The 60,398-nt window shown below is 45.7% G+C and overlaps 1 protein-coding gene across 2 annotated transcripts; it reads left to right on the top strand.

Moving 5' to 3' along the window:
- Window positions 1-409: 409 nt before the first annotated feature.
- On the top strand, window positions 410-58,614 carry LOC117033444 (xanthine dehydrogenase/oxidase). 2 transcript variants are annotated; one of them, XM_033125617.1, is made up of 36 exons: window positions 410-501; window positions 5,564-5,621; window positions 8,384-8,480; window positions 9,978-10,086; window positions 13,097-13,223; window positions 13,738-13,799; window positions 16,991-17,059; window positions 17,370-17,459; window positions 19,113-19,254; window positions 21,396-21,488; window positions 22,084-22,235; window positions 23,467-23,560; window positions 24,892-25,001; window positions 27,168-27,352; window positions 28,447-28,621; window positions 30,081-30,164; window positions 31,609-31,778; window positions 33,971-34,094; window positions 35,797-35,916; window positions 36,377-36,473; window positions 37,376-37,500; window positions 38,240-38,373; window positions 38,805-38,892; window positions 39,884-39,970; window positions 43,473-43,664; window positions 43,845-43,990; window positions 44,792-44,873; window positions 45,411-45,506; window positions 46,173-46,301; window positions 46,980-47,054; window positions 50,900-50,952; window positions 52,731-52,845; window positions 53,570-53,635; window positions 55,028-55,216; window positions 56,494-56,670; window positions 58,341-58,614. In XM_033125617.1, exons 1-36 carry the CDS (start codon window positions 460-462, stop codon window positions 58,389-58,391), a joined length of 4,005 nt encoding a protein of 1,334 aa, XP_032981508.1. In that variant the 5' UTR covers window positions 410-459; the 3' UTR covers window positions 58,392-58,614. The 2 variants fall into 2 exon arrangements, with proteins under 2 accessions (XP_032981508.1, XP_032981507.1); XM_033125616.1 differs by having other exon boundaries at window positions 460-501; window positions 17,373-17,459; window positions 58,341-58,391.
- Window positions 58,615-60,398: the final 1,784 nt, after the last annotated feature.

The raw sequence follows: 60,398 nt of genomic DNA on the forward strand, positions 1-60,398 counted from the left end.
CTGAGTCTGTGTTGCTGTAAATGTAAATTGTAAAATGACAAGTGTAGAAATGGAGGGTGTGAATCAGCTGTATGCCCTGACCCTGAAGATCGCCCTTCCCCCTTCTCATCTTCAGCCAGTGGGAGGACGAAGCAGGTTCCCCGAGGGCAGTACCTGACGCCAAGCATGATATTCTCCCTGATCCATTGCCTTCCTCTGATCCTCTGTGCTCTTTGACAGACACAGATGTTGGGGTTGTGATTTGTTGTGAACGATTGCTTGCATTTTCCTTGATTTTGCAAACCAGTGGGTGTTTGTTTTTTACAGGAACTCTCCACTTCCTGAAGCTCTAAGCTGGTTCCCGCCCATTGGCCAACTTAGTTTCATTTTTGGAGGAGACGTGTTTCTCAAGTGGCACAACAGTTATAACTGCCAGTTGTGAGTGAGGTACCTGGAGTTCAGGGACTCCAACTGGTGACAATGACAGCAGACGAGTTGGTTTTCTTTGTGAATGGCAGAAAGGTAAGCAGGGGCTGACCTTTCCTTTGCTCTGGCGGCCCTGTTCTCTGGGAAGGGATGTGTGTCCTCTGGAAGAAGCCTGTCCTTTTTCTCTCTCTTTCATGCTTTTTTCCCCACTTGTTTTCCTCGCTTTCTTTCTCTCCCTCTGCAAAGGTGTAGCTGCCTTTGGGGTGACATTAAGGAAAGAAGAACTTCTCAGGGCTAGAACGTTATCAAGATACTCAAGGGGCAAAGGAGCGAGGGGGGGAACAAGAAGAGAGGTGGCTGTGGGCTCCCCCTTCCCTGCCAACTCCCTGTAGAAGTACAGACACTGGCAGGAAGCTGAGAAAGGGGAGAGGGTACTAGGTGAGACAGAGTTCACACACCACACTTCTGTGTTTCCTCAAATATATTCCAAGGCTTTTGTTGTTCCGTTTACTGAGAGAAGGAATGTGTTTTCTTGCTAATATCAAAATATGAAGTGTACACAGCCTTTTCTTCTGATATTTCTTGTATGTAAATATAACAGCTGACTTGTGTGAAGACACATACTGACATCTTGTGGCAAACCATATATATATATTTTTTGAAGGCATGTACTCCCTTTCCTTAACTCTACATATAAATATTGCAAATCTCTTACTTTGATAAAACTTGACCACTTGGATTAACTTCATTAGCGCCCAGGGATCTAGGGGAGGTGAGGTGGTTTGGGCCAGAGGGGGACTTATGACATGGGTACCAGTCTTTACAGTACCGGAAGGATGAAGAGCTCTGGAAATTCTAATGCAGGTGCAGGGAGAGAGGGTGCAAACACATGACATTGTCTCCATCCTCCACTCGCCTTCCCTACACCAGTGCTGACATGCTCACATCTGCTTCAGCTCCCCAGTTGGGAGCTAACAGGGAGGATAAAAGGGTAGCTATTGTTGTGTGTTGTAAATGGACATGTGGGCCATGTGAGTGACGAATGTTCTCAGAGAGCAAGTTTATTTATTTTGTTCTATTGGCCATTTAACATGAGAAACAGGATGACTTTACCAGGTAATTTTCAACAACTAAAATGTGCTGCATTGGATGTCTAGTGCTTATGTAGTCAGGGTGTGTTTGGGTTACTAGCAGGAAAATTTCATGAGCCATTGCAACATCAGTGCTCCAAAGACTGCTGGATCTAGAAAGGAACGTTTCAAAGTAAGTCTGCCTTGGTGAAAATTTCCCATTTTTTTAATGTTTACTTTAGGAAAACAGTTTCAGATTTTTAGTTGGTATCATTACATCATATCCTACTACCTCTGGAAGTTTTTACTACTGCCAGTTTCTGTGATAAATATTTATGTTTGTAATTTAGAAACATGTAGCCTCTTGTGAAACTGCTGGAAAGTGGAGAGGCAATGCAAGGAGTGATGAACAGTACTATAAAAACAAGACCTAGGAAGGAAATTCCAAGTCAAATTAAGGCAGCTGTGAGTCGGTGTTTTCCTGTTTCTATTCCCAAGATGTTCTAGACTTTTTGTTACAGGATAGTATGCCAAGAAGTTACCAAAGAAGCTGTGAGAACTTGGTGTTATAAAGACTATGTAGGGTGTCAGATGGGTATTGATTCACTCTTAAATGTGAGCCTTCTACTCTTCCTCTTTCAGACTGCTGCGTGGACTCTGTCTTCACTAGCTGGGGTCTTGGAGAGGGTGTAAGATGCCAACGATTTAATATCCCCAGGGCCTTCTGTATTTGTGAAGGGCCTTGGTAACTCTTGTTTTTCGCATCTTCTTCTGATCTAGAGTCAGAGTTGAAGTGAAAGAGCTACCCAGTATTTTGTTATCATTGTAGGGAGAGTCCTTTTGGAGGGTAGGATTTCTTTTTTAAACATTTTTTAATTAATTTCAGGTGCACAAAACAATGTAATAGTTAAACATTTATCATTTATATCCCTCACACAGTGATAACCCCCCTCCCTCCATCTATTATCTCTCTGACATCGCATACAGCCATTACATTTCCACTGCCTCCATTCCTAATGCTGTATTCTGCTTCTTGTAACTATATATAAATATAAAATTGTAGTTGACCTTCATTATTGTTCAGCTTCAGCTTCAGGTGTACAGTGCAGTGGTCAGGCATCTACATCATCCCTGAGGTGGTCTCCCTAATGAGACAAGTGTCCATCGGATACGGAGGGTAGGATTCTTGCTTTTCTGAGCAATCACTCTCTGTTTAGTGGAGATTGTGGCATCTGGAGGATTCTGGGAAGATTCAGCATGTAGGGTACAGCTGAAGGTGTCCAGCAGTGATCCTCCCAAGAAGTGGTGTCAGTGAGTCAACACTCACTCCCTTATGCACACTGGCGACATTGAGCAAGCTCCTCCCAGTCCTAAGCCTGTTGGACATGTATGTGGTAGAGCAATACATCTCTGTGACCAAACAGCAACCATTCAGGAGCCTATGAACTAGTTGGAAAGATGGATTATGGTTAGGCAAAGTAATATATTCCAAAATGCATTTCACAGAAAACTATCTCCATGAGATACTCTTCTCAGATATTCTCAAACCATTTAGCCGAGCTTTGGCACAAAGTAGGGGCCCAATTAATCTATATAGAATTAATGGATGAATATTAAAAACTGTAAGCAATCCTCTGGTAAAGAAATTTAGTTTTTAAACTTTGCATTATATAATTATTTTAAATTTACAAAAATGTTGCAAGAATACAAAGAAATTTTATTAAATAGACTTTACCCACATTCATCACCTGTTCATATTTTGCCACATTTGCTTTTTATTCTCGCTCTCTTTCTATATATATATATATATATATATATATATATATATATATATATATATATATATAAAATATATAATATATATGATATAGATATATATCTATATATGATATATATATATATATATATATATGATTCTCGACTGGATCAATTATTGGGCAGATTGCAAGATGGTCAGCCATATTTATTAGTTGGCATTCTTCTACCAGAAACAACTTTCTCTTCTCTCCCATTTGTTTGTTTTATAATATACTAATTATTAGTTCAGACTCATGAGTTTTAATTTTATTTAATGGATTGTAACCCATTTTAGCCAATATTTGTTTTGATGCTCAAGTTTTAGCAGAGCAGTCTGCTCAACCCAGTGTTTCCTAAGCTCACTTCCCCACAAAGCATCTTTCCTTTGGGATACCCATTGGCGTCCTTTGAGAGAGGCCATGGAGTTTGCTGGGGCCAACCCTGCAACAATGTCGAAAGAGTGGCACAGCCATTCTCTGTAGGAATTCCGGGAAGGTGGACCACTTGCAGCTGGGGTGATATGGAAAGTCTTTACAAGGGAAGCATTTGGGGTCTTCTGAGAAGTCAAAATGCAGGTGGAAGAGGAATAGAATGGTCAAAGTCTCAGGAACCAGTAGGTATATAATGTATTTTTACCGAAGTACGAAGACCAGCTTGGCAGGAAAGTAAGAGGAAAAGGCTAAAAATGAAGATTAGGAACATATAGAAATGGGCCTTGAAAGACAGTCAAAGGAACTTAGATGTAACTTTGAATATGTCGAAGGTCACTGAAGGTACTGAGCAGGGAACTTATGTGATGTGATGGAAGCAGAGCTGCAGGACAGGAGGAAGGAACAACTTGTGGGGAAGGTAGTAAGCCAAGAGGCTCTGACTGCTAGCTACAAGAAAGGTGACGAGGTCTTTTATGATTTCTTCTCCAAGAGAAAAGAAACAGCTCCTTGTGTAAACTTCGTAACCAGGACTTTGAATAAGCTGGACCTGTAGGGTGTAATCAAGAAAGGATATTCATTTTATATTCCACTTTCATTTGAACTTTATTCAAGGGGTGAAGTCTGGCAGTTTTATGACTTGTTTGATTACTTTTTGTCCATAAAAAAGATTATGGTCGAGACAAGCAAGATGGCACAGTACGTAAACGCTGTGCCTACTTTCTCTCACAACCACATTAAAATTGCAACTAATCTTCAAAACACGCTTTATCAAGAATTGCCTAAAATCAAGCTGAACTGAAGCCTTTCAACTAAGGACGTGACGTGCAGGAGAAGCCACATCCAGACTGGGCAGAGATGTGGAATGGGCTGGTCCCACACCCGTATGTGACCATTAAAGATCGGGAGGGATATTTCAACTGTGGAGGCACCCGCACCCCCACCCCCACCCCCCAGAAGAGCAAGATGTCCCAACCCCATCCGAGGATAGGAGTCCAGGGCTGGGGAGAGAAGTCACCATAATTGTTGGTTGTGAAAACCAGCGGAGATTGAGAATGAATGAGACTGAGCGCACGCTCCTCTTAAAGGGCCTGTGTGTGGACTTAGCCCCCAATGTAATCACTCTCTCTGAGCTCCAGCACTAGGGCAGAGGCTGGAGAGGAAGCAGGGACATACAGGGGTGAACTGAGTTGTCTGGCCTGGGACAGGGGCTGGAGAGGCGGCTTTCTCCTGGGCGGGGGAGTCAGTGGAGGCCATTGTTTCTTTGCTGAGCCCTCCCCTTTCCCCATGTGTGGACACAGGCGGTCACCATATCTGACTGTCCACCATTTGTTCACCCCAGCATGGCGATTGGACACCTGGCCCGCCCAACTTTCATTTGTGGCCCTTCGGTTTGAGATTGCCCCTCCATTGCTGACCTGGGTTAATGCGGTTGACTGTCCTCTAGCCCATGCACACAATAGAGCCGGACCCACAAGTGGCCCTCTGCTCTCTGAAGGTCCGCATGCTGTCCCTCTCACTGTCCCTGAAGCTCACAGTTGTGATCCAGCAGCTGGAAATGAGAAGATGTCATGTTTGATTTGAAGGAGGCTTTGCCTTGGTCAGCCCAGTATGGCAGGTACCACACCAAAGCACTCCAGTGGGTCCTGAGCTGAGCACTAATATAGAATTTTAGAATTGAAAGATGTCAGTACATACAGAGTTTGTTAGTAGTTAATGTGTTCATTCTTAAGGAATTAACAAGAAAAACCCTTTCATTTCCATAAGATAATTTAGCCCATCCCATTAACTTTACAAATTCTAGGGTAACACAATGGCTAAGTATACCTGTGATATGTCTTTCTTTTGTTTTTGTTTTTATAGGTGGTGGAGAAAAATGCAGATCCGGAAACAACTCTTTTGGCCTACCTGAGAAGGAAGTGTATCCTGACTTTGGAGTGGCAGCGAGGGAGAGGGGGCAATGGGACTCATTCTCTGGGTCGAACATCATTTTCTAGTGACCTGTGGGGAGGCGGCGAAGTGTGGAAGAAAGCGTAATGGATTAGGGTTCTGGACACCTGTGTTTCAGTTGCAGCTCTCTCACATGGCAGCTGTGTGACCCTAGGAAGTCATTTGAGCTTTCTGTTCTGAAATTCTCAGCTGTCGAATAAGAAGATTGTTCTTGATGTTCCTTAAGATCTCTTCCAGCTAAGGCTGTAGTAAAGCCAAGAGTTCACCCTGGGCCTGTAAATCAAGCAGCTGCAAAAGGCCCTCATGAGATCTCAAGCTTCATGGTCATTCCCCCTCAGCAGGAGCTGGGCCTTCCTCGGCAGCTCTTTGCCTAATACACAAATGGGCTTCCTGGGGAATGTTTCCAGCTCTGTGAAAGTGGAGTGGAAGTCAGGGGAAGGAGAGTATTTGGGGGAAGGGATGCCTGAGGTGGGGAACTGTGTAGAGGCGCCATCCATTGTGGAAATGGCAGCACTGGGAAGCATGGGGCAGAGGATATCTGAGGGAAGAGCCCAGTACCTTTTGTTTTTTCAGAGTAGGAAAATATTCTGAGTCCCTGGAAGAAAACAATAGTGAAAATGTAATAGGAGCTAACATTTAATGAGCCCTTACTATATATAGTTGGAGTTCAAGGTGATTTACGTAGGTTATCTCACTGATCCCACAGCAGCCCCTTTGTCAGAGGAGGAAGTGAGGCCTGCATATGTTCCAGGGACCTGCGTCTCACTCGTGTACTTTGGGTGAACACTGGCAGAGCTTAGGCGAAAGCCTAGAGCCACACTCTTAACATTCCACCTGTACTGGAAACTATCCGTGGGTCTGTTGTCAGGACAGTGCTCATCCTGGCCTCTGTCAACAAACTACTCTTGCTCCCAGAGACAGGAATATCCTGTGGCTCATTCCAGTGACATATTTTGGACAACAAAGGATTGTTTGAATACCTGCAGAAGTGAGCCTGGAATCCATGGCCTTACCTCTGGTTCACTCGCTTCTTATCAGATAGTGGCTGCCTCTAGTGTACTTTGTACTGGATTTTTGACCTGGGTGGTGCAAGTTTGGAGGTCAAAGCACATGAACCTGGTGATTTCTTTAGACGACTGCATCAATTTTAGTTTTATAATAACGTTTTGAAAGCCCTGAGTCCTCAGAAAGCCCCGATCATAGATATTGACTGGTTTAAAGGTCCACTCTCAACTGAAACCCCAAACTGAAAGTTGGCACGTAGAAACAAAGAATGCCCCAAAAATGTATGAACATTTTAAGAAAGGAAACTGTATAAAAATTGTAATAATATATACCGAGAAGAAAAGATGAATACAAGTCATGTGTATACATTCTTTTGGCACCTCGGTATAAAATCTTCATGGCTTATTGCCGCTCATTTGTGGGAGTTCCAAGTAAGATAGAAGACTCCAGCCTTGACTTCTACCCTGGCTTCCAGAAAGATCGCCAGGATAGAAAAAGATCGAGCTAGTTTCTAGGCGGCTACCATTGGTCTTCACATGCCCTTAGAGTTGTCTGAAATGCTGATAACTGCCTTTATCCTGACTAGTGAAAAGAATAACTTAGGGCACAGAAAGCCCTCCCCAATTGTGTTTTGAAAGAGGCAGCAGCATGGCGAATGAGGAGCTCCCATCTCTGGGGTCAGATGGATGTGTTTGGCCCCTAACACTCAAGGTGAGTGTTAGCTTGCAGGGCTCATGTTAACTCAGGGGTGTCATGAGCTGTTTTTGTTGTTTGTTTTTAATCTGTGGGGAAATGGTAGTTCCTGTCCCAACTGCTAACCAAATCACTGTGAAGAGTCCATGGATATAAGTGCTTTCATGTGTAAGATGCTATATCATTGTTAGTTATTAATTTCACCTCACATATGAGGGAAGCGAGTAGGAGACAATAACCTCAGCTCCCTTTAACCTCAGTAGGTAGCTAGATGGCTTAGAGGCCTGTGGGTCTGAGGGAAAAGCAACAGTGGGACCGGAGTATTTCAGAAAAAGGGGCAACCATGATCGCTGTTCTCTAGATCAGCCTATTACTTGGGCACTTTTACAAACGTAAAGTCTCATATTATTTATTTCTGCAAGTATGTGAAAGACATGACTCTAATTTGGCCCTAAACCTTGAAAATGTCTTCAGTTTAATTTCTATTCTCACATCCTATGAGCTGGATGTTCAAAAGCCCTGGTTCAGCACTAATTTGGGTCCCCAGACATCATCGGCCCCAAAGGTTCAAGGTGAAAAGCCTGGTCTCAGCAAATCCCAGAACAGAGGGATGTTTCACTCTGGCCCAAGTGGCTTCATTGCAGGCCTGCCCCACATGCTCAGACTTTGAGGGGCCCGATTCACCTGCCCAGGGACATCACGGGGTTGGGGACCTATCATGCCGAGCAGATCCAAGAGAAGTCTCCAGGACTAAAGTTCCAGTCCTAGACCTCAAGTCGCAGGGGTGCTACTTGGGGACTGTCCGACGGGACTCGGATGCCTTTCTCCTCCAGGGGAGTGGAGGTGGCCTCATTCCCTGTCTCCTCGAGTGCACTGCAGTCTCTCTGAATGAGGAAGCCATGTGGGTCTGCTGCCTCCCTGAGCCTGTGTGTGGCCATAGATGGCTGTACACTCGCAGCTCTACCCACACACTTCCTAGCAGCCCAGCAAAGGCTCTTTCTCTCAGTTCATGTTCCTTAACCCTTGGCTATACAGTGGGGCTCAGCGGGACCAAGCTGGGCTGTGGAGAAGGGGGCTGTGGGGCTTGCACCGTGATGCTCTCCAAGTATGATCATCTCCAGAACAAGATCGTGTATCCTTTGTCTGCTGGCTGGCTGCTCGTGTGAGGACTGTGATGTAGGGGTCAGCTTGTGAGCGAGTGTGTGTGTGTGTGTGTGTGTGTGTGTGTGTGTGTGGTGTGTACGAGCATTTACACGCACGCGTGCACACACGTGACCTTTCTAAAATCCACATTCTTTTCACATCCCATGAAATCCTTCAACAGGTCTCAGTTTCTCCCAGGATGAAGTCCAGTGTCTTTGCTTAGCACAGGAAGCCCTTCACAGTATGCACCACCTTTCCTCTCCAGTTTCTCTTTATGGGCCCAGCACTCCATTCATGCAGAGACAACTGTGAACAACCAACACACATGCCCACTCATTTCTAGGTCTTTGGATAAGCTGTTTCCCAAGTCTTCTTGATTATCCTTTCTTCCAGGAGTTGCCTACCGTGTTTCCCCGAAAATAAGACATAGCTGGATCGTCAGCTCTAAAGCATCTGTTAGAGCAAAAATTAATATAAGACCCAGTCTGATATTATATTATATTGCATTATATTATATTATATTATATTATATTATACCCAGCCTTATATATATGAAAATAAGACTGGGTCTTATATTAATTTTTGCTCCAAAAGATGCATTAGAGCTGATGGTCCAGCTATGTCTTATTTTTGGGGAAACACGGTACATGGCTAACTGTTACTAGCTCTTTAAGATTGGGCAAAATATCACCTCCTCCAGGAAGCCTTCTTTAATCTACCAAGATTGGGTCAGGTGCCCTTAGTCCCATAGTGTCCTGTGCACAGCTCTCCTGACACACTTACCATAAGATATTTAAATTGCATCTTCAGGGTGGGTTCTGTTTTCCTGAGTTGATCACAACCTATTGAAGGACAGAGATTTTTTTTATCTTATTCACATTTACTTCTCAGCCCTCCCAGGAGTGCCTGGCATATGGTTGGCACTCAGTCACTGATGTTCGTTGTATAAGTGAATGAGTGGTGAATAAAAGAATGGATGTGAGCAAGCTCTATCTGAGGAGGTGATGTCTCATGTTCCCTGGGGATTTTGCCCTCCCAGGGGATTGGCAGAAATAGAGGTGAGTAAAAGCAGGGAATCAAAAGTGCCAGGAGGTTCTGAAATTGAAGAGGCTAAGGAAGGGCCCTGCAGATGGAGGAGCACACGTTGGGCCTGGAACCTGCCAGAAACTTCCTCGCGACTCAGACTCCAAGGTCAAGCTGAGTAAGAGGTAGCTGAAAGTGACCCTGGATCCCTCGCTCCAGCTCGGAGGCCTAGGGTGCACTGATGGTACCTGACCCCACAGGGCTCTGGAGGGGCTCAGGCCGCACCTGTGGGGGGAGCTTCTTCTGTCCCTAGCCCAGAGTCTTGGGTGGAGGGACGAGGACACCTGTAGAAGAGACAAGAACATCATGTAGAGTGAAGAGAAATGCTACACAGCATCTCAAAGTGTCTCACCACCTCTGATGACCTGATGGACAATGGAATGACCTTAATCTGAGCTTGCAGCCACTTTTCTGTCAATGCCTGCCTGGCCCCCATCTGTTCTTTGCACCACGTTGCCGTGACGACTGTGGAAGGAATAGGAAGCACCAAGTCGAGGCTGCATCCTGTGCAGGTAACCAGAGCAAAGAGAGCTCCTGACAAGGTAGCAGACTTGCATGGGTTGTGGGGCTGAGTGTTTGCACCTGGGCAAAGGAGACCTTTGGCCTGGCCACTTCCTCCTCACCTCCAGGGGGAGGGGCTGTGAGGCAGAAAGAGGAGGCGCCCAAGCCTCACGCTTCCTCCTGTGTCTAGGGTGGATGTAACATTTCATGACCCCTAGAGAACCAAGAGGTCCATTGGATCTGATGGCTGGGCCGTCCAGCTTCACGAGAGCTGGAGGGAGGAGGGCTGGGTAAACTTCCTCACCTTGTGCCCCAGTGTGCTTAGGAAGCCCCGTGTCTCCCCAGAGTCATGATTCCAAACGCTCCGTGCCCCTTGATAAGAAGCCCACCTACTCCCTGTTCCCTTGAATGGTAATTCCATTGTACCTCTCAGCTCCCACCTGCAGATAAACAAAATGTGCACTGCTAGGCTTCCATCCTTGTTCCGGTGGAGGTTAGCAAGGGCTGAGTGAGAGAATAGAGACATGTGAGTGTCTGACCAAGGCTTTCTCCATGACGGTATCAGGCCAGCTGGGAGTGGATTGAAACTGGGAAAGCTTTTGGGAAGAGTGGGTGGTAATCTGGGAGTTTCTGTGGAGAGAATCAGGATGCTCTGAGGCAAAGTGGAATGGAGCCCACATGGGAGCAGAGCACTGTGGGAAGGAAAGGCCGTTGTTCCCAGTGCTTTTTGCTTGGGGAAACAGACAGGGGGTCTTTGGGAGATTGCAATCCCAGAGGTGCCAGAGCTTAATCCTCCCTTGACCATTTGGAGAGACCTGTCATTCAGAACACGCCTTCTAAGTTTCCTTGGGCACCTCCCAAGAATGTGGGAACCAGAGCCTCCGGTTGAGCAAGCTGATTACATTCTTTGAGAGGGGCATCTTGGACCAACTACGTCAGGTCAGAGCAGGGCTGGGGTGGTATTGCTTCACCTCTGTGGCTTTGTTTCTCAGGATGAAAAGGGAAAAATTACTAAACTCGTCCAACCTGCAGGAGATGGGAGTAATTATGGTTTGTAATTTTCCTTGAGGCAAATAGATGAAAGTAAGAATGAACAGTTTAAACACTGGCATCACAATCATATTATTAGGCTAAAACCCTCCCTTTCCAATGGTATAGATCCTTACTCCCGATGCTCTTATTTTGGCTCCAAATAAGCTGTAGAGCCAGATTCCACTTTTCCTTGTCCACTTAGATTTTTTCTTTGCTCTCTATGGCAATCCGTTTCCCCCATTCTCCTCCTGTCTCCATGTTTGCACCATGTGCTGGCTTCTTGTCTGCTCAGTCCCTCGTGGCTGCAGCACCCATGGGCCCTGGCTGGGTCCCTCCCCTACTCCATCTTCACACTCGCCGTAGGTGAGCTTAATACCATCTGGATGCGAATGGCACTCACATATTTATCTTCAGCTTTGACTGCTCCTCATATTTCCAACTGCCTACGTGACATCAATATATGAATGTCTATTGTCTGTCTAATGTCTGTTTGTTAAATCTCAAACTTAACAAAACCCTATTCTTTCCAGACTTCGTATCTTGGTCCCATTTCTACTCTTGCCCCCTACAACCCATTCCCCACCCCAAACCTCGAGTGATTCTTTAAAGACGTAAGTTAGATCTTATTACACCCTGCTGAAAATTCCCCAATGACCTTCCGTCACACCCAGAGTATAAGTTCTGATCCCCATCATGGCGTATGAGGAGCTGCATGATCTGGCTGCTGCCTATTCCCCCAGGATTTCTCTCATCCCGGCGAGTTCAACCTGCACCGGCCTCTCCGTGAATCTGGCACACCTGGCTGGGCACTTGCTGTGCTCAAGGGTTTTGTCCTTGCTGTTCCCTTCATCTGGAATACACTCTTCCCTGATCCAAATTGTGTTATTAAATTAAACGGAAAGCTCACCTTTTCAGAGCCATCATTTCTGACCACTTGAGTAGCCAGTAGTCACTCTGGGTCCTGTCATCCTGTGCTAATTCTCTACCTAACACTGACTTCCACCTGCAACTTTCTTGATCTTTTAGTTATTTTTTTTTGGTCAATATTTCCCCTACTATTACATGAGTTTTGTGAAACCAGGGACCTCATCTCCTTTCTTCACTGCCCTGTCCGCAGTGCTTTAAACATGCCTGGAACACAATAGGATCTCAGTAAATATTTACATATATATGGCTATTTACTGAGTAAATATTTATAAAAGGAATGAAAATGAATGAATATCTATATGCTAGGTATTGGACATACAATATTCTAATACTTTTACTTAATGTAAGTACTAAGAAGCACTCCCAAGAGAAAAAAAAGATGTGGAGAATCTCCTTGCAATAAAAATCTTGCAGGTTTAAATGAAAACTTCTCTGACATTCAATGCATTTAGCAAATGCTATATGACACATTTCCCAATTCTTATGTCCTGACTAGACTTTAAGAATTTCCTTCATTTAAGAAGACAGTGGTATTCTAGTTTGGAATAAGATGCACTTGTTTTTTTCTTAATAAATGCTGGTTGAGTTGGATTGTAGGGTAGTGTAGTTAGAAGAACATGACACACCTCTTACATTTACCATGCATGACTTTGGATAAATCTCTTAAACTCTGGACTTGCTTCTTCCTCTGTTCAATGAAAGGAATGAAACGTAAGAAGGCCCTTCTAACTCTAACGTTTGCCATTCTTTGAAGGGACTTTCCTACTAATAACACTGGTTGACTGCCCACTATGTGCTGGGTATAATGTTAAGAGTTTAATGTGAATTATCTCATTGACTCCTCACCACAGCTCTGGAGGTAAGTACTAGGATGGTCCACATCATACAGATGAAGGATTATTGGCTCAGAGAAGTTTGGTAGCATAGCCAAGGTCATGGGTGGTAAGTGGTGGCACTAGGATTTGACCGTGTGGTGACTGCTCCTCCACACTGCCTGTTGACATGGCTCCAGCTGAGGCATGTAGGGAGTTTGAGAGGGTTCATGCCATCTGTCCCTTTTAGGAGAGAATTGCCAAAAGCCATGGTTCCCAGTGTGGATTCTGCACCCCTGGCATTGTCATGAGCATGTACACGCTGCTTCGGAACCAGCCCAAGCCCTCCATGGAGGAGATTGAGGATGCCTTCCAAGGTATGGGCCTCCAGGCTTCCCACTTTGCCTCTGTGAATGGTCCCAGGAGTGTGGGCCAGCTGTCTATTCCTCTGAATTGAATAGAGATGACTCCCCATCCATTCACCATTTCAGTGCATCATTTATTCAATTATACTGAGTCGTATTATATGTCATGCACTATCTAGGGCACAAGGGACACAGGGATGAAAGATACAATACCTACTCTCAAGGAGTTCCCACTCCGAAGAAGAGATTTTATATTATAGTTTGATAATCTCACTCATAAAACTGACTAGGTACCGTGGGAACTCTTAGGAGGGGCACCTGAATCTGTGTGGGCATTCTAGGAAGACTTCCTGGAAGAAGTGATAGGTGTTTTCAAGTCAGCAGTAGAAGGAGGAGGAGGGGCATTCCAGGCAGAGAAAACAGAGTATGCAAAGAGAGCATCTAACTGAGCCAGGAGCAAAGCCACAAACCCCTCACCTGCCCTTGGCGCCAGTGCAGACATTGAAGCTTTCTGCTTGGCCCACAGGAAACCTGTGTCGCTGCACAGGCTACAGACCCATCCTCCAGGGCTTCCGGACCTTCGCCAGGGTAAGTGGGGGCCCCAGGACAGCAGTGGCCCTGCTCCTAACGTAGCAACACTCAGGAAATCACAGCTGGGAGGGATGCCAGAGCTTCTGGATTACAGAGAAGAAAGATAACATGGCAAGCTAGCAGGTTCTCAAGCTGCCAATACGTGGCGTGGACAGTGTACTCTGCCATTCTTAGACAGGGTTTCTCATCGATAGCTTGAGAACTTTCCTTCAGGGAAAGCCTGGAGAACCAGTCCTGGAAGAGGCATGCTGCCCAAGGCCTAACTTCCCCCAGGGCATTCATGCTTGGCAGCTTTTCTAGAGACTGGCACACTCAGCCCATGGTACAGGTGCTGAATGTGGCGTGTAATAACCCGACCTGACTCAACACCCACGCCGCTCCTCCTTTCCTCTCCCGCTGCCTTCTGTAGTTGGCACTCTGCTGGGCTAATGGAACTGCTCCTCAGTCTCTACAGCTTGTGAACTCTGGCAGTGTTCGTAGAACTCTGAGTGAGAAGCCACAGGCAGGGTGTATGGGTATCACCTATAGAAGCACAGATACACACCTGCCTGCCGTCTGGTGAGGAAGGCAGAGGCTGGCCTCTCCTTTCTTGGCTTAGTCTGTCCAGATTTTTACCTGATTCTCCAACTGGCTGAGCTTGATTCTGACTCCAGTCAAACTGTGTCATCTCAATTTGATTTAACATTGAGAACAGAATGACAGACTCCTGTGCTTTTCACTGATCTGTCGGGCTGATGCATGACGAAAAGGAGTGTCTCATCCAAGTAACTCCAAAGGGGTGGAGAAGGAAATGAGAATTTTAAGGATGGAAAACACCACACCCTGGTAAGGAACTAAAAGGTGTGGATTTAATTGAAAAGGACTGAAAGCTCAGATTCAGAGTCTGCAGACCTGGGTTCAAATCCCAATTCATCACTTAACTAATGCATGACCTTGGACAAATTTCCTTGTTTCAAAATGGGGATTACAATAATACCTACCTTGTAGAGTTCGTTGAAAGCACTTATTGTAAACCCCTTAGAACAATACTGGACATATCTTAAGTATTCAGTAAATGACAACTAAATTATGATGCTGGGACATTTCTTCCATGAACAGTATTTGATCCTTATAAATGGTTCAGCTTCCCTGAGAACCAGGAATTCTTAATTTTGTCCACAAATTTATTTCATAGGAGCCTCCTCACAGATATATAATCTCACCAGTCCTTCTAGATTCTCAAAAGAGAAAGCCTTTTGAGTGTACAGCTGTGCTCTTTCGCGGGGGTGAGCTGGTTTCTGATTCCGTTGGACAGCAGTGCTTCCCCCAGGCCAGCTGCCTGGCCGTGGCTCGCAGAGCAGAGCACAGCAGAGTGCTCTGCGCAGCCGAAATGACCTGCCCAGAGTGTGCCGAGAAGCTCACTGCATTACTCATTAGAGACCCCTGAGCCTCTATTCACGGCCTATTGATTCTCATTTTACCCAGTTCTACGAAACCTGGTCATCACGTTTTCATGCCCAGAGCACATACTAGAAAAGGATGAGGAGAATCTGCTAGAGGGAGGCTCACGGTCCACAGCAAGAAATGAGAGTGTCCATCCAGCAGCAAGGAAGGAAATGGAGGAATCCTGAAAATAAGCATGCGCTCAGCAGTCTTAGCCTACTGAGAACACTGGAAGTCTCTCCAGGGGGAAAACTGCCTTCTCCAAGCTCCGTAAACCTTGAGGCCACTGACATATTGTCCATCACAATAACTTATGTCATGGACACATCAATGAATTATCAAGAAAAAAGATCTAAGTAAGAATGTGCTGGCATTTTAATTATCTGGAAAAATGTACTTCCGAGAAATACATGCGCCCCCTCCCCCGCCGCGAAGACTGGGTCAGTGAGGCTGAGCATTACCCTGTGCAGTTTCCGCTCCTACTTAGGACCTGCTGGTTCCCCTGCATCACTCCTTCTCCAGGAAGAAAGATGAAAAGAGGCACCAGAGGAACCTTCTTTTCTCTCTCCTTTTCTGTCTAAATAGAAAGAAAAATGGCAAGGTGGTGGCGGGGAGGTCCAAGATCGGGCAGCTCTGAGATCCAATGCGAAGCTGTGAATGCAGGAGAGGGCAGCGTGTGCAGGGGGTCGAGGCCGGGGGGGTTTCTCTCCCAGTGCCAAGTCTGACAGTCCTTTCAGGTTCTCAAAGACCACATCTTTGGCCCCGTGGCCCTCTGAGTGCTTTCTTGGGAACACTAGTGGGTTGTGACTCATCCTTTGGGAAATGACAGCATGAAATGGTGTAATTCATATGCAGATGGTCGGCCCTGGCCTATTCCTCCAGGAATTAATTGGCCACTCTGGAAATGTATCTGGGGTGTGCCTGGGGGTTTCCCCCACTTTTGCCTGTCAGCACAACTCTGATTCTGGAGTGTGTCCTGAGGTCCTCAGCTGATATTCCTGCCTTCGTGGGGCAGGTCAGGTGAACACACTCCTTCCCTGAAGCCTTGGTCCTTGGAGGCAGCAATCTGGCCTCTACTCTGTGCTCTGCCATTGGCATCCTGAGAGGGCCTGAGCACGTCCTTTCCTCATAGGGATGGGTCATCAGACCTGTACCTTCCTCTAGAACTGGCCCACAGTGAGGAATAAAGAATGCTTGGCTTTCTGGCCAGAAGTGTCTATAAGCATTGGTGAGGCCATCGAGCACACTGGCTGGAAACAACCCTGGGCCCAGCACTGGCCTTGGACATCCTTGTCAGGAGCCCCACAAAAACCCCAGCATGGGGGGCACCCAGCCGAGCTCCACAGAACTCATTGATCTAGTGATAAAGGCTCTTGAATGCTGACAAATCCAAACGGGAATTTCTGTCATAGAGGCTTCCTAAGGAAGGAGCACTAAAGAGGGAAAATGGGCATAAAGTTATGTTTTGATAAAGTAGGACCTATCTTTATGGAGAAATTTTCTTAAATTCCCCTGCTGCTTCCAGGAGAGATCCTATTTGTTTATTCATGAGTTATTTAGTCTACATTAACCATGCAAGAAAAGAAGTTAAAGCAGAGGCCTTACCTCTATGCAAAGTCAAGTGGAATGGGTTAAGTGTCTGCTGTTTCTATTGATGTGGGCATAGGTGTCAGAGCTAGATTTCATCGGGCATTAATAAAGTAGGTTCTTTAGCTTTTGTAAAAACTCTGCAAATATTTTTGTGCGAATGTTGGTCATCTCTCTAGGATGGTGGATGCTGTGGAGGAAATAAAGACAACCCCAACTGCTGTATGAACCAGAAGAAAGACCACACGGTAAGTGGGTCCTCCTCTCTGGAAGCCTGGGGGCCAATCTCAGATCAAAGGAGCTGGTGGACTCTCTCTATGCTCTTGGCAGTGGTGGCTGGAACAGAAAACAGTTATGCCCAGACTAAGAGGGTGGTCAATATGCACATTAACCCTGGGGGCCCTGGCAAGAAGACCTCCTTGTTCCTGCCTTCTAGGAGGCATCTGTCTCTCCACCAGCTCCGGCAGGCTATGAATGAGCATGAACAGAGCTGGATCAGTCCTATGGGACATTTTAAAGGAAGAGATACTGTACCAACGCATCTGTTCCCTTTCTCAGCAGGTCATTCTCTCACCATCTTTATTCAACCCGGAGGATTTTATGCCCTTGGATCCCACCCAGGAACCCATCTTCCCCCCAGAATTGCTGGTAGGTGATGCCCCAGGCAAAGGCCCAACTAAGACTCTGTGCCATTGATGCTGGTGACACCAATTCCCCGGAGCAGAGACTCAAGCCCTTTAAGAAAGTTCTTGGATTTACATGGGAAAGAATTCAAACATGAGGGATAACACAGAGTTTAAAATGAAAGTAAGTTTATTTAGCAGAGTAAGTAAGAAAAGAAAGGCCACCCCACTGACAGAGTGGTGGTTTCTAATCACTAGAGGAGGAGAGACGCCCTCCTCCCGTCGGGGTTTATATGTATATCTTGTTTCCATGGAAAATTTCTTGTTATAGGGAACTTCTGCAAGGCAGAAGAAGAAGGGGTCAGCTTTACCTTTAACTTTTGGAAGGTACAGCCTGTGACTAGTTTGTAATAGGTTTAATTACAGGAGTGGCCATAATGCAACCTCTTTGCTCAATAGGCTTTGGGTGGTCTGTTCTGTGTGATTGATTGACGTCTGCCTGAGTTCTGTGTCTTGGAGGACACGGGTAGCTGGCCTGGAATCCCACCTCCTAGTTCCTTCTCTTGTGAAAATAGTCCTCATGCTCCTTTCCTATATTACCATGAGCCCCTGGAGACTCGCTTTATTTCATATGCACTGGGAACTTTGTATTCTCCTTGTCCTTTAGGTTTCAGCCAAAATTTGCCTTCCTTTCTCTGACACCCAGGGGTCAAGTCCCTCTGTCACATACTCCCACAGGGACCCACATTTCTCTCCTTCTCACATATGTCCCTCTGAGGACAGGAAATGAATGTCTCTTGCATATGACAGGCGCTCTAGAAGTGTTTGCTGACCTCCTGGCTACATCTAATACATCAGCTACCCCATACCCAACCCAAGAAACCCATTCTTCTCCTGTAAGCAGTCCACTAATTTAGAAAACACATAAACACACAGAAAAAGAGAGCTTTACTCCAAGGCCACAATCCATGGAGCTCTGTTTTAAGGACACCACTCACAACTACTTTCTCACCTTGATGATTCTTCTCCTTTACTCCAACATTTATGGTGAGTAAAGAATCAAGTCTCTCTTAGAGCTTCTCAAGTGCAGATTTCTCCAGGGCTGTTGAGCACATGAAGATTGCCTTATGAATTCAGAGGCCAGACAGGGCTTTGTGGCAAGCTGCCAGAATGCCTTTTTCTGGATTGTGCAACCTTGAAATATTGTCAGCTTGATTTTGGAATTTTCTCTCCCAGCCCAGCCTCACCCCACATGCCCTAGGACCAGCTCTCTGTTGCATTCTCTTTGATCCCTCTTTCTTTGCAGCCCCTGTTTCCTCCTACACCTTGTCCACTGCACCTCCTGGAGACAGTGTGGCACAGTATAGGTTGCCTTGTGACCTTCGGCAGGTCACATAACTTCTCTGACCCCCAGTTTCCTCCTTTACCTATAACAGGTGGGGCTCACTCTTCTCTGATGCCTTCTAAAGATTCAAATAGCGTATATAATAATTGGAACCTAGTTCCTGCCTCAATCCGCCGTAGTTCCTCTCGCTTCTAGCCGACGTGTATTTTCATTCTGAATTCAGGATTAAACGAGTCAGTAGAAGACTCGGTCCCACAGTGGACTTAGAGCAAGGGCAGTGGTAATGGCATTGGGAGGAGGGAGACAGCACAGTAAGAAAACTGCATTTTCCAGAGGCTGAAAGATGCCCCTCAGAAGCAGCTGCGTTTTGAAGGGGAGCGTGTGACCTGGATCCAAGCCACAACCCTGAAGGAGCTCCTGGACCTCAAAGCCCAGCACCCCGAGGCCAAGCTGGTGGTGGGGAACACGGAGATCGGTAAGGGCCTGGGAAGCACTGCGGGCTGCCTGGATGCCTGGGACCCATACGGAGTCCTGGACACTTGAATTCCTGCACAACCCCCGGTTTTGGAGCCACACAGACCTTGTTCAACTCCTTGCTGGCTGTGTGTCTTCGGACACATTAGTTCTCCTCCCCTACCCTCGTGTTCCCATTTCACATACGTGGTTAACTATACCTCCTCCTCCAAGGATTGTTCCGAGTATTAACTGAGATCCTTGCTGGCTGTTCTCCATAAACATTTACAGAGTGCCAGCTCTGTGCCAGGTACTCTGGTGGGGCTGGGGTGCCAAGATCAACTGGACATAATCCTTTCCTCACTAATGTCCCTGTCTATGTAAGTGAGGAGGGAGCAGTGTAAGTAAAGTCTAGGCTGGTGCCTGATGGACATGAGGGGTTCAATAAATGCTACTCTCCTCCCCACCACCCTTTTCTGGGGGTGACATGGTAAGGCAAAGGAAAGGCGATGTCCAAGTGTGACTGTTTGTGTTGCTGTGACCAAGGCCACCTGCCCTGTTGGTGCTACCACCTGGGATCTGCATATTGTTATGCAAACAGGTCAGGGAGACTGGAGTTGTGTAGCTGTTGGTCCTAGTGTTCGAAGAGACAGAAGGTGGCAGAGGTGCTCAGGTCCCTGCTAATATCTATCCATTTCTAATCCTTGCTTGGCCAGTTTCCACTTTGCTGGGTCCCAAGCCCAGTGAGAACTGAAGGAGAAGATTGTGATACAGCTAGAGGACCTCTGCTTTTTGGGGGACTTGACATGATCTTAAGCAGCCAAGTGCAGCCTATGGGAGACTCCTGGCTCTGGTTATGGAAGGAGCCCCTGATGCCTGGGTTCTGTTAGATCTGTAGGCAAAGAGAGGAGAGCCTGGCTCAGTTCCGTGCTGGTGGAGTTCAGAGCCGATCATGCCCTTGTGAGCACAGGTCCCCAGCCACAGTGTTGTGACACAGGCATGGCAGGGTGGCCTGCCTCAATTGATGGGATCCTGATGGCCCATGTAGCCTTGGTTCACGGGTCCACGGTAGCATGAGTTAAAGTGAAGAATGACTGGCCAAAAAAGTACTTGAGGTCCTTTGACATATGCCACGTTCCTTGCCATGAGTCACATAACATCCTGGACCCAGTGAGATTCTCAGAGAAAGGAATTCACAAAGATTTTATAAGCTCCAAGTTAGAAATATTTTCTTATTACTCTTCCATCTGCTCCACTTCCTCCTCCCTTATCCACCGACCCAGCAGCATAACTACAGCCAGGGCAGGGTGTTACGGGAAGCTGGGCCTGGAGGGGACCTTATCGAGATGGAAATACTGCCTCCATCTGTGTTCTTTGTCCTGGGAGCTGATGTCCAGACAAGCCAGACTGTCCAAAGCCTGGGCCACCCTTCAGAAATCCTGAACAGCATGTGACATGATGTGTGACGAGGCATTTGCTTCTCTTCTAAGCTTTTCCATCTACTGCCCTGTGGGCAGGGCTGGGAGAGGAGCTGTATAACTGGGTCTGAGGATCAAGGGCAAATCTGTTCACAGAGCTTTCTACCTTGATTAGCAGATTGGAAGTTTCCTCTTTTCGTCAATTTTCCTTTTTCTCTCTGAGTGTTAAGCTTTTGTGTTATTATTACTATTACACCCTGAGTTGAATAATAGCTTAAGTACTGAAATGTGCCCACTCTTATCTGTGTAATTTGGGCAAGAAATTTAACCTCCCTGTGTCGTAGTTTCTTAATCTATAAACAGAAAAACCCTACAGTATCTCACAGGGTTGTTGTGAGAATTAAGTGAGTTAAAATATATGAAGTGCTTAGGAGGGTTACTGACATATTTTAATGTAGTGTGTTTTCTAATATTATACACACACACACACACAAACACACACACACACACACACACACACACACACCAGCTTTTGGGCTGATAGTGTGCAGAGCACACTTAATCCTGCCTTTCGCCCACTGCACTTTTTGTCCCGAGACATGCACAGAGCATGTTACGATTGTGAGTATGTCATACACCCTGTGCATGGAGGTGGGAAAAGGTGCTGGAGGTGGGAAAAGGTGCTGAGTCTGCCATGGTGATAGGACAACAGGTCTCTAACATCAGGCTTCCCGATTCTCTCGAGGCATCGAGATGAAGTTTAAGAACAAGCTGTTTCCTGTGATCGTCTGCCCCGCCTGGATCCCCGAGCTGAATTCAGTGGAGCACGGCCCAGAGGGTAAGGGGGGGTTCACCTGAGCCCACAAAGGGGCTGGGATGCTGAGGATGGGTCTCAGGGGGATGGTGGTGCCAGGACAGCCTCTTTGGCTCTCACTGCCAGCTGCTTGCCCTGCAGATGCCCAGCACAGAGGAAGGGGCACACTCCATTGCCTTCCTCCATTGAGCACCCGTGGAGGGGTGCCAGTGGGCGAGGGCTGTGAGATTTTTCACAGTTGTTCTCAATGCATCTACACAATAGGATTGCTCCTGGGTGTAGGGGACAAGTGAAGGAAGTGCTTGGGTGCTTTTTATTATTATTTTTAAATAAAAGCCAGGACTTCATTGTCAGAGATCAGATTTTATTGGGTTGAAATCCACTGGTTGAGAGGAGAGAGCACTCTGGTTGTAGGACAAGAGGCCTGGGGGTGAGTCCTGGCTCTTTTGTTAGCTGTGTGGTGTTGGACGAGTCACTTAACCTTTCTGGGCCTTACTTTCCTCATCCCCGTCAGTCCTGGTAGCCTCACTCAGGTTCTGTAAAGCTTCAGAGGGGCTGTATATGAAAGTGTTTTCTGAGCTGTGAAGGAGTTGCAGTTATTCTGAACGCGTGTTTCCAGGTATCACCTTTGGAGCTGCTTGCACCCTGAGCTCTGTGGAAAAGACCCTGCAAGAAGCCATTGCCAAGCTTCCTGTGCACAAAACAGAGGTGTTCAAAGGCGTCCTGGAGCAGCTCCGCTGGTTCGCTGGGAAGCAGGTCAAGTCTGTGGCGGTGAGTCCCTATTCAGGGACCCTCAAAGTCCTGGGGACAGGGCTTTTCCTCACATGTCAGGGGGTTAATCTGGCCTCTGCTTCAGACCCTGTGGGCTTCAGACATTGTGCTTCGGATTGCCTGGGGTGTTTGTTAAAATGTAGATTCCTGGGCCCCACCCTCAGAGATTCTTGTTTGGTAGGGCTGGGGTGAGTGCAGCTGGTGCTTGTGAAGGAGATGGTCCGTAGGCCACTCCAAGAAACACTTGCTCTGTGACTCATTCTTCCCCTCTGAGGTTGGAGAGATGGAGCCTCCAGCACCGCCTTTCTGAACTTGGCCGAGGCTCTCAGATGATGGATGGGAGATAAGTTAGAGAGAAGCCAAACAGGGAGGGGGACCGCCTTTCAGATCTGGTGGAGAACCAGAAGTAGACTCCCTGAGTGGAGGGAGGCGTCCACCTGTTGACTGTCACAATCAGCCTTCAGACTAGCCCCCAAATTCCCAGCTGGCTGGTGGCGTTCACACACCTTGTGCCATTTGAGGCTTACATGGCATTGAGAGAATAGCCATCCCTTCCATTTGATTTTTGATAATTGTTTTTAAAAATTGAAACAAAAACCAAAATACAGCAGAACAGCCTACTCCCGTTCTCCACTCCCTACCCAGTCACCTGCCATTTCCGCTTGTAGGTGAGGAGATATCAACTCAGAAATCTCCACTGAGTTCCAAGCTCAGCTGGAACCTACTTCCAGGAAGAATTCGTTCTCATTGTGCAACTGGTTTTGTTCCTCTTTTCTAATAATTAGAAACCCTGTGTCTGTTTCTCCTTACATTCTTTGCCAAGCTGCCAGGAAGCTCAGATCCAATTAGAGCAAATTGTGCATTCTGAAAGCTTCCTTCTCTTTTTCCTTGATCTTTATCCTCTAGTTCTGTTGGACTAACTCTGTATGGCCTCTGGGATAAGCCACCTTAACCCTTTCAGAATAAGGTTGGGTGAAATTAAACAAATTTAAAGGGGCTGACCCCAATTTACCGACCAGTGAATTTCAGAGCTGGAACCCATTTCCAAGCATTCAGGTCTCAGGTTTTGCACATTGTTCTGAGTTTCTCTCTGTGCAGTCTTGCATCTACTGGGGCTGGAGGTCCTCAGGTCTCCCTCAAGCGGGTGTAGTCCTCCTGTCCTGTGTTCAGGAGGCAGCTGGGTGAGCCAGGGTTTCCTGGGTTGGCTCTCACACGCTGTCTGCTTGTCTAGTCCATTGGAGGGAACATCATCACCGCCAGCCCCATCTCGGACCTCAACCCGGTGTTCATGGCCTGCGGAGCCAAGCTGACCATCATATCCAGAGGTGAGCTGTCTCATGAAGAGGTCAGGAAAGAGGGCCTGGGGGCAGATAAGTCTCATGAGATACTTCACATTCTGGAGAAACAGAGTGCAAGGTTCAGTGACCCAGCTGTCCTGAGGTTAGGATTCCTGGAAACTATAAGGGAGATGCACCCAGGTTGGGGGCCAGGAAAGCTGGGTCATTTCTCTACTAAGATTCACAACAAGCCTTAAGAATTCTCCAGATGCCTTACCTAGTGGGGTATTGGAGCCAGAATGCACCAGCTGACCACAGCTGATTGCTGGATTTTCAGGGAGCCTGTGAGCATATGTTAGACAGGGACATTATTAAAAATTAGATTATGTAAACTTGCAATGCAATAAGTTACATTAAAAACAAAGATAATAAACACTCAAAATTCACCACTTCCAAATTGCATCACTTCATTTTACTATTGTCTAAGGTCTTGAGATTACCTCTATCTATTGTATCTGTAAAGTGGAAATGCTATATGATGGTGTGCTATGGTGCAGTTTTCCTTGTCAGAGGGTCTTCAACACCTCCCCATGTTTAATGACTTGCTAGGAGAATTCACGGGACTCAGTAGATAGTCGTACTCATCGCTGCGACTTATGCTGGAATATACAAAGGAAAATCAGCAAAGGGAAAAGGCATATGGGGCAAAGTCCAGAGGGGGACACAAGCTTCCAGAGTCTTCTCCCAGTGGACTCACACAGGATGCACTTGATTCTCCTAGTAACAGTGACCTTGAGAACACATAAGAAGTTTCAGTCTACCAGGGAGGCTCCTTAGAGACTCAGCACCTAGAGCTTTGATTGGAGGCTGGTCACATAGCTCTTCTTTGCACGTACCAATGCCCAGAAGGAAAGCAGATGCTCTATACGAACCATGTGGTTTGTACAAACAGTTTAGGCCCAGTGAGCCATTCTTATCAGGGAGTGGTGTGAACCCTTCTGAGAGCCAAGTTCCCAGAGGACAGCCAATGGCCAACCTTGTAAACAGGGCTTGCAGAAGATAGCAGACCTGCTGTGTCTACTCTGCTGTCCTCTTTCCAACTTCACATTTAGTGATGTCACTCTCGTGGCTTGAAACTGGCTATTGTGGGAGTATTTATGTCACAGAAACTGGCAAATCAGGGTTTTTGCCCCTCAAAGAACTGATTGTTAAATATTCACAGAAACCACTGTTTAAGGATTTCAGATGGAGGACTGTGGCCCCAGCTATGCCATCTATTCCCTCTGACTATGAGCATCAGAGACCAGGATGGAGAAGCCCCCTGCTGGGTTGTCTGATGCTCTCTCACATTGGTCCCTCTTCATCTTGCCTCTGTACAGGTACCAAGAGGACGATTCAGATGGATCACACCTTTTTCCCTGGCTATAGAAAGACCCTGGTTGGTCCAGAGGAGATACTGCTTTCCATCGAGATCCCTTACAGCAGGGAGGTAAATGCTGTGCTCGAATCACTCCTACTCCTGCCAGGCTCCAGACATGGAAACCAGAGTTGACTTCAGGTTAAAAACCTTAGCATCTCTCAACTTTAACATTGATGGTCTTGTCTCTGAACTTTGACTTTGACCAGCCATATTCTTCCCTGGACAATGAGGAGTTTCAGGGTAAGGGACACAGCGCGTGGTTTAAAGAAGCTAGACAGCTAGCTGTGTGATCCTGAGTGAGTCATTTCACCTTCCTGAGCCCTAATTTCTTCATCTGTAAAATCGGCACAGTGTTGCCTACAGGGCACCTTATTGCGAGGACTAAAAAAAAAAAAAAAAAAAAATTCATCAGGTTCCTGGCAGATGTCAGGGAGCCAGAGGAGATCACCAGCTGGTAGCCAGCAACACAGTGTCAAGAACACATATAGCTCCCGAGTATTCCTGCCCAGGTCAGAGGAGACTTGGTTTCATCTGGTGAAATGTGGGGTTTGCATGCTGAGTGGAGAAGGTGCCTGTAAGTCAGATCCTCACACGCTGACCTTAAGCTTGACGAGGCATTTATGCACTGACCTTGCCCTGGGTTGGCATGGATGAAGATTTTTGCTTCATGAGCATATTTTCTGGCTTGTTCGGGTAGATCTTAATGCCTCTGGCTGCTTTGCTTTTGTTCCTTGGGGCCTGTGGTAGCTTCACCTGGTGTGGTTCTCTCCTCTCTCAGCAGCTACACGTTTCATGACGACCCTTTTAGAAAAGTGGTCAGTGAGAGGATGGGGAACCAGCTGTAAAGGAGAGTATTGAGGGTTTGCCAGCACTAATGCTTGAATGAGTGTTTCAAGGCATGTTTTGCCCTTGCTAGTTTTGACCTCTTTAATGAGAATGCTAATTAAATTAGAGCTATTACATCCCTGAGGTGATTTCTTATGATTTTCTAGCTTGTCCTTATAGACCATTGTGAGCAGTGATTCCCAGAGCTTTGTATTTCACAGATCAGTTAAAAAAATAATTTAAATTATGAGGTTGGGAAAGGCGGAAGCAACAAGCACAGTACTGCCTAGTTTTTATTTTGCCAGGCAGGGACATTAACAACAACAACAAAAATTCCTAAAAGAAAGGAGATTTCAATACCCGGAACTAGGAAGGATTTTTCAAGAAAGAACAGTTGACGACCTGACACTGACATTTCATGGCCGCCCAGTGAAACGTGACCGTGGACTGGCACAGTCCTGGAAGTGAGCAGCTGGAACTTCTGCTGCAGAGCCAAGTTCAAATTCTGGGCTCATTGCCCCATGGCCTTATTTGACACCAGGAATCTGAAGTAGCTTTATCATCAGGAGGGCTCTCCATAGCTTCTTCAAACAAAAGCCTGTGGCCATTTTGGACCTCAGCAGCAGGCCTCATTGTGCTGTCATTTCCTTAAACCTCCCACCTTTGGTGTGAATCAGCATTTGTGGTGCCAGGGTGTATTCAAACCTCAAGTGGAACCTGACACAGAAAGGGCTTGATGTCAGATGGTTCTTACCTGGAAAGTAACTCCTGCTCTCTTCCTCTCCCCAAAGACAGTCTAGTCTGGCTTGGACCCAGGGGGAATGTGTGGTCAAAGTATAAAGGCAGTTACGGTCTCACACTAGTGCGATTCTTTCTGTCACGAGGCAAGATTTCTAAGTGTAGGCGATCGACTGGTGGGAGAGACAAGTCAGTTTCTGCTAGGCCACAAGCTGAAGATGTGTTTCAAGCACCCTTTGGCATCTCAGTTTTTCTGCTTAAGAGGCAGCCAGGCCAACAGAGGTTTGGGCACAGCCCCTGAGGGGCTGGGTGGGCTCTGGGGCAGGGCCAAGGGGGTCTCGGAGGAGACTTTCTCAAAGCACCCTTCCTCCTCCCACACAGCTGTTTTTTTGGTTGAGAGCACCTGATTCTTTTTTGTCCCTGACTTTCAGTTTTCCTAACTAACAGGGGGGGAAATCCTGGTCCTCCCAGCTGCTGGGAATGTTATCTGGAACCTCTCCTGAAAATGTGATAGTCTCTTACGCCCTGATCTTTGATTCCTCCCACCAGCTCCTTGCTCATTTGCTCTGGTGTTATCTTCTTACCTCACCTCATATGTCTGTGATTCTGGCTCACCGTTTGGAGTCCTTGCAAAACAGGGAGGGAAACAGATACCTTTCTGTTCTTTTTCAGGGCGAGTTTTTCTCAGCATTTAAGCAGGCCTCCCGGAGAGAAGATGACATAGCCAAAGTGACCTGTGGCATGAGAGTCCTATTCGAGCCAGGAACCACACACGTAAAGGAGCTGGCCCTTTGCTATGGCGGAATGGCTGACAGAACCATCTCAGCACTCAAGACCACGCGGAAGCAGCTGTCACAGTAAGGGCTCACTGCAAAATAAAATTGCTGCTGCTGCTCCAACTACCACATTATTGGTGCTGCTACTACTACTGTGACTGCTAGTAGTATTACTATTGCTGCCACTACCACTATTGCTCCTGCTATTATCATCATCGTTACTCTACTACTGCGATTACTGCTGCTAGTAGTATTGCAACTACTAGTATTCCTTCCGTTATACCATTATCATTGCTACTACTGCTGCTACTGTTCCTACTGCTCTGACTGCTCATATGCAGCCAAAACTGTTATTACTATTGCTACTAATAGTGCTGCTCCTGCTACTGCCATTTCTACTAATCGTAGTATTGCTGCTACTGCTGCTGCTCTGCTGCTGCTCCTGCTACGACTACTTTGAGTATTCCTGGTGCTTATACTATTACTACCACTGCTTCATCTACTACTACTACTACCACCGCTACTAGTTTTGTTTCCACCACTACTAGTAGTACTGCATCTGCCACTGCTACATTACTACTAGTAGTATTGTTGCTGCTCTTACTACTATTGCTATTGCTAGTACTGCTATTAGTACTGCTACTTTATTACCATGGCTACTACTACTACTATGGCCACTATACAGCAGCAACTGTACCAAACAGTTCACTGGCACTATCCTGGGTAATTCTTACAATTACCATATTCGTCCAATAAAGCTTAACTTCGGAGATCGGCTCCTTGATTCCAACTCCTGGCTCCATCACTTACCAGATAGGTAATATATGTCAACCATGCCTCAGTTTTCTCACTGGTAAAATGAGTATAAAATAATTTTTTCTGAATTTAAATTTGAATTAAAAATGATGTTTCATATAAAGTACTTAGGGCATTGTAAGGACTCAGTAGATTTAACTATTATTTATGTGGTCCTTTAAAATTGTATCTATTTTTAAAGATGAGGAAACTGAGGTCCAAGGAGGTTAAATAATTTGCCTAAAGTCACAAAACCACAAGTATCTGAGCCACATTTTGAACCGAGGTTCATACGACTCTGAGGCCCTGTGCACACCACTGCACACAAATAATTCTGAGGGCTAGAGAGGAGCACTCTCCCACAACCTGCTTTCTGGCAGTTCCTGGAATGAGAAGCTGCTACAGGAGGTGTGTGCAGGCCTGGCGGAGGAAATGCAACTGTCCCCCGACGCCCCTGGTGGCATGGTGGAGTTCCGACGCACACTCACCCTCAGCTTCTTCTTCAAGTTCTACCTGACGGTGCTGCAGAAGCTGGGCCAGCAGGACGCTGAAGATGTAAGTGTAGGCGTCTGGGCAAGGCCCAGGTTCTCTGCAGCCCTTTTGTTTGAGGATGTGGTCTGGGTGAGTGAGTGCTGTGGACCAGGTGGCAAGCTTACTTCTCTCCTCTGGGCATCCAAGAACACAGGAGCAAGGACCAGGGACACAGCCCAGGGAGCCACATGCAGATGGGAGCCGGCTGGGGTCTGCGAGGCAGAGCAGTGGGCTGGGAGTCAGGATGTGGGTTCTTGGCTTCGTTGTGTCATTACCTCATGTGAGAACCTGAATAGTCACGACTGTAAGTCTCAGCTATAAAGTCTGCAAAAGGGGAAGGAGAGTAGACAGGATGGATGATCCTTCAGCGGTATAGCTGATGCGACCGTGGTTTTATAGTTCGAATGGGGACGTCGAGTGTGATGAAATGTAAGGTGTTGCTGCTACAGCCAGGGAGAATGTGCTCACTACAAAGGTGTATATTCAGGAGAGGGTGCTGGCTGCGGTGAACCCGAGCTCCTGAGACTGGCTCACCAACAAGCTTTTATTTATTTTGCACCTTTTATGTGGTAAAGATCACACTAGGCACTAGGGGGCAGCCTAGTGCAGGAGAAAACATAGTCAAAAAGGCCAGTCCAGTGTGACAACTGAGGAGCTGGAGAGCAAAAGGAGAGAAGGCTTCCCAGGTGTGGAGGACAGCAGGGCAAAATCCCTCTTTTAAAAACATTCACAGTTCTTCTTATTTTCTGAATATGAAAGTAATAGAACTTATTGTGGAAAACTTAAAAAACAGAATTGTGTAAAGAAAATATTTAAATTATTCTACTCTCATGTCCTAGAGAAAACCACAGCTAATATTTTTGCTTAGTCCTCTTTTCTTTTTCTTACATTTATCTGCCCGTCTGTCTGTAATTCCGTTTTCTCTCTCTCGCCCTTTCTCTCTCTTTCTCTCTTTCTCTGTGTCCTTCCTTGCATCCGTTGATATATCTATCATCTTCCTTCCTTTTGATCTGATATATCGTTTTCTGAATAGATTTGGGGTCATACTGCATGTAGAGTTTTATGTCTCCCTTGATTCCATTGAATTATATTGTGAACATTTCCTATATCCTTTCTATTTCCCACAGAATTGAGGAGGAAAAGAAAGACTTTTCCGGGAAGTCTAGGGGGAAATGATATTCCCAACACAGAGAACAGTATGCGTACATGAAGGAAGGAGGGAAGCATTTGGTGTGTGGGAGGAACTAGTACCATTCATTATGTATAGTGCAGGGCTGGTGGGAGAGAAATAGAGGCTGTGGTTAAATACTGAGCTCTCAGAGCCCATGTTCAGTTGTTGAGATAAATCCAACCAGTATACTAGAAAGAGTGTAAAATGGGGAGATGAGGGAAGCAGTTGTTGTTTTTACCGGGTTGACGACAACCAAGGACGGGATCAATGATAGAAATAGTCATGATCACCTCTGTTATTTTGCCTCCACAGGAGTGTGGTAGACTGGACCCCACCTTCGCCAGCGCCACCTTACTCTTTCAGAAGGACCCTCCAGCTAACGTCCAGGTCTATCAAGTGAGTATTTACAGTACATGGCTAATATCAGTGGTGCAGACATCATCAGATGGTGCTGACCATTGGCGAATGACCTTATTGAATTGTATGGAGGTGTTTAATGCTCCTTACTGTTGTGCATAAGTATCCAGTGAAGAAAATAGGAATTACGTTAATATTAATGAAGCTGTTTACCTCTTATTCACCAAAATTTCTCTCTTGGGATTACTCTCATCTTCACCTTTCCTTAACAAAAAAAATCCTCGCCCCCGCCCCATTTTTTCCCTCCTCGGTGGGACTAATGTCAGGAGTTCTCTTGAGCATATGAACAGAACAAAACAAAACAAAACAAAACAAAAACAACTTTCTATCAACAGAAACTTTTTGAGAGGCACTAGATAAAAGGTCAGCTTTTCCTAATAATATTTTGGATTTTGTGGGCCATATAGTCTTGTAGCAAGAACTCAATCCTGTCTTTGTAGCATAAAAGCAGCCAGAGATAATAAGGAAATAAATGTGTTGTCTTCCAGTAAAATTTTATTTATAAAACAGGCAGTGGGTCAGATTTGACCTGTGGGTTACAGTTCATTAATCTCTGCCTTAGACAGTAGTGGTCCAATGCATTAGCTCTGGCCCTGACTGCCAAGACTTGAAACCAAACATTGCTATTTCATAACTGTGTAAGCTTGGACAACTTCCTTATCTTCTCTGTGCCTCTTGGGCATGTTAGTTATGTCTATAATGTGGATAATGGTGGCACCTGTATCATCGGATGGTTGTGAAGATGAAATGTGTTAATAAAAGTAAATGGCATAGACAGTTTCTGGTATATAGTAAATATTAGCCATTATTATTATTATTACTTTGAAAAACACATAAACGATTTTTATTACAAAATGAGTACATGTTAGACATTTTGGAAAATACAGAAAAGTGTAAAGAAAATGAAAATCACCGCAAATCCCCATAATTCTAAGAGAAGAGTTATTTTATTTTTGTTTTCTTTCCATTTTTATGCCTATATAGACAGATGGACATATATTCTTTTCCCTAAGAAATTCAAATCATTTTATACACACACACGTTTTATGTCCTGTGTTTACATTAACACGAGCTTGCTTTCCTCTAATTAAAATTTTACAAAACTATGTGGTTATATTGTATACTATTCATTCTTCTGTATGAGCGTAGCATAATTTATTTACCTGATCTCCTGTGAGTGGACATTTAGGTTCCTCTTTTTGTTGTTGTTGCTATGCCTGTATATGGTGACACTATGACTATCCTTCTCAATTACTTCTTATGGGCTTTTCTGTTGCCTTCGTCCGTTCCACTCCTGCCTCCTCTATTCTCATTCCTCAGGTTTACTTTGCTATCAGGCCTGAAACTCTCCAAGTTTTCCCTGGGCCTGTAGGAGAACAGAGTCCTCCACAGCTCAGCCTGACTGATAACCATGTTGTTCCAGGAGGTGCCCAAGGGTCAGTCGGAGGAGGACATGGTGGGCCGGCCCATACCCCACTTGGCTGCGGCCATGCAGGCCTCTGGAGAGGCCGTGTACTGTGATGACATGCCTCGCTATGATAATGAACTGTCCCTCCGGCTGGTCACCAGCACCCGGGCCCATGCCAAGATCAAGTGAGTGTAGGAAATACCCTCGGAGGGGTGGCTCTGGGAACACCCTGCCAGGCACTGGAGGGGCACCGCTCCCAGTCTGGAGGGGAGGATGGGGATTATCTTACAACCTCAGTCTGGAGAGAAGCAGGAGAGGTTAGAGCTCAGGGGTACCTGGGAGGGTGAAGGGGTGACTTGCAGAGGTAGGCAGGGCCCAGATTAGCAAAGCCTCGGAGTGCTGAGCAGGGAGATTATACCTGGCCCGAAAAGCAATGAGGAGCTGCTGGCAGCCTTTAGTGGGACTAGCTTAGGTCTGCGTTTTGGATATTGGGCTAAACTTCAGTGCAAAGTTTGAGGCAGCATTGAAGGAAAGAATGTGGTCTTGGAGTCTGACGGACCTGGCATTGAATCCCTGCTCCTGTGATAGCAACTGTGACCTTGGCCTGCGTGGTTAAGCTGTCGGTTTTCCCATATGTAGTAGGATGTTTTTGTGAGGGTTAGTGATAGTGTCCACAAAGGACCTATCAGAGAATAGCCACTCGTACCTGCTTGTTGAACTTCAGGAGCCTGAATGGCAGGAGTACCACTGCTATAATAATAATAATGTTAATATTATTATTAATAATAATATTAATATAATATTAATAATAGTATTAACAACAATAACAATGACCTAACGCTTATATGGCACTTAATATTGCCACACTCTGGTTTAAAGTATCTTACATATATTGGCTCATTTATTTCTCACAACAACCCTATAGGCAGGTCTTATTGTTCTTCCCATGTTCCAGATGAGGGAACTGAGACACAAATAGGTTAAGTTACTTGCCCCAGTCACACAATTAGTAAGTGGCAGAGCTGGAGGTTGAAGCCAGGCAGCATTAGCAACAGGGCTGTGCTGCTTCTGGATGTTCAGGCCAGACTGTGGCCTTCGTTTCCTGATGGGCACTAGACACATACCCGCTGAATAGAATGGCTAAGAGCACCCGCCCTGAGGCCCTGCCTCTGCATGGATTAGGGATCAGGTTTCCTTGTCATTGGTCTTTCCTGGTGGCCGCTCCTAGCCTGGAAAAGGGCTCCAGGAATGGTGCAACTCTACCAGGTCCCTGCAAAAAAAAATGTTTAAGATGATATGGTTGCAAGTGTGGGGCACATTTGTTTCCCTTTGCCCTTGTCTTGATCCCTTGTGGCAGCACCCTGCCCTGCACTGTCCGCACTCCAACAACTTTGCTCCATCTCAGCGATGTCTGAAATGTCTGAGATGTCTGAACGCATGGAGGTGGGGCGTAGGCGGGACTCCGTAGCAACTGTGAGGATGAGGGCTTTCCCTGCTGCACGCACTTGGAGGGAGTGGGGGACAGCCGAAGGACCTGACTTGGACAGTCTTCATGCCTAACCTCCGGCCTAACCCCAGCTCTGCTCTTCTCTGGCTGGATGACGTTGGACAAGCTATTTGAATCCCCTGAGCTTGAGTTTCCCCAAGTGGGGATGATGACAATGACTTTCTGGTGGCGCTGGTGAGGATTAACTGTTTGGAAGTTGGCTGGTACTTCAGAGTGGTTTGCATACCTTTCTCGGAGGTGCCTCTGTTCGATTTCCCCATGGGAGCCTGGGCCAGAGTGAGCGGTGCATAGTACAGACTCTTACAATTAACTCTCCAGGCATTCTCCCTCTGAGGTCCGAATTGCCTGATTATGGCCAGTGTGCCTCGCCCTCTGAGGTAGCTCCATGGATGCGGGGAGAGAAATCAGACTGTGTGATGATGTTCAGGGCCCTTGGATCAGTGGTACCTCAAGGGCCCTAATGTGTTTATTCTGGATGGGCATTAGCTGTGATGTGGGTTAGCCAGCATTTAGAATTGCTGTTCCCTATGAGTTGGTTCCCTGGTACTTGGACACAGGGAATAGTATTAGGTCAACGAGGCCAGGCCTGTCCTATTCATCTTATATCTCCAGCAGGACTCAGCACAGTGGCCTTCACATGGTAAGCATTTAATCAACACTAGAATAGAATAGAATAGAATAGAATAGAATAGAATAGAATAGAATAGAATAGAATAGAATAACAGAACAGAATAGAATAGAATAGAATTTAGAGAAGGTAGGAATTAGGATGGAGGAAAAACTGTCAAAATGAGAACAAGGTTATCCAGTTAGAAAAGGTCTTCCACTTCAGTTTTCCTGCCTGGTCCCTCACACTGCTTGTTCTTGCAGGTCCATTGATATTTCAGAAGCTCAGAAGGTACCAGGATTTGTTTGCTTTATCTCCGCTGATGATGTTCCCGGGAGTAACAAAACTGGAATTTTTAATGATGAAACCGTCTTTGCAAAGGATAAGGTATTTCTTGAATTTTTAAAATGTGATGTTAGTGGAATGAGCATTTAAGTTTTAATTTGTGCTCCTTCTTCCAAATCCCTAATGTTGAAAAATTATACATTTGCACATAGTGTGGCCATTATCCGATTGGCCAGTTCAAGACGATCAGGAAAGTGGTGCAATATGCCTGGGAGCACTTTTAATTTTAACCTAATGTTTATCTGTTTATTTAATTGATGGCTGCTGTTGTACATTGAAGGATGACTCCAAGCCAAAGTGGCATTAAGAAAACGATGGTGATTGTATCAGTACAAACAATCTGGTTCTAAAGGGTAGAACTTAATAATTTCCTTTATTAAAATAAAACTTCATTAAACAAGATAACCAGAATAGAAATCACAGCACTACTATGTGTATACTGATAATTCACTTTTATGAAAGTTCATTTATTTATTTCAACTATACGTGGAGTTCTTCTCCCACCCTCACCAAAAAAAACTTCATAACGTTCAAGACAGCTGCTACAAAAATCCCTATACTTATAGGATAGTTCTCAGATAGTCACTTTATAATTCCAATGCCGATCAAATGTTGCAAATTAGAAGTGGGTCGGTGTTACTGAAGGGCAAATTTACCTTATTACCGATGTAAAAATAAAGGAGAGAATGAAAAAGTACAGCCTCGTGATACAAGAACTCCAAAAGGAGATGATTTGATAGAAAACAAATTGCTTTACAAACTTCAAGAGCCCCCGGGAGCTTTGCTAGCATTATGGTTATTGAGAATATTCGAAGTTCAACACACTAACCAATTAATTAAGTCAATAACTTAACTGGTCCTCAAGAAAAAAATGATCACAGACAGCCATGTTAATTATTGGTTCCTATTTTCAGAAACCTCATATTCCAAAGTGATAAGTTAGATAAATTTTTTGTTGTTTATTTTGGGGGGATATTGGAAGAAAATTATCTCTGAAGGAGATGCATTAAGATTGATAAGAACTGAATTATTAAATGAAAAGTAAACAGTAATCATTCTATAAATCTAACCACAAAACTAGTTTATGGGTCATCATCAAGTCTAAGAACCAGCATTTGGAAACTACAGCTCTGGACATCTAGATGAATATAAGATGTGATTGCTAACTTTGAGAATCTTTTGGCATAAAACTGGGAAACAGAAGATAAAAGAAAGTGGAGTGGTAGAAAGAAAATGAAACTGGGAGTCAGAACCTAAGTTTTAATCAGGGTCTAGTAACAAGCCATTGATGATGTTGACGTCTGTGTCTCCATTTTTTCATATGAAGAACAAAGGTGTTGAACTAGATCCACTTGAGAGATACACTTCATACTGCCATACCTCCCATTCTGCTGCTCAGGGCAGACATTACTAATCAATCACTACATTCTAACCTGGGCTGCTGCTCAACAGGCTGTCAGTACTCTATTATCAGAATTGGCCCTTGAGATTAAAGCGAGTCGGCATCCTGATACTAGTCATCTCTAAGTCCCATTCCAGTTCTACTGATTCTAAACACTTATGAAGAAGCACTTATCCCCAAATAGGAGGATAAGGAAATGAAAAGGCTCCAGGGCATCCCTAAAGTGTGTCTTAACAGGAAATTATAGAGGCAGGGATTTCCTTTGCCTTTTTTAACAACCCAAAATAACTGGCTTCATGAGGAACTTGGCGATGTTCTTCAACAGTCTGGCTCTGCTCCTAGGTGACTTGTGTTGGGCACATCATTGGTGCTGTGGTCACCGACACCCCAGAACACGCACAGAGAGCTGCTCAAGGGGTGAAAATCACTTACGAAGACCTTCCAGCCATTATCACCATCGAGGTAACTGAGAATGAGTGGACCGTGTGTAGAGATGGGTGAGCTCCCCGTCTGTAGAGGCAGCATGATTAGCATCCTCTAGAGCGATTTGAGCAACAGGTGGGATTTGACTAGATAGTTTTAAATTCTCTTCCATCCTGGGATTGTGTGGTTCTATGAAACCTTTCCCATTGTGTCCACTGACGGCCACACTGAGTCCCTGCTTCCCAGGGTCAGCTCCAGTTGGGTCCTTGAGGGATTCGTTGCTTTTCCTCGACATCTAAGGTTGTCCACCTTGGTCTGAGCAAATGGAGGAATATGACTTTCTGGGCTGCACTTGAGCTTATTTTATGTCTGTATAAGAAGCTTGTAGAGATGCATGAGTGAGGAGAGGCAACACTTCATGGAGCTTCTCTTCCCTCAATTGGAAACCACTTTCTTCCTTGTGGAACTCAAGTCACTGAAGCTTCTTTTTGATCCTTAGGATGCTATAAAAAACAACTCCTTTTATGGACATGAGCTGAAGATTGAGAAAGGAGACCTCAAGAAGGGGTTTTCGGAAGCAGATAACGTTGTTTCAGGTATAGCTACACCGCACAGTAGTGGGGATGGGCCAGTGCTGGTTTATGAATGAAATTTAAGAGCTGTATCTTGAGGCCTGGGGCAGGGACGTGATTTCCTATAATTTCCTACAGAAGCGTTCCTCTGGCATTTATAGCAAAATAGTATACAGTTGTCTGGGCAGGAATTTCATCATCTTCATCTCCACCCTCCTAACTCTAGGCTGGATAAGCCTAAATGAGTCTAGACAGATTATAGTGTGTCAGATTTGGAAGACTGTCCAGGGAAGGTAACGACCACTGCTGCCTGGTCAGCCGTGGCTCTTCCAGGCCTCTAACCACTCGGACTGCTGGCCCTCCCTGTGTGCCTGAAGGTAGTCCTCACCCACCTTTGGCTAGTGTGCCCCCTATCTGCCCTTTGTCCCCATCCCCCGCATTGTGAAACTAGGTCCTTAGCTCTTACCCCAGGGCAAGGCTGCCGATTAGACCCCGTTTGGAATTGTTTTCTACACCGAATGTTGTCAATCACTAAGTCACTAGTAAGCTCACTCGCCACAGGCCTGATACCTTTAGGTCTGACAGACTGTATTAGCTTTTCAGTTGCATTTGTTAATTCTTTTTTACCTTTTCCAACATTTACAGTAATACTTTGAAAATCTTTGATTTCCACTGGCTGCAGTGAGAAGAGAGCTCTGTGCCCAGTGCATTTCAGTGTCGTTCTGGTTTCTTTGTTGGGGTAGGAGGCTCAGCTCCCAGATGGCTAAGACATTGAGACCCTCTTTTACCCCTGTTGGGGAACCTAGAGGTGACCTGTGAGCAGTTGGTTCCTGCCCGTGGCACTGAGAGAGTACACGCTGTCCTTAAGCCAACTCACCCCTTCTGCAGCAGCAGGCTCACTGTCGGGGGTCTTGTTACTTCCCCAGGTGAGTTGTACATCGGCGGTCAAGAGCACTTCTACCTAGAGACTCACTGCACCATCGCTGTCCCAAAAGGCGAGGCAGGGGAGATGGAGCTTTTTGTGTCCACACAGAACACCATGAAGACCCAGGTAGGTGTCTTGTGGGTCAGCTCAGGAGCCTGGGGAAGGCACCGGGGTGGAACTGGTAGACTGTTAGTGAAGTATGGGAAATGGGACGAGGAAGAGCTAGGCTGATCCAGAACGGGATTTAATGGTAGTTGTCCTGGACCAAGAGCTTGTTACGTAATCTTTCTCTTCTATAAAATTGGGCCTGGTAGGATTGTTGTCATGATTGGATGAGTTTTAATACTTGGAAAGAGACTAGTAAGTGCTAGCTATTATGATTCCAGTGATGTATAGCCTTGATCAAAGCGTATCCAGCTTCAGTCTCCTCATCTGTAGAATGAAGGGCTTGGGTAAGTGATAGCCATATGGACCACTGAATTATCCACAGTGCCTCAAATATTCCCCATTTCTCTATTTCCTGTGACGTGACAGTGTGACAGCACTTTTGGCAGCTGGTCCTACCCTCATGACCTACCAGTTCCTGGCCAAATAGAATGAGTTTGGGCTCTAAAAGTATGCTGGGACCAGTTGCTTGCTCCTTTGTTTAAAAACAGGTATCTGATTTTAGTCTGTGGTGACTGTTGAGTGCTAGACCCCAGCACCCCTATCCGAGAGCTGCACTGGGAGGGCAGGAGGATTCTGGAATCTCAGAATTCACGTGGTAATCAGGCCTGTGCATATTAGGTAGGCTCTGGATCAGACCTAAAGTCCGTCCAAATGATTCAGGGTAAGTGCTTGTTTGTTTGTTTGTTTTTTCACACAGAGCTTTGTTGCAAACATGTTGGGGGTTCCAGCAAACCGGATTGTGGTCCGAGTGAAGAGAATGGGAGGAGGCTTTGGAGGGAAGGAGACCCGGAGCACTGTGGTGTCCACGGCAGTGGCCTTGGCTGCATACAAGTGAGTCCTCCCAGTGGGCTCTGGGAGGAAGAATAGGAAGAATACGGCTACCTCTGCCAGGAAGGCTTTCTGGATTCCCCCGTTTAGCAGTTAGATTCCCTTTGCTTTGCATTTTCACAGCTTTCTGTTTTTAGAGCTTTTGGGTATTGGGGTGAGGGTAACAGCGCCTGGTTCTTTGTGTTCTGATACAGGCGTTCTCATCTTATCTCCCTTACCTGGCTGTGAGGGCCCGGAGGACAAGGGCACGTCTCCCTTCCTGTATTCCCCACCTTGTCCAGCCCAGTGCCGAGACAGCAAAGCAGCCCAGTGCAGGTCTGCTCAGTGCCCCAGTGAGAAAAAGAAAGCTTCCCTGCTGTTTTCATCTCTGAGACTCACAGGGCAGGGCTGGTGTGGAGACCCCCAGGTTTCTGACCCTCTGATGCCTCCCTCAGGACTGGCCGCCCTGTACGCTGCATGCTGGATCGTGACGAGGATATGCTGATAACTGGTGGCAGACATCCCTTCTTGGCCAGATACAAGGTTCCAGATGTCGGGGGCTGTGACAGGGCGGGCGGTGCCATCTCATAGGAAATCCTGGGATGTACTTTGCCTTTTCTCATGACTATCTGTAGAAGTTCAAAGGAGAAATAGCAAGGGGAGAAATTCAAATTGGCCAACAGCAACATAGAGAGGTTATGTTGGGGGAGGCTGGCAGGCCACCTCCCAAGCAATGTCACAGGCTGGTGTTCACATGTTTTGTGAATTTGCTGTGTTCCAAATCTGGTATTTATCCACTGAGGCGCAGAAACATTTGTCAGCAGACCTAGGGTAAAGCCCGCCTGCGGGGTGGCCAAATGTTAACATGTTCACAGCCTGATGTAAAATTCAGAATGGCTGCTTAGTAATTCACAATGAGAAATAAAACTTCCAAGGGCCTGGATAGGAACAAGTTGTTAGGGTAGGCACCTGCTCTGCCAGGCCACATGTGGCTGGGTACTGCTCACTTTCCCTGTAAGACAGGCCCTTTTCTGGGCTCCTATGGATGGCCAGTTTTTGTTCTGACCACGTATCCCATTCCCCTACACACCAGTATAACCTTGCAGGTCTCAGTCTAGTTCTATACACCTACGAGGTTCTCTTTCCACAAGCTGGCTAATAGCCGTGAGAGGAGACTCTAGTCTTTTTCCTAGTTTCTCTTCTCACCCTCCCTTCCTGCCCTATCATGACCAATATTCTCTTTTCTACTTCCTTAGTCCCTCTGGTAGAACTAGAAGTCAGGAGTAGGTAGAAAGAGTGACGATAGTGGGGGAAGGTGTGTCCAGGGTTGAGGAGCCAAGCGTATGTCACTGGAGAGATGTTAGTTCCTCTCACCTTCACCCATTTAGTGCTGGTGATCTCTTATGTTCACTTTTTTGTTTTCATGGTGTGATGTCTTGCTCTTTCTGTTTCCTCCAAGTAGTTTAAGTGGGAGGAAGAGTTAAAGATAGACAGAGGAAGGGGACTATTGAGAAATCACTCTCCTTCTCGCCAGGTTGGCTTCATGAAGACGGGGATTATTGTGGCTCTGGAGGTGAATCACTACAGCAATGCTGGAAACACAATGGATCTCTCTGGGAGTGTAAGTAGACCCACCCTCTGCCTCTGGGGTGACAGAGAGGTCAAGGGCGTGCCCCACAGCTTGTTCACACTGGCAGGTACAAGCCTCCTATTTAGTCTCCACCTTCAAGTTCTCGGTCCTTGGTTCATCTCTAAAGCACAGAGATGATCATACTGCATTTCTGTTTATAAACTCATCCTTCTTGTGCAAGATATTTTAATAAGGAAGCCAAGTTCACACAAATCTTTATGTACAGTCTGGTGATATTGTGTGGATATGTAATATTAATTTGCATTTGTGTGTGCACGTGCGTATAATGATATGCATGGAGAAAGTCTGCAAGAACATATACCAAACAATGATTGGATGTGATAAGGGAGGCACACATTATCGTTTTCTACATTACACATTTCTGTGATGTCTGAATTTTAAATAATGAGTTGAATAAATTTGTAACAATTTTATTGAAGTATAGTTTACATACCATAAAGTTCACCCATTTGAATTACGTAATTTAATGCTTTTTTGTAAATTTAAAGTCACGCACCCATTATCACAATCCAGTGTTTGGACACTTCCGTCACCCCCAAATGATCTCTTATGCCCATATGTAGTCACTCTTGTTCCCATCCACCCAGCTCAGACACTCACCTACTTTCAGTCTTTATAGATTTTCCTTTTCATATAATTAAAATCATATGCTAGAAAGTCTCGTGTCTGGTTTTTTTCTCTCAGAATAATATTTTTGAGTTTCATTCGTGTTATAGCATGAGTCATTCCTTTATTTTTTTTATTGATGAATTCATAGTATAGATAGACCATATTGTTTCTGTTCACCACTTGATGGACACTTGGGTTATTTACAGTTTTTAGCTATTATAGATAATACTGTTTTGAACATTCTCATATAAGTCTTGTGTAGACATATATTTTTGTCAATTTTGAAAATTACCAAAGTTACCTTGGTGGTACTATTGTACTTTTAAAGTTTTTAAATCATAATTTTGTAACCATACTAGTTTCGTATGCATAAATTCTTGAGGTTAAAAAAGAAAAGTCAAAATTTCAGGAAAAGCATAAGTTCCCCACACCCCTACCTCCACCCTCTCTCTGCTAAGGGCTCTCTAATGGGCTCAATTAGGAATTTCACACTTCAGATCTAGTGTAAAAACTGTTCAAAAAGGAAACACTTTTGGTGTTCTCACCATTTATACTTGCTTCTTGGTGTTGTAGGAAAAACCAGGTTGAAAAAGTTATAGTAACTTGTCCTCAAAGATCTTACAGGGTTTTAAATTCAGTCCAGCAAATATTTATCGAATGCCTAGTGTGGCAACAGAAGGAAGAATATGGCATCGTTTCTGCCCTCAGGAAGTTCACAGAATGGTAGGGGAGACAGTAAGTAAAAGACAAAAGGAAATAGAAGTACAAGTTGACAGAATACTAAAGGAAAGCAAAAAGGGAATTAATTGAGACTTATAAAAGTCGTCTAGGATGACTAAGACTGAAATAATCCAAGACACAAAAGCAACCTGTGGAAAAGACAAACTGTACTTGCGGAAGTAAGATAAAACCAAAGTGAAACAACCAAATAAAAACTACCATTTATCGCATCAGAGGAATGAGTTATTTATTACACCTTAAAGAAAGAACAGTGTGTTATAAAAATGGAACAGAGAATAAAAACGAACTAAAGTGAATTAAAACTGAAAACAAAAGGTTTGAAAGAAACTTGAGGAGCTCTTCCAAAAAGAAATTAACAAAAAAAAAAAAAAAAAAAAGAATGAAAAGAAAAAAATTGAGGCCCAGTCTAGAAGTCTGGAAGATCCATACGATAGAAGTTTCAAACAAAGAATGGAAAAAAGGGAAAGGAAGGCAACTCAAGAAGTAGTTCATTATTATTCAGCTTCAGGTGCACACTGCAGTGTTCAGGCACCTACACCCTCCATGAATAATGAATGCCAACTATAATTTTATATATTATGTATATATGGTCACAGGATGTGGAGTACAGCATAAAGAATAGAGTCAGTGGAACTGTAGCAGCGATATATGATGTCAGAGGGGCAGTAGATTGGGGGAGTGGGTTATCACTTTGTGAGGAGTATAAATGATAAATGTCTAACTATTACATTGTTTTGTCCACCTGAAACTAATGAAAAAAAAGGACTCATTCATAAAAATTTCCCCAAATGATGGCATACATTTTTTTTTTTTAAAGTTTTTATTGGGGAAGGGGAACAGGACTTTTATTGGGGGAACAGTGTGTTCTTCCAGGACTTTTTTTTCCAAGTCAAGTTGTTGTCCTTTCAGTCTTAGTTGTGGAGGGCGCAGCTCAGCTCCAGGTCTAGTTACCCGTTGCTAGTTGCAGGGGGTGCAGCCCACCATCTCTTGCGGGACTTGAGGAATTGAACTGGCAACCTTGTGGTTGAGAGCCCACTGGCCCATGTGGGAATCGAACCGGCAGCCTTGGGAGTTAGGAGCACGGAGCTCTAACCGCCTGAGCCACCGGGCCGGCCCGATGGCATACATTTTTAAGTTGACTTAGTAATTACTGCATAGAAAACTGAGCAAATGAAAAAATAAAGAGAATTATTAACTCCAGGGGGAAAATGTTATCAAGCAAGAGAGAAATAATCATAATATAACTACATGATTCAGCTGTGAGTAATGTTTATAGATAATAACATTAAACTGACTATTGATCAGAGCAAAATATAATCTTAGGGGAAGGATGGATGATAGAAAGCTGGTATGTATTCAGGGAAAGTGGTTAGGTGGGAAATAATTCTAAAAGTCTAAACATGAAAAAGTCAGAAAGTGGCAATATATGCTCATTTAGTTGGAGCCCCAGAAGTGAACATAATTAGCTGATAAAGAATAAGCTGTGAGAATTGTAAGTGGTTGTTTCTGGGGATGGGAGGAAGGAAAGTGGAGGTGCTACTGTTCTGCATAACGTGACTTATGGAAGTATTTGACTCTAAAATATTTGCAGTACAAATTTAATGGGAATAAAAACTACTTTAAAATTAATTAACAAAATAACCAATTTTTTAAAAGAGGCAAATGATCAATGTCACGTAGAGGGTATGAGAAGGACTTCTCCACGGAGAAATGGGGGTTTTCGCAGGTGGATAGGTGAGGAGGGGTATGACAGGTGAGAGTAAGAAGTAGTCAGAAAAGAGGTAAAAATATGTTGGGGAAAGGTCATAAAGTGTCTTGAATTCCATGTTGAAAGATATAGACTTTGGAGTTAAAAAGTGCCTATTTTAAGCAAGTGCTTGACCTGATGTGACCTAATATTTCAGCATGAGGCAAAGATCAGGGGGAGGACATATGGAAGGCCAGAAGTGCAGTAAGGAGGCTGTTGCAATATGCCAGGGAAGAAATCATTTGGGCCTGAGGAAGAACTATTGACAGTGGGGCTGAGAAAGGCAGGACTGAATGCAGCCCTTGAAATCTCTGTTTTGAGGAACCAATGAAACCAACACTCTGTTCTCTCCCATTTTGATTTCTTCTGTTTCAGATAATGGAACGAGCTCTATTCCACATGGACAACTGCTACAAAATCCCCAACATCCGGGGCACTGGGCGGCTGTGCAAGACCAACCTGCCCTCCAACACGGCCTTCCGGGGCTTCGGGGGGCCCCAGGGGATGCTCATTGCCGAGTATTGGATGAGTGAAGTCGCAGTGACCTGTGGGCTGCCTGCAGAGGAAGTAAGCTGGGAATTTGGTGGCACAAGCCAGAGTGTGTTAATCTGCTTTGAGGGGACTGTGGCTTTGTATCTTGGGTATCTCCTATAGGGGTAGAGGGCAAGCAGGTGTTGTTGAGGGGACCGGAAGCTTAACTCTAGGCTGTGCCCACAACAAAACCTCAGTGTCCCTCTCCTTGCAAAGGTGCGGAGGAAGAACCTATACAATGAAGGGGACCTGACACACTTCAACCAGAAGCTTGAGGGGTTCACCTTACCCAGGTGCTGGGATGAATGCCTAGCAAGCTCTCAGTATCATGCCCGGAGGAGTGAGGTTGACAAATTCAACAGGTAAGCATTGGGAGGCATCTGATGTTTTGGTGCTCTCTTGGGTTTTGAAATCTACAGCCTTTTGCTGAATTCAGAATACAAAGCTAATAATTTCATGGATAAATTATGAGGCTGCTGAGTTTGCCAACTTATTCATAGCCATCTCTTTAAGATCACAAATGATCTTAGCACGGGGGCAAGTGGGCTCACAGCCTGCACTCAGCGTCAAGCGTATCCGTGTGATTCATCTTTACACGTTGCTTTCTGGGCATGTTATGTCCTAGAGAACACCAGCCAAGGACTAGAATGCCAGTTATGCTCCTGCTTCTGACACTAATCTGTAAATGTCACCTTGGCAGTTGTTCCATCTCCGTGGGCCTCATGTCATCATGTACGAAGCAGGGATAATTGTGCTGGCTTTGTGTTCCTCACTGAGTTACTTGGAAAAACAATATAAAGCAGAGAGAAGGTGTTATTTTCATCAGCAAGCCACAGTTCCTCTCTGGGACATTCACAGTCCAAGGTCACCAGGGCACGCTGACCCAATCTGAATTCCACTTGTAGAAGAAGAGTGATGATACTTTAAAGTCAAGATGCTCAAGGGTAGGCCCTGCTCCAGCTGGTATGTGGGACCCAGAACCCAAATCCCTGCCTTTCTCATTTTGTCTACACAATTGGGGCACAACTCAGTTATGACAATGACTATTAGGGCAGCTTCTAGAATGCTTTGTTCCAATCTTACAAAGATGTTGACTGAAAATATGGCCAATCTGACATAAATATGATAGAGAACGTTTTATGAGAATGTTCCTTTTTCTCCAGGGAGAATTGTTGGAAAAAGAGAGGATTGTGTATAATTCCTACCAAGTTTGGAATAAGCTTCACACTTGCTTTTCTGAATCAGGTAATCGCTTTGTGTAATTCTGTCCATCTCCACTGGACTGGGCCCCTTTTCCCCCTTTGCAAGGGAAATCCCACTGTCACTGAAAACAGAGCTGACTGGAGAAGCTCTTTGCTGTTTAAATGAAAGGAGGATTTGCATGTCCCTATTTGTCCAGTGTGTTTTGGGACAGTGAGAGCAGAATGAGGCTCAGAGATCTGGGGTCAAATTTCGTTCTTATCCTTCCTGATTGCAGGACCATAGACAGTTACTGTGCTTTCTGATCTTCATTCTTTCCTACAGAGTGAGGACAAAGATCTGTGACCTCCCTCCCTCCCTCTGAGGATGGGAGGCAGAGAGAGATGAAAAAATTTTGCAAACCCCTGGACAGCTATCTAATGAAATCATGAGATAGATACTACTTTCATTTTTGTCTTGGGATTGTATCCAAAATGTTTGTGCTGGTTCTCTTTGTCCTGGGCTCCAGTATTTTTGGTGTCAAGCCTTAAGCTGAGCTAGGATTTACTGAATTTTGTGTCTGGCATCCTTCTCTTGCCTTAGGCAGGCGCCCTGATTCATGTGTACACAGATGGTTCTGTACTGCTGACTCATGGCGGCACTGAGATGGGCCAAGGCCTTCACACCAAGATGGTCCAGGTGAGCAGCCAGGGGACTGTGGGAGTCCTCTTGGGCACCGTGGTGTCTGTGTGAGGGAAGATGCTGTGGGAAACTGAACGATGGGACATACCAGAAGCAGAAGTAGGCCTAGGCTGTGGCCCTGGCTCTGCTGCTCATTTCCATGTGACCTTGGGCAAGTTTTCTCCGTACTTGACCTTCGTTTCCTGATCTATGCAAATGGGTCAAACAGATGATCTCTGAGGTCACTGTCGTTACAATATTCCCAGGCTCTTTGACTGTGTATAAGGTGGGTGTGCTGTGTGCATAAAGGTAGCTAGTTCCGCACACATGTGAGACTCCTCACAGTGGGGCTAGGATGGTGGAGCTGGATTAGCATTGGCACACCTTCCTGGTTCGTGGAGACAGACCATACTGCAGTTTCAAAATGAGGTTAACGTTAAAAGGTAAACGGCACTTTTAATCATCATGAGGTTTATGAGTTTTTACTCAACAAAACCATTCCATAACGTGCTGTTTTAAATTCAGACAGATGTGAGAATTCTACGTTCTAGTCTCTGTAGAAGTATAGTTTACAACATTATTTTCTTGCCTGTAGCAGTGAACCTAAATCCTATCTTGGGAAATAAGGCAGCCAAGCCTCATGCTCACCCCTTCCCTAGAGAATGATGTCATTTCTCTTTGCAGGTGGCGAGCAAAGCTCTGAAAATCCCCGTCTCTAAGATTTACATCAGTGAGACAAGCACTAATACGGTGCCCAACACCTCTCCCACAGCCGCTTCTGTCAGCAGTGACATCAACGGACAGGCCGTCTATGTAAGGAGCCTCGGGAAGAGGCAGAGCTGAGGGCCAGCCCAGGGCTTTGGGCCCAGAGTCCCCAGGATAGGAGCTGGAATGGTCCTTGGGGACTGTTTAGCTGCGGCCATGCCTTTGGCTCTCGTGTCCAGGAGAACGCTGCTCCTACAAATGTGGCGCTAGAAGACAGACCCAAGAACCATAATCATTCCATCAATATCAGGAAGAATGAGAGTAGGAGGGGGTGGAGAGTTGGTGAAAACACAGGGGGTTCTGGGAAGGTGCAGTCCCCAGTGTGAGAATTGGCCAGAAGACAATGGACTGAAATTGAAAATTGATTGTGGGGTCAGCCAGGTCAGACCCCCTAGCTTCTCCTCCTACAAGGGGGATGTAATCAAACGAAGCAGATTGATGGGAGAAGGCACCTCCTTAGGCATCCCTCAAACATTCACCTTCTGTCAGCCTAAGAACTGGGTCAGGAAGTGCTCTCCACGCAAAGGCCAGTGGCTGTCCCTTTAGCCGGATCCTGTGGCCCCACCCCTGATCTCAGTCATTCCTTATAGGGTGGTAATGCTTTTTGAGTGGCACCCTGGGCACAGCATTACTTGGAGATGGCCTTTCCGAGGCTCTGAGGGTTTTGCCTGGACTGGGAAATGTAGAGGTTTGATGTATCTGTTGTGTGCTGGTTGTATTCTCTAGGAAGCTTGTCAGACCATCCTGAAAAGGCTGGAACCCTTCAAGAAAAAGAATCCCAGTGGCTCCTGGGAAGACTGGGTAAGTCTGAGCTGATCCAAGTGGCTTTTGCGAATGTGAGGAAAATTAAAAGCAGGGTCTCTGTCCCTACCCTGAGCGAAAAGAGGAGATCATGATCTAATGACACAGGCAGAGACAAGTTGAGGGGACTGTATGCTTTCACAGGACAGGTAAATGCTGGACCCCTTTCTCTATAGTTGTCATAGTTGAGGGAAGTCACTTGAGGAACATTTTTGATCCAGGATTTTGACAGCCCTTTGGGAATTGGGGATTTGGCTGCCCTGATCCTAAAAAGACAAGGGTGACTATTGAACAGGCCTCACTGTGAATTCTTGGCTCACTTGGGCTTGGTCCTATGCCCCATTCATCCATAGTCTTGATGGCCCTGGTTTTCTTCAACCTCCATCTCTCAGAAGTTTCTTCTTTTCTTACCCAGCTCTGAAGTCTGGTTCTACTGAGATTCCATCTGTGAGAGCACAGGGAAAAAGACATTCCTCAAGAGTTTATATCATTCCTGTGATTTTAGTAGTGATAGAACAAGCTTTCGTAATGAAATGAGCCCAGTTCTCTGATTTCTGGATCCGAAGCCTGCAAGTGAGAAACCTCAGAGGGAAGCTACAAGGAAGTCTCTCTCAGGTGGGAGACTTCAGCTTCTCCAAGAAACAGAAATATCAATGTCAGCCCTGCTTCACCGTCCCCCAGTGTTGGAATGGGAGAACTGGGCATAGTGGTAATACATTAAATGTGACTGCACACGACCCAGCTAAGAGAGTACAATTCTCCCTCAATAGATTCAAAGAAAATAAGCTTTTTTCTCTCAGACCCACTCATATTTCTCTGCCTCCTGAGATGTCTACTTCCCATTTTATACTCACAGGCACCACACCCGTAAACACCACATGAGTGGAGGTTGATTTTGGGAGCTTGGATTTTAGCATGGATTAGAAGGCAATATCAATGTTTTCAACAACAGCGTTTACAATCTGTTGATCTGAGCTTTGTCCTCAACTATTATCCATCTAGTCCAGTGTTCCTTATAAGCAGATAACCTCAATAAAGGCCATGATCAAAAGTGTGTGGTCAGGAGATGACAGGCATCCAATCTCACCAATGTCTGTACCGTACTGAAAAACAAGCCATTGTTACCACCACCACCACTATGTGTATATATATGTATTTGATACCCTATACAGATGGTGAGGATCCTAGAGAAATTTGCTCTAAACCACCGTTTCCTCATCTGTAAAATGATGATAATAAGATACTGATCTTATAGGATTGTACTGAATATTAAGTAAGATGATATATGTAAAGTACTTAATAGCATCTGGCACATAGTAAAGTGCTTGGTAATTGACAGTGATCATGATGCAAACTGTATCAACAACAAATTAAATCTTAGTGCTGTGCTGATTCTAGGGATACCCCAAAAAACTTTTTATGTAGTTAAGGAGTTAGGATTGTGTTGTATTCCTTGGTGATCAATTGGAAAATCTCCATACTATGATAAGTTTAAAATATGACTGGAATATATCTACTTATTGTGTAACCCCTTTCTCTTATGGGAATCATTTTGTACAACAGAGCACAAGTAAACTACCAAAAAAATTTCAAACAAGCAAAAAACAAAAAACAAAAAACAAAAAACAAAAAAAAAAAGAAGGAAAAAAGAGAAGAGCTTTCACTTCCAGTTCACTCTGATGCTCATCTGTCCACGTCCCTTGCAGGACTTAAAGTAGATCTTGGCTAAGGTGTACCCGTATAAATCCCGGGTCTGGTTAACGCCGTCACGGGCTAAGTCACCGTTTTGCCATATGACCCAGACCACGGAACCGCAGATTCGAGCCCACAGAAGCTCCGTAGCTGAGGCTGTGGATCTAAGATCAATCACTCACACAATCACACGTTCACATACAAAAGTGTTTAGTAAGGTTTTATCCAATTCCCTTTTTTCTTGGTTAAATTCTCCAGGACCTTCCCTACCTCCTTACCAGGTAGTTGTTGTGCGACAGTTACCCATAGCTCTTGCCGTTGCTCCACCGGTTAATTTAGACTCGTGGTCATCCTTCCCTCCTCGAGCCCCACAAGTGAGTCCCAAAATCAGGGGCCCCAGAATCGAACCCCAAAATCGTGCCCCACGTTGGACGCCAGATGTCACGTCCAGCGCAACACAGGCAGTGAGCGAATGAGAAGGGGCAGCAAAGGGTTAAGAAAGTAAGAAACAGAAATCAAGACAGTTATGAAACAGGGGCCAAGAGTCTCACAGCCTCAAAGGACTGAGCGCTGGGATGGGATGCCTTGTGGCTTTTATTGATGCACATGAAAGAAAGCAACATTGTTTTCTCCAAGGTCTGTGAATTTCACACATTATACTAAGAAACTGATTTGAACTAATTACCCTTGCTTGCAAGCAGCTGAACCATCAGTTTCAGGATGTTCCTCCCCAAGAGACAAAACCTTTATGCTGAAACTTACTGAAATGGATAGATGGAGAACTGATTTTATTACACCACTGAATCTCTCCCCAAGCAGGTTGTGGAAAGGAATGAAGCCACAAAGGCAGAAATTCTCCTTAACCGGGGGAAGGGGGGAGTCTATGCCCACCTCTGTCAACCCCGTGGGTTCTCCTGTTGGTCCCCACTCGACTGTGCCTGGCTTGAGTTGTACCCCTCCATGGGGAATCTTACTCATCATTGGCTAACCAGCCATCCTCCGGGGCCAAACAGGGAGACATAAGGTGTAAGCACAAAGGTGAAGCAAAGCCCCTGAAAGATTAGTCTCACAGACTCTCCTTTCTCTAGGAGTAGGTATGAGGAGACAGATGGGTAGGCTGCTGCATGACAACATCTCCCTCTTTTTGTTTTTGAAATATGAAAAACATAGACCCTGCAGATTTTTCATTCATTGCCTTTCGGAGGGCTGTTTGTCCACTTCTGAGGACTAAACAAAGTAAACATAAAATAATAAACAGAATAGCAATAGCACCAACAAACTCTCCACCCAAAGTCTTTATCCAATTGACAGGGTTTAAAGTAGAAAGTCCTTCTGCAGCCGCAGAAAGTGTCTCCTCTTCAAGGAGGAGTTGAAGCTTGGCGTTAGACATCTGATCAACTTTTTGTTGTACTTGTAAATGTCCACAGTGAGATTGGGCATATGTTCCAAGAGATGGGCTCGTACCTCAGGATGGATGGATGGATAGATGGATAGCTTCATTAACAGGAAATTATCAATTAGAACACAAGTATCAAAAGAGCAATACAGAAAGTTTCTACTATAATGACCAGAGTAGGGAGTAATCACCAAGGGGAGGTGGATTGAGAGGCAAGCTTCCGCTGGTTAGTGAGGGACGAAAAGGATTTGGACAGATATGGCAGAGGAACCACATAAGCAAAGGTACAGAGATATGGGGACTTGAAAGGGTTGGATGAGAGGTAACGCTTAAGTTTGGCTGGCGTGGCAGTGATGTGTGTGTTACATAAGGCCAGAGAAGATTGGGTCCTTAATGTCAGGCATTTGCTCTATTGCAATGGGGAGTCATTCAAAGTTCTAAAGTAAGAGATTGATCTGAGCAGTATGGTATGTCAAGGTGACCACTCTGGCTGGTCTGGGCTACACAGCAGTTGGGGGAGGCAAATTGAGGCGGTAAGACCACTTAGAGGCTCCAGTAGCACCCCGAGCTTCAGATATCAAGGGCCTGGTGCAGGGGCTTGCAGTGAGCGTGGGACGTAAGGTACAGAAGTGACAGTCACTAGTAAAGTATTGATCAACTTCCAGATCAGGAGGATGAGCTGACAAAAGTTTAGTGCCAGGTCAGGGTTTCTAGAATCCATGCTTACCCCTTCTTAATGGCCATTTCTTCTCCTCAGGTTATAGCTGCCTATGAAAATACAGTGAGTTTGTCTGCTACTGGGTTTTACAAGTAAGTCTGGTGCTGTTCTCACCCATCTCACAATGTGCTGTCTTCCTAACCTCCCAGGTCCCCTCCAGCACTGAATTCTGTCATCCTGTGGTCAGGAGAGAGCCATGGAACCCAAACTCTTATGTCTTCAATGGACTTCTACTAATTTCAACTTAAAGAAGTTCTAAAATACATGGGATCACAAAACTGTGTGTCAGGGAGACAAAAGCATGAGCTGCCATATCGGAAGACCTGTGTTCTAGCTCTGATCTTAGTGTACTATCACCCTTGGGGAAATCAGTGATTTCCTCTGAACCTGTTTCCTCATTTATGGCAGAGTGAGACAATTACCAACCATTCCTCCTCATTGCTCTCTGTTAGAACCAGGGTGTCCAGTGTGCTGAGTTACCCATGCTGGTTACTTTGTACAATGTGTCGCATTTCTTTACGGAGGCTTTCCTTCAAAAGAAAGAGAGGAAGATTTAGAGCATGTGGTCTTGTTATAAAATGCAGAATTCATCAGAACTTCAAGTGAGATTTAGAAAAGAGCCCATATCTTTTGCAAGTTTAAAGTTCATTAGTGATATGAAGAGCTAGAGACCCTGCTCATCTGGTTTAGAAGCTGTAAAAAAATATGACCATATTTACTGTCAGCAATATGTTTCAGCTTTCTCTGGGAAATTTAACTACGACCTTTTATTCCGCATATCAATAGATTTGGAAAATAGTTCAATGTGTGGTTTCAAAGGTCTTGTGTGAATATATGCACACACACACAAACACACATACACACACATGCACATTTTAGGCAAAGTGCATGTTTTGCCACTGCTCTGTTGGTTATATATTATCTGACTTACACAAATACAAACTAGTGTAGATTTTCTCATAAGTTCCTTTTTCATTTTTAGAGTTCATAAAACTGGAATTTATATAAAGGAAATACCCAGCTGAAGTTGGTGAAGTCAGAGGTCAAAGAAGGTGGTGGTTTCTTCTAGGAGAAGCCTTCTCCCTCATCCCTGTATTGGTTTTGTTTTCCCGCAGATTCGGATAACATCAGCTCAAACGACTTGTTTGTATTGTATAGAATAACATAGGCACAGAGTACTATAAACACTGGGTGTGAAAATGCTCATACACACACATGTACACATGTATATATGACTCATGCACAGTTGGAATTATATATGATACTTAGAATTGAAAAAGAAAAAATGTATAAGAGAACATCTTTTATTAGTAACACTTTCCTCAAAGCATTTGTTCAAATTTCCAAGGGGCCAGTAGAAGGAGTAATGAGGCAAGTGGCTGCCTCAAGATGCCCGTAGGCTGGCATGAGATACTGATCTTGTTAGCCTCCACCTTGAGGAAGGTGAGGAACCCCGTGGGCAGGTGAACCTGTGTGAACCGTTCAGGAGTCTGCACAAGAGAAATTGTGGTTAGTTCAGTAGACCCTTTGGGGTGTGACTTTCATGTGCTTCGTGCGCTCAGAAAACTCTGTCACCTCTGTTTCTATCACTAGAGGCCAGCACGCTGACACTAAACATTTCTTGGCAGTACAGAATGAGTCAGTGAGGGCCACTGGCCAAACAGAACAGAGATAAGACATACAGTGCTCTGGAATGCCTGGGTTTCATTAACAGGACTAAATATTAAAAATGTGGACTCTTTTGAAGAACGGCTTAATGAAAAGGATTGGGGTTTGAAGACTGTGTAGGACAAGTGTGTGTGTGTGTGTGTGTGTGTGTGTGTCAGGTTCATCTTAATACATGTACAGTATTTTCTCTTTTCTCCCCCAGAACACCCAATCTTGGCTACAGCTTTGAGACCAACTCAGGAAATCCCTTTCACTACTTCAGCTACGGGGTGGCGTGTTCTGAAGTGGAAATTGACTGCTTAACAGGGGATCATAAGGTAAGAAGTTTGCAAAACTTTAGTGATGAGGGGGAAAGAAAAGAGAATCAGTTGAATTGCAATACCAAGAGCTGATAGAGACAAACTTTCTGTGTGGAAAATAATGCCATACGTCATAGCTTGGCAAACTTCCCATAAAGGACCAGAGAGCGAAATCTTTAGGCTTTCTGGGCCGCAAAGACACTGCCTCAGCTCTATCGCTGCAGCGTAGAAACAGCCATAGACAAATGGAAACAAATGCGTGTGGTTGTGTTGCCATAAAATAGTTAGTGATGCACAGTGAGTGTGAATTTCATGTAGTTGCCACATGTCACCACATATTCCTCTTTTTATTTTTGTTGGACGTTTAGTAACGTAAAAACCATTAGTAGCTCACAGGCCTTAAAAAGTGGACGGGCTGGATTCAGCCCATGGGACGTAGTTAGCCGACCGCTTCCTTCGAGCTCTACCCAGACGTGGGTCTTATAACTGTGCACAGTTATTTCGGATTAATGAGAGAGCGTTGCCATTCCTGTCCCCTCCCCAGCTGCTAAGGACTCAAACTTCAGCAGTGAGACAGCAGTGGCATGAGCACTCCCGCCTGAGTGTGCCCGGGGCATCCCACGTGTGAAAGTCCTATGTGGCTTATCACTTATCACTTCATCGTTAGAGGACCACGAGACCCATCTATCAGTCCACGCAGCCCTTTCTTCTCAAACTGCTTTTAATTTCTTGTCCTCTGTAGAACATTCGCACAGACATTGTCATGGACGTCGGCTGCAGTCTGAACCCTGCCATCGATATCGGACAGGTGAGGCCCATGGGGAACCTGGGTGACGATGGACTTGGCCACTGATGGTCCCCATGCCCTTCTCAGGTCACCAGCCACAGCATCTTGTCCAATGTCATTTGTAAGTGGGTCTGAATATGGTACCAACCGAGTCTCCCTCAGAGTGGGATTTAGATGGTTGAGAGCCCACCCAACTCTCGAGGCAGAAGACAAATGATTGTGAATTGACTTGGAGAGAGCACTCACACCTCGGAGAATGGGATCAATGGGGAAAACACTGGGTGCACACACACACACACACACACGCACGGTGGGGAAGGAGCACAGTCTGGATGGAGATGGAGTTTGGGATCGATGTGCAGGCAGGGGTCTGAGGTCAGAGGAGTTTTCTCCTTCCTCATTCCTCCTCCACCAGGACAGCAGTGTACTCAAGCATGGTGCAGTGGAGGGCACTTGGGGGCAAAAGACACAGGTTTGAGCAAGAGGAGTAAAGGGATGATGGCCCAAGGAAAATCCCTTTCGGAAAATATGGGAGTATTGGGTAGAGCAGGTGGAAAAGGAGGAGACAGAGGGAGGAATCCAGGACTGAAGTACCGAGCATCTGGTAGAAAATGTAAATTGTGCTTTTCCAAAGTGGACAATTACTGAGTACACAAAAACCTAATCATGAGTCAATCGGTTCATGAGTGCATTGAACAACCATCGGGGGAGCCCCTCCTATGGGCAGGCTCTGAGCTGGGCACTGCAGACGTAGAGATGGTTAGTACCTGGTCTCCCCCAAACACTCTTGTTTGGCTGCCCGGCACCCGCTATCTGGTTTTGAGCAGTGAGGCTGGAAGAGCAGTTATGTGGGCAGCAGAGAGTGGCAGGTCCTCCAAAACAGACCTGTAAGCTGCAGCAGGCGCATCGTCTCCCAAAGGGCCAGCTAGGCTGGAGTTCAAGAAGCCTGGAATCTGCTCTCCAAGAAATTCCTTCTGTCTTTTGAGGTGGCTCAAGAGTACATGGTCCTACTTAGCACACAGGGGGAGTATGGGCCCCAAGGAACACGCAGAAACCATTAGCCTGTGAGCTGACATCTCAGCTTGGGGCTGCCATTTCTCCAGTGACAACATGGGAGGAACATCTCCACATGCCCTGTGGCAGGTCCTAATGGCACATGATGTGTCCTGGAGTCTCGGACGAGTTCTGAAACTGACCTTCCCTGTTAATGCCTGTGCTCGGCCTATGCTAATGCCTGGCGAAGGCCTAGAGAGGTTTTCCCAGGTGGGGCGGGAGCCAGGTAAACAGATTAGGGCTGTTTTCAGCTTCTTTCCAGGCCCCACTCAGGGTGGGGCGTGGTGCCCATTGGGGGAAGCAGTACCTGTCCCTGGGGAGGAGGAGGCATGCTAGTCACTGTCTCCTTCTGCCTTGCAGGTGGAAGGGGCATTTGTCCAGGGCATGGGCCTCTTCACCATAGAGGAGCTGCACTACTCCCCCGAGGGGAGCCTGCTCACCCGCGGCCCCAGCACCTATAAGATCCCTGCGTTTGGGAGCATCCCCATCGAGTTCAGAGTGTCCCTGCTCCGTGACAGCCCCAACAAGAAGGCCATCTATGCATCCAAGGTACTGTCGTCCTGGGTCTGCGCTGCCTCTGGTCTGCACTTAGGAGGCCACAGGTGGTGACGGGGGCTTCAGCCACCCACCAGTGGGTCTGCGGGGGGCTCATCTGGAAGAGAGAAGAGGGCTCGATGCTCACTTGGCGACGGCGGAGGAGAGGGGCGCAGTCCTGCCTGACAACCAGGTCCTGGGTTGAGGATGACACCACCTCTGTGAGGTTGAAACCAGCTCCTTTGGGTGCTCTCAGAAGTTCCTGAATTCCATCCTGTCGGTCACATCGTGACCTACACCGCTGTCTCAGGCGTGTGTCCCTGGTGCTTGGTCCTAGAGGTGATCACAGCATCCCTGTCATCCCACTAGAACCAGCATATTCACTGCTGATGGGGTAACACCTGCTCGCACCCCCTTTCTCCTCCTTCAGTGCTGCCACCTGACCGTAAGAAGTCATCAGCATGCCTGAAGGACGGTAACCATCCTCTTTCCTCCCTGTCCCCAATAAGTATGAAAAACAGTTGAAAATCCATTCAGCTGATTGATAAAATCCTATGTCTAATAAGGAAGACAGATAACCACGTGGAAGCAATGAAACCCACCCATTTGCTCATTTCATGGGGTACATTAGTGTGGGAGGGTCTGGGACCCTTTTGGATCCTGCCATTGGCGCTCACAGTTTTATATGCATCGCATTCAGCGGGGCTCATGAAAACAATGCGGTGCTGTGGGCCCACCCCGAGGAATTTTGATTCAGGTGATCTGCGGTCGGGCCAGGACCCTGGAACATGCGTGTTTAACAAGTGTCCCTAGTCATTCTGATACAGGCAGCATCGGATCTATGCTTTGGGGACAAATCCACCTCTTTTAGAAAATGTTTCAATTCCTGTCTTTCATGATGCCTATTTCCCAGCAGATGCTACAAGTATAATTAGTTACGGTGCCTGTAAATTGTGGTGTCAGAGTTGCAAGAAGATTATTCCCTAGGCTTATAACCATGAGGAAAGAGTGAAAATTCACGTCAGATGTTTTTTAATCTATAAAATATAATTTGTATAACTTTTAATGGTACATTATATTTGCACAGTGTCATCAGAAAAAAAATCACATAATAAGAATTAAAAGAAAGATGCCAGCGAGGTTGAGTCATCTAGTAGATTTACTGTTCTTGGCCCCCGATGAACTCTGGCCCATCAGTGTTGGTTGCTGGGTTCCCTGGCATCACCAGCCCTGCTGCTGTGGAGGTTGGGGCCCCTCTGTCTGATTCCCTCTCCCCCGCTCTGTCCACTCAGGCTGTCGGGGAGCCACCCCTCTTCCTGGCTGCCTCCATCTTCTTTGCCATCAAAGATGCCATCCGTGCAGCTCGAGCTCAGCACACAGATCATGGTACGAAGGAGCTTTTCCGGCTAGACAGCCCTGCCACCCCGGAGAAGATCCGCAATGCCTGCGTAGACAAGTTCACCACCCTGGTATGATGTCCCTCGAGTGTCCACTCAGTTGGGCAGGGGTGCAGGGGTGTGAGCCTGCGAATGTAGGAGAAGTTTCTACAGAGTGGAGAGTGAGATGTTAGGCTCTCTTTCAACTGGGCGGCCTTGGGTCAATGCCAGCCTCCACTCTCACACCCCTCGAACATGCAGGAAAATAACAAGAAACCCCCTTCATGCTGCAGCTGGGAGCTGGGCTCCCTTAGAGGAAATTGGCCATCACTGACGGATTTTATTGTTTTTCCATGAAGACGAGGCTGATGGGTAAACATCCAGAAGAGCCTAGTCTTTAGTGTCCATCACTAGCATGTTATTTTGAGACCTTTCTTTATTAAAGACAACGTGTGAGCTCCTATGCAGAAGGAGAGGAACTAATTAATTAATTAAATGGCCCACATCTGTCGTGTGATTGCCATGTGCTGTGCTGATACTGGGGTCTCACGGGTGCCTTTGAAGACTTTGCAGCCTTTTGGGAAACCAGATGATCACATTCATGGTGACTGGTTCCTACTTTGGAGGTGTATGAGGCAGAATGGAACAGGAATTGCATGGCGGTGGGACTCATTCTGGGAATGCCTTATGTGATACTTCAGGTGGGCAATGCCTGGCAAAAGCAGACCCTGCTAGGATAGTTTCTTCCACTGCTGGCACCTCAGAACCAGCCCAGCCTCTGAGTTGTGCTGAAATGGGCCTGCACACACAGGACTCTCCAGTCGCCTTTGCAACAGCAGCCTCTGTTGAGGTAGCAAAACCAGGTGCTTCCTGATACCCAAGTTGGATTTCTTCTGAGTGTTTGGTGGGAAATTTGGTAGGCCTTTTGGGTTTGGAGGTGAAGTGGGTACTCATAGACCTGAAGTGTTCCAGGGATGGGGAGGGTACAGGAGAGCCCCCAGGGCAGGCAAATCTGCCATCCAGACCTCAGCTCTGACAATGAGGGAGGAGGACGGGTCTCCAGTCAAGCCAGCCTTCAGGTTGCCAATAGTTGAGTTATGGCGGGAGAGCCACACAGACCAAGTGTGGAGCTCCCAGGCAGTGAGGATGCCCACAGCTGTGCAGCAACCTCCAACAGCCCAGAAGCTTCCCTCCATGGCCTCAGTGCTGACATGTACCCAGACCCCATTCTCTGAGAGGAGAGGCGCTGCATGGCTCTCAAGAAGCTTGCACATGTTGCAGAGTTAGCTCCTTGCAAACAATCTGATGCACAACTCAATGATTTGATGAGCCCTTCTGAGGCCCCAGAACTAATTCAGCGATTCTAATCCAAGCTGCTTTGCTATGACAGCACACCAGTGACTTAAAATCCCTAGGGTGAGTTTGACCGAGGAGCTGATTCTATGAACCAATCGTGCCTTTGAAGGACTGTGAGTGCCACATGAGAAGGGACCACTTGTGTATTTTGTCATTCTTGTATCGCCAGAGCCTACTAAAGTGCCTGCCATATGGAAAGTGCTCCATAAAAATAAATGAATGACTAGGAAATGAGGGGTCCTGCCCCAGGGGCATTCCCAACCGCTGGGACAGCAGAGTGGTGTTTAGTGTTGGGATGGTGGTTGGCAGTGGTGGGAGGTGGCATGTATGTGAGAGGGTGGGACGGGGCACTGTGTGCCACGTGATGGGAATACCCTGGCAGTGAGTTGTCTGTCATTCCTCCCCAGTGTGCCACTGATGTACCGGACAACTGTAAACCCTGGTCTGTGAGGGTCTGAAGAGAAAGCCCCCAGCGGAGCCTTGTCATGCTCCATGAGGATTTCCATGAATTCTGGAACATGCCTTGCAGAACACGAATCTACAAAAGTTGCGTGATGACAACACTGGGATTCATCAGGATGGTGATTGGAAGAAAACTAAATGCATTGGAAGATTTTGATCAAAATTGTGATTTGCAAACATAACAATAAGCAGATTCAGAAGTGTCAGCCACTTCCAAGTGACTAATGTGCAATTAGAATCATTTCATGTCTGTTTTAATCATGTATCTGAAATAGGTTTAGGAAGTGTTTGTGCTGTGTCCTAACTCAGTGGGCAGCCAGCAGAATCTCAAATGCTGACCTGTCTGTACTTCAGAGAGGACTCCCACAGACCTCCGTAAACTTCAAACAAAGTTACTTTAAATCCATGTTTTTCTGCAGAAAGCCATTCCTTTAAATCAATGAATGTCATATGATAACTTCAGATCTATGCTGAAATTTGCAATGGGATAGTGGGGTGAGATTCAAACCTCCAACCTCCTCTGGGTCATTGGAGAGGATAAAGAATGAAACAAATTCAAGGTTAGTTGGATCCAGTCTTGTTAAGTGACATAAAGTAAGATTATTCCATAACCGAAAGCCAAACAACCAATTATTGGGCACCTACAATGTGCTAGTTTTCTACTTCTTCCTCTATGTGCAGTTCAAAAACAAAAACAAAAAAGACGAAGAAGAAGAAGAAGGAGAAAAGATCAGGTTTAAAATTTTTTATTTGAAGCCAGAGTAATTTCCATCTAAAAATGATGCCACCAAATCAAGATCAAACAGGAAAAAGAATCAAGGAACCTGGGTTCTCATCCCAGCTGTGTCCCTATCTGTGTGTCCTAGGACTGCCACTTCTCTTTCTGTGCTTCATTTTACTGCAAAATAAAAGGGTTGGACTGGAATAATCTCCTAGGTTTTCTCCAGCTCTCAAAGTCTATAAACATACGAGCTGAAAACTCCAGTTATATAAGGGATTTACAGCTATTAACGACTTGGCTCCCTTCCTGTGATGTAATTTCTGGTCCTAATGAACTCTGCTAAGATTCCTCCAAGCTCCTGAGGTTGGTAAAGAGAACAGGAGAAAGGCAAACATCCCCTGTAGTTGCCCCAAAAGTGATTTCATCATATTGTGATACTGGGTGGACGATGGCACATTGTCATGTGCCTTCATAGTACAAAACCCCCACCTTCTGCCGGACGGGGTCGTGGAGGGTAGTGGGAACCATGAAGCTGAGCCTGGGGTTTGATGTCACTAATAGCTGGTTGGCACATGAGAAAGGCTTATTCATCATCATAACCAAACCAAATATTAATACCTGCCATTTCTCATCCAGCCTTCATTTCTAGCACGCACCACACCTAACACGCACATTTTCTTAAATTCCCTTCCTCGGAGTATTTTACACAGCACGATTAAAATTGAAGAGCTTTAGAAATAAAACCAGTATTACACTGATACCCACACACGACTGTTTCAAATGATTTTCTGGAATGTTCTAGGACATACCCTGAGACTGAGATGCGTCAGCTGTTGTTAGTGAGTGAGATTTAAGGGCTGAACAGTGACTGAATAACCTTCTCAACTTAGGGACAGAGGCAAGGCAGAGTGGTCATGAAAAATCAAACGAGTAAGTGCTCTGTGGACTGGAAGTCACCGTGTTATGCTGAGACGCTGTCCTCTTCAGACACCTGGCCTTGCCCTGCTGGCTTTATCTGTAAACTCTCAGTTTATGGAGTGAGGGTGCTTGGTCACAAGGATGCAGCCCACACTGCCTGCAGTATCACACGGGAACCTGCAGAGGGCGGTGGGAGACTGAATATGAGACCACAGTCTGAAGGCCCAGCTTATCATCAGTGGTTAGCTATTGGGGAACAAATTTAGGATCTCAGAGTAAACAAAATGTCTTCCTAGGTCCTCCAGGAACTGGATTTGAAGCTGATCTAGGTTATCAGACTGACAAAAATCTCCTCAAGGGAGCT

The sequence above is a fragment of the Rhinolophus ferrumequinum genome, chromosome 13 (genome assembly GCF_004115265.2).
Source record: "Rhinolophus ferrumequinum isolate MPI-CBG mRhiFer1 chromosome 13, mRhiFer1_v1.p, whole genome shotgun sequence".
Taxonomy (NCBI): Eukaryota; Metazoa; Chordata; class Mammalia; order Chiroptera; family Rhinolophidae; genus Rhinolophus; species Rhinolophus ferrumequinum.

Excerpts from the sequence above, each read along its gene's own strand:
- LOC117033444 (XM_033125617.1), top strand. The coding sequence starts at position 460 with ATGACAGCAGACGAGTTGGTTTTCTTTGTGAATGGCAGAAAG. Across the intron at positions 13,224-13,737 it reads GATTGAGGATGCCTTCCAAG|GAAACCTGTGTCGCTGCACA; the intron begins GTATGGGCCTCC and ends CTTGGCCCACAG. Across the intron at positions 34,095-35,796 it reads CCGTCTTTGCAAAGGATAAG|GTGACTTGTGTTGGGCACAT; the intron begins GTATTTCTTGAA and ends CTCTGCTCCTAG.